The sequence below is a fragment of the Aedes albopictus genome, chromosome 2 (assembly GCF_035046485.1).
Source record: "Aedes albopictus strain Foshan chromosome 2, AalbF5, whole genome shotgun sequence".
NCBI classification, from domain to species: Eukaryota; Metazoa; Arthropoda; class Insecta; order Diptera; family Culicidae; genus Aedes; species Aedes albopictus.
This window is the reverse complement of record NC_085137.1, coordinates 443,475,591-443,547,679: the sequence shown is the minus strand read 5'-3', so window position 1 is coordinate 443,547,679 and position 72,089 is coordinate 443,475,591.

The following is a 72,089-nucleotide window of genomic DNA, read 5'->3' as shown; positions in this document are numbered from 1 at the left end:
GTTGGAAAAAAATTCTGGGGAATATATGGAGTAATATCTCGAGAAAATCCTGAAGAGATCTCTGGAGGAATTTCTTCCTGAATTACTGAAATTAAAACTGCAAGAACATTTGAAGTAATTCCTGCTGGATTTTACGGGAGAATCCTCCCTGAAAAAAACCTGGACAAACTCCTGTGGCAAGTTTAATGGAATCCCTAAAGCAACTCCAGAACGTTAAATGGAATCCCTAGAGCAAACCTCTGGTGTACTTTTTGAATAGATACCTGTACGAAATAATTAAGGAATCTTTGGAAAAGAAGACAAAGGAAAAACAAAGGAAAAATTTATGAAATAAAATTTTGTAAGAATTCCATAATTATAGAGACATTTCCGAAGAATATTCAAAATTTGTAGAGAAATCCCTGGCAGAGTTTCAGAAGTAATCCTATAGAAATCTATCTTAAAGAATACTTGGAGAAATTTCTTGGGAAATTCTTGGGAAAATAACAGAAAAAAACCCCAAGAGAAATTTCTTAAAAAATATCTGGAAGATCTATGAGATGGTAGATTATGAGAAAGAACTTATGTAGTAATTTTCGAAGAAATCCATGGAAATGTTTATAAAACACATGCAAAATAAATCTGTGAAAGATTTTCTCAAAGGAATTCCTAAAGGATTTTCTTTAGCAATCCATGGAGCAATTTCGACCGAAATGGAGGGAATGTTTTATGTAGGAGTTCTTAAATTATTTTTACAATAAGAAGTTTGCGGAAAATTCTATTCAACATCTTCCCATATATTGGTCCGGGCTCTTTTTAAGTTGATTATTGAATTTTTGAAATCAAAACGCTTGCAAGGACTTAGTGTAGTGAGGTGAGTGGAGCTGAGTGGGTCTAGGACATTGCAGATGGTAGCGACACCATCCAATATTTGTGCAAGTATTCATGCTATGCTATGTTATGTTAGGGAGCTTTGGAGAAAATACTGAAGGAAACTATACATTTTCTGAAGGAATCTTTGAAACCATTCCTGAAGGAATTCTCGAAGAATTCTCAGAAAGGATTCCTGTCAATTTTTTTTTTTAATTCCCTGGAATATTTACTGAAGGAATTTCTGAAGAAATATCGGAAGGATTTTTACAGAAATTCATGGAGGAATTCCAAAAGATATTCATAGTGGCTTTTGTAGGAAGAGTTCCTGATGAAATAAAAGAAGAAATTCTTGAAGGAAGCTTCGGAGAAGCTGTAGCAAAAATCTCGGAAGATTTCGCAGAAAAAAAATCAAAAAGACTAGTAGTATTCCCGAAAGAATTTAAACTAGAATTCTTTTGAATATTCAAGAAAAATCCGTGCCGTGAAATAAACATGGGAGAGATTTCTGAAATAATTCTGGTAGAATCCCTGAAGGAAACATTGAAGAAACCCTTGGAGAAGTTTCAAGAAAAAAATATGTAGGAATCCCGACATAATCCTCTGGATAAATACCGAAAGAAATTCCAGAAGAAATTCTGGAAGAAGCTTCTGATAAAATCCCAGGAGAAATTTCTATAGATATTTTTTGAGAAATTCATGAAAAGATGTCTGGAAGAAATAATGAAAGAATTAGGGGAGGAATCCCGAAGAGACATTAGGATAGAGTCCGAAACTGATTGATGTAGGAATTACGGAAGAAATTCCTGAAGTATTTCATAAAAGAATCCAGGAAGGATGGCAAAAGGAATCTCTTGAATAAATTTTGGGAAAAATACCTAAAAGAGTGCCAGAATAAATCCCGAGAGAAATCAATTAAAGAATCTCAGAAAGAATTCCGGAATCTCTTGAAGAATCCCTGGAAGAATCCTTGAAACAATCCCTGAAAGAATATTGGGAGAAATCTCTAGATGAGACCTTTTAAAAATTATGAGAAATATGAGAATGAGAAAAGAATAAATCCAGGAATTAATTCCTAATGAAATCTCGGGAATAATCCCTGATGAAATGTCGGTGTACACAGTTAGAAAAAATCACTGACTTCGGTAATGTTCTACCGAAATTTCAACCGTTAAATTTGTTATACAGGAAAAAATCGGTAAAGGTAGCAACTTTTAACGAAGTTAGTTAGAGTTTGACAGATAAACGATAACATTATACCGAAATTTGTTATTTTTTTACAGAATTTCGTTAAAAATCCATAACCGAACGCTCAGCGGTTGAAATTTCGGTAAAAATTACCGAACGCGAAAAGCTGTGTATATTCCTGAAGGAATCCTAAAGAATTCCCGAAAATAAACCCGGAGGAAATCTCTGGAGAAAACCATGGAAGGATCAAGAATTGAACCTAAAAAGTATCCCGTACAGAATTGCGGAATCCCGGAGAAATGCCGAATGAAATCCATAAATGAAATCGTAGAGGAAATCAAAAAAGAAATCCCTGGAGGAACCTCTAAATGCAGGGAGGAATGCCAGATGGATGTAGCGTTGGGCAATTTTGAATCGATGTTCGCATGGCCTAGAGTGCCCCTTATGGCCTAGAGTGCCCCTTTCATGGTTCTAGTCATCCTCCTCAGGAATCTAGGTCAGTCCATCTCTGGGTTCCGAACACATTTTTTTTTGAGAATCCCTCGCAGGATTGAATTTCTCTTAGTAATGTGAAGGATCTCTCTCAGGGTTCTGGGGCAATCTCTTTCAAGATTCTAATCTAATGGGATGCCTTTCAATATTGCAGGATAATTTTTCTCAGGTTTCTAGGAAAATCCCTCTCAGGATTCTGAAAGAATCCGCCAGGGAGTTTTCGGGATATTCGTCCAAGCATTCTGGGAGAATCCCGAGAAAAAACTTCTCCCAGAATTCTGAGGCAATACGTCACAGGATTCAGGGACAATCAATCTCGGGAAGCTGAGGAATTCCCTCAGGATTCTGGAAGAATTTCTATAAAATATCCCGACAGAATCCTTTTCAGAAAACTGGAGGAGACACTCACTTCGGATCCCACTCAGAATTCTGAGGAAGTCTTTCTCAGGAACTCCTCTCAGACTTCTTGGAGAATCATACTCAGCATTCTCAGAATTGTGGCAAAATTCATCTCAGAATTCTGGGGGAATGTTTCTTAGGATTCCACACTCGATTCTAGTGGTATCCTTCTCAGGATTCTGCGTTAAATAGATCCATTTAAGATTCTGGGGAGTATCACTAAGTATTCTGCGGGTACTTTCCCAAGATTCTCTGAAAATTCGTCTTTCTGGGGTAGTCCCCGTAAGGATTCTGGGGAAATTTCTCTCAAGATTCTGGGGAATTTGTCTAATGATTCTGGAAAAATCCTTAAAATTCTGGGGCTATATTTTTCAAGATTCTAGGGCACGTTTCCTTAGAATTATTAATTATTGAAGAATCTCTCACGAGATTCTGGACAGAATTCTCTAGAAAAAAATGGATTTTGGAGAATCCCTCGCATAGATTTTGTGATTCCTCTAAGGGTTCGGAAGAAATCCTTCTCAGTATTCTACGAGAATCCGAGTAGAATTTTGTTTTCTATAATCTGAAGCAGTTGTTCCCAGAAATCCTTTTCAGGATTCTGGGAGAGTCCCTCTTAGTAATCAGGGAAAATCCCTGTCAAGATTAGGGGAAGATTCTCTTGAGATTCTGGTGTAATGATTTAAAGTATTCTAGAGGAATCTGCGAAACTCTGAGAGTAGTTCTGGAACAATCCCTTTTAGGAGTTTAGGGGAGTCCTTTCAAAGATTCTAGGGGAATGTCTTTCAGGAATCTGCGGGTATTTTTCTGTTTTATGTAGGAATACCTCTCAGAATTCCAGAGAATCCTTCTTGAGATGCTGGGGAAGTCCATTTTAGATGTTATCGTAATTTCTTCCAAGAAGAATCAGATAAGATTTTCGGAAAAATGCTTCTTAGATTTCTACGTTTATTTCTCTTACGAATCTGGAAGAATCCCTCATATGATCTCTCTCAGGATTCTTGGGGAATTACTCGTAGAATTCTAGGGAATACCTTTCGATATTTTGGCAGAATTATTCTCAGCATTCTAAAGCATTCTACCCAGGATTTTAGGGAAATTCTGGGAGAATACTTAAAAGGATTCTAGAGGAATTTTTCTCAGGATTTTGGGGGAATACTATCTCCCAGAATTCTGCGATAGTAAATCTCAGGTTTGTTTGTCAATCCTACCCAGTATTTTGAGGTAATCTTTTTCAGGAATCTAGAGTAATCCTTTTTAGGGTTCTAAGCTACCCTTTCCAGGATTCTGGGTCATTTTTTTTTAAGTTTCTTGGGGAATTCATCTTAGAATTCCGAAAATCTTTTTTTTGTGAGAATCTCTCTCGGTATTCTAGATGAATTTATCTCAAGAATATTGAGGAACCGCTCTTGAAATTCCTCTCAGGATTCTGGGAGAATTCATCTTAGTATTCTGGGATAATCCTATTCAGGATTCTGGGATAATCCATCTTTGGATTCTGAAGCATATTGAATTTATTAAGACAAATAAAACATACCATGAACTTGAACTACATGCAGCAAACGAATCATTTTAAAGTTCTGTAATATACTAAAAAGCATTCGATTAAATCGGTGAATCGATTCTGCTGATCCAATTTGAATCGATTCATAAAAATCGATGTCTCAGCCAGATTTGCCCAATGCTAATGGAATCCATGAAAGAATCGATGACGAAATTTAAAATTATTTCAACTGGGTTTTAAAATAAATGAAAGTTAGGGGAATATCAATGGAGAAATTCTTAAAGGGAACGTGAAGGAAATCTCTGAAGTTATCCCTGCAGACAACCCTGGCAGAACCTTGATGGAACGCCTAATGGAATCTCGAAAATAATCCGAAAAAGAAACCAGAAAGAATCCCGGGAGAAATTCCTAAAGGGGCCACGAGAGGAATCTCCGACAGAAAAAGTTCCTGAATGAGTCATAGGACCTCTATGACTCATTCTAGAAATTGGACTAAATTTTCAAGATACATATAGGTATATGTATAACATTTTACGAAAAAGTCGAAGATATTGATTCGCGATCTTCTTTCTGCCCTCTTTCTATTTCGCCCATTTCCGTTTGCTTCGCAGACAATAATGACGACGCACTGTGACCGTACGGAGTCCGCCCCAGAGGCTGCATAACGTCTCTGTGTACCCATACAACACATTTTTTGCCGGCACAATATTTCATCCATTACCTAATCAATATCAAAAAGCCAAAACTCTCACCATATCGGTGCGCTGGCGCGGTGCGTGGTGATGGCGAGGAGAGCGTCGTTCCATGCGCTTACGCAGACTCCGGCCAGACAGAGGGAATGAATGTGGAATAACGACTTATTCAATTGCACACATCTCATGCGTAGCCGGGTGGTACTGTGGAATGTCGTTGCACGAGTGTAGGCTGTGGGATTATTGTAGTTGGTAAGTACAGTTGGAATTCCTGTGTTTTATGAAAATTGAAATGTTGCACATTTCCATTGGCTCACCTTGGACTAAAATACAGCCACTATAGTGCAACTGTTTGATAATAGCAGAGTGTGGTAAAGTTAAAGGGGTTCCTGGAGGAATCATTCGAGCAAATTTCGGAGCTTTTCTTGAGAGAAGTCCCAAAGGGACCCTTAAGCAGTTACTTGAGAAATTTGACAGAAAATCGAGAAAAAGTCCTATTCGTTTTGTACGGTAAGATTTGAAATCCAATTCTCAACTTTGGTAAAACATCCTTAATGTTAGTAGAGTGTATTTGCCCCAAGAAAATCTTCTCAAAACTTCTTTACCTTAATTCAGGACGCCAGGTTCCAGAAATGTATCTGTTCTTTAGAGTACGAATACGGGTCAAGATGATAAATTTAATACATTTTACTCAACAAACAGTAGAAATGTACTTGATATATCCCAACAAACATTTTTGCTGTATAATAGTTTAATAAATCACTCTCAAACAAAGTTTAAGTCAAGAAACTGTTATTCAGCTACCTCTGTTTCTTGGGATTTGTTTGTCTAAATCATATTGTTGTCTTCTACTCAATGCCTTCGTGTTATTTAAGCAGCTTGAATTACCTCCAACAGTTCTGTTGGACCAGTGGTTTCTCAATAGTCAATAGTGACCGAAAAATAAATTACATGATCGATTATGACTTCGCAACGATGACGTATTCGCACGTTATTTGACTTGACATCATAACCGACCCAGCCAGCAGCAGCGAAAGCACGTGTTGCACAACCCAAGCAAAACGTGCTGCTGTCTGCTGCTGCTGCTGCTTCAATGCCTACAAACTCGGACCCCATTACACATGCCCGCCATTCCGAGAAACCGAACCAACGAAGGAGTGATCTCGCGGCTACCTTCGACGCCCGTGTCCGAATTTGCCACCCGAACGTACAGATCGTGGAACGATTCCTACATGGAGAAAGTGATCCGCACGGGCAAAAATCCGCTGCTTGAAACCTGCTAAATGAGTCATGGTTTCGCGTAAAATGTGTGTTTTCATGTTATAAATATACACCACAAAAAAAGGTCATACTTTCATGACTCATGTTGCCGTAACGTCACCTTGGCGTTACGTTTTTCATATTTGTTGACAAAAATTTGTAAGTTAAGTCATGATATCATGCCCATGAATACCAGAACTATTACCTAGATTCATAAAACCAGAAGCGGTATTCATAGAACTAGTAGTTGTCATTTATGGTTCCAGTTTTATTAGCGAAATTTGGTAAGTCGGTTCATATTATCATGAAGTACGCACTCAAACTATGAACTAAATTTATGAAAGCTTGAGCATTACTCATGGTGCAAGTATTTGTCATTTATGGTACTGGATCGATTTGCGAAAAATGGTAGTACTGGGTCATGTTATCATAAAGCATGTTCTAAATTTATTACCTAATGTTATAAAAACATAAGCAGTATGCATGATTCTAGTGTTTGTAATTTATACTATCGGAATAATTGGTGCAAAGTGGCATTTAAGGTCATGTTATCGTGAAGCACGCACTCTGAAATCATGAACAAGGTTCCTGAATATTGAAGTAATTTTTATGATTCTGGTATTTGTCATTTGGCTGCACTTTTTGAGATTTCTTTTGTCTTGTTTGGCTGCAAAAAAAACAAAGTCTATTCTTCATTATACCACCAAACCTAACCTCGAAATGTTTGACATTAGCCAGGTCATTTTGACAGATCACACACATGCAAGAAAGAGACGAACAATTTTCTTGCAGTTTGCCGACCTTTTTTTGCTCGTGTGAGATCAAAATGACCTGGCTCCATACTGTCCAATTTTCATTCATAAAATGAGCGATCAGTTGTTCTGAACCGTCTCGTGAAATGGTCCATTGACATAGGGGGCGTCCATAGATTACGTCATGCATTTAGCCAAAATTTTGTGCCGGAATTGTGCGTGAGCTTGATTGTTCTGCTGCTGATGAAGCTGGCCGGAGTTTTGTGCCGGAATATGGAGTTTTTCCACTTTCAACTTCTGGAATGTAGTTCAATAATTATATAGTTTACTACTATTTAAGTAAGAACAATTCACTACACTTTTTCGAAAACCAAAAAAAAAAATCTCACCGGAAAACACTGCCGCCCACAAAAGGCGCCTTGACAGAAGTGACAAAAATGGCGTAGATGATTCTGCGCGAGGGTTTGCGTAACGCTTACAGTGCCTAAATTCGTTTGTTGTGATTCATGATTTTATGACTCTGCGTTATGTTTATACGACTCAGCGTCTGGTTCAGATGACTCAGCGTCATAGTTTTATGACTCAGAGCCATGCTACCATGACTCAGCTTTATGGTATTCAATTTATGAAAACGAGCTTACTTTTTTCATAACGCTTTTGACGGCCATGGCTTTTGTTGATGGAATCAGTTATTATTATTCATTATAATCGTTTTTAACGTCACGATATCATGACTTGTAGTTACAATATCATGAAGCGACAAGTTTTATGATTTCATAACATTTTAGTCATGGATCCGGCAACGAATTTTTTCCCGTGCGTCTGTGTGGTGGCGCGGGCGGTCGTGCAAGCAAAAGAGATTGCACTTTTTCACAGCCGAGACCTGGCTGGTCGGCTTTTGGCGTTCGCGCGGGTAGGGCACGCTCATAACCCCAATGAAACTCTTGCACTAACCGTGGTGATGGAGGTGCGCTGGTTGTGCCAAAATAAAGCGAGTAAATACAGTAACTCTGGGGTGAAACATGCTACCTGTACAGTGTGTAGTTCGATGGTCATAAATGACAAAAATCACCAAAAACTTACGTTCTATGCTCAGGAATTTCGGGATCGTTTTTTTTTAATTTGAAGCATAAATAATGAATTGAATAATTCGTTAGGTTCTGATTGACACCGTGAAAAAGGAGTGTACAGAATCAGTTGTTCCCTTTGTGATAAGGTCTATGTTTGTCAAACAAAAAGGTCTCCAGAAATTACTCCTGTGATTACCTCAAGGGCTTCTCCATGATTTTTTTCTGATTACCTCTATTGAATCCTCCAGGGATTTCTCTACGCATTCCTCCTGATATATATTCAAGAAACTTGTTCTAGGATTCCTCCAGGCATTCCTGATGGGATTCCACTAGAGATTTCTCCAGAAATACCAACTATGATGTCTCCCGAAACTCTTTTAAGGATTACTCTAGAGACTCCTACTGGGATTTTTTCAGCTGGAATTCTTGAAGAAAAGCTAAGCGAAGTTCCAGGAAGAATTTCATGAGAAATTTCTAGAGTAATCCATGGATAAAATCACTGGATGAATTCCTGGATGAGTCATTTCATGAAGTACCCAGATTGAGAGACGGAGAGCTATTCAGAACCATTATTGTACACAAGAAAGAAAAAACTGTGGCGGTAGCTTTGCAAAATGGTGGCTAGTGGACTGGGTCAGAGGGATTGAAAGGAGACTGCAGGGGCGTTTCTGGGCGTCCCAAGAGGTTCCAGGGGAGTTCCGGAGAGTGTCGTGGGCATTCAGAAGGTTTCAGGAGGTACCAGGAGATCTCAGGGACGTTTTATGGTAGCCTTGGAGGTTTAAGGGGGTACCGAGAGGTCTTGGAGGCGTTTCAGGGGGTTACAGAGGGCTTCAGGAGGTCTCAGAGTCGCTTCATTTCATTTCAGGTCTCAGGGGGTTTCATGTGGTTCCAGTGGCTCCATGGGGACTCAGGGGCACCTCAATTTACCATAGATGCGTTCCATGAATCTCAGAGTTGTTTCAGGAGAGCTCAAGCATGTGTCAGAGTGTCTCAAGAGCGTTCCAGGGGATCTTAACGGTTTTTATGGGGCTTCAGGGGCATTTCAGGGGTTTCAAATGCGTTCCAAGGGATTTCAGGAAGTACCAGAAGGTCCCAGAAGTCTCAAGAGATCTTAAAGAGGTCTTAGGATTGTTTCAGGGGGTCTCAGGGGTACCAGATCTTAGCGACGATTCAAGAGGGTCCGTGTAACTGGTGGCTTAGAATAGCACTAAGAACCTCTCGGGATAAAAGTTCACCAAACAGGGAACCTCAATCAAAGATGTCAGGCGACCCTTGATGGATAATGGTTGAGAGGGTTTAAAACACGGGTTCCCAACCGGTGGTCCGCGGCCCCCTGGGGGGCCGCAAAGCCAGTCCAGAGGGGCCGCGATGTTACAAAAAAAAATGTTTAATTTTTATACTACTTTGTGTAAATTAAAAAAATTTTCATTTTTTATACTGCTAACCCCAAAAGCCACAGTTTGAGGACCAAATTTACAGTATAAAACGTCTTCAGAAGAAAAAATTTTCGGCGGCGCCGCTATTTTTCAGTTACGACTCAAATTGAATATTGAATGAACAATAATATCATTGTTTAAGAAATGTTAGTGTCGAATAAAAAAAAACGCATCATTGATCATCGAAAATCCCTCCCACAGTAAATTTCTGGATACATCACTGTACCCAAAAAAAAAACTCAGTTTCGTTCATTTAATTCATATTTTTTTATAAAAAATTTCATTGGGCCGCAGATCTTTTGACAATTCTTAAAGGGGGTCGCCACCTCAAAAAGGTTGGGAACCCCTGGTTTAAAAGATGCTGGATCACTAACAGAGTCCCTAACTTGGATAGGATCATAACGAACAAAAAATCCAAAAATAAACAATAAACAAAATTCTCTGTGAGTATAGCACAGAGAACAGACGTATATCTTCACTTTCCGCCTTGTGTAAAACTTTGTAACGGTCATTTCAGAGTATGTGGTTATGCTCCCGTTGCGCGGCGGTAGCGTCCCATCACTAACATTGTTGTGTTGTCATATTTGTTTCCAGTGCTCTCCGTTTCTAGCATTTGAGCGCTCGTGTCGTTTTGTGGGCTAGTGCATTTTAACGATGAACACTGCCATCGTGAGGTCAAATCGACTTTATAAGTGGGGCAGTCTCCGTTGGTGGCGTTGAGGAACACTTAAATCCTTTACACACGATTTCGACGTATTTTTGTTCAAACTTAAATGTCTGTTCTCTGTGGTTATACTCCCGTTGCGTGGGGCTAGCATCCCATCACTTACACTATCGTGTTGTCATTTTTGTTTCCAGAGCTCGCCGTTTTTGGCCGTTTGGCGCTAGTGTCGCTTTGTGGGCTAGTGTATTTTAACCACAGAGAACAGACGTTTAAGCTCGAACAAAAATACGTCGAAATCGTGTGTAAAGGATTTAAGTGTACCTCAACGCCACCAACGGAGACTGCCCCACATATAAAGTCGATTTGACCCCACGATGGCAGTGTTCGTCGGTCAAATACACTAGCCCACAAAGCGACACGAGCGCCAAACGGCCAAAAACGGCGAGCACTGGAAACAAATATGACAACACAACAAAGTAAGTGATGGGACGCTAGCGCCGCGCAACGGGAGCATAACCACATACTCCGATTTGACCGTTACAAAGTTTTACACAAGGCCGAAAGCGAAGATAGACGTCTGTTCTCTGTGTTTTAACGATGAACACTGTGTTGTGAATTAGTCTTAGCTCGAAGATCGGAGCTTGAGACACTTGGCTAGCTGTCAACATATGCCCAAAATTCGCCACAAAACTCAAACCACATGATAAAAAAGGCTTTATTGATGGTGTACATTTTCACATTGGGCCTACAAGCTGGCCATTGTTCTTCCTCTTCTTTGCTTACATGCTATGGTTAGTAGGGGGTGGGGGTAAGACGGACCGGGTGGGTAAGACGGACCACTGACTGGTTCTGTCACTTAAGAGCTGAAATTTGGCTTTCTTTCTAGATTAACTTATCAGTTGATGATTATTGAACCACTCCATGAAAGAATAAATATGTCATAAGTATAAAAACTAAACAATTGTTTACCTGGATACACGCTTTTGTGATGGGATCTAACTTTGGGGCGTCAATAAATAAGCTTTTTCAGCATTAAATTGCTAAGTTTTCGCATTTTATTTTGAGTTTCCCAGTTGTTTTGAACTGTTCCGTCCTATACACAACGAAATTCAGGTAAATTTCATGGATTATGGATAACGGTGGTGGAATGAATATTTTGTGTTGTGTGGGGGTAAGACGGTCCGCGTTGAGGGTGGGTAAGACGGACAGTGTTGGGGTTACTTTGATAGTGCCATGAAAAACACATTAAAACCCAAACATTGTTCACAAATTGAAATCTATGGAGTACAAAAATGATTGTGGAAGCCGTGTAAAGCGATTCATATTGATTTTTTATTTAAAAATTCATTATAGGGTAAATGTACCAATAGTGGTGCTATTAGTAGCTTGATGAAGTAAAATAATTGAACAAAATTTATAATACCACAAAATAAAAGTCTGAAAACGTTAATCGGTAGTTTTTCACTTAAATTTGCTAGAAAAAATGTAAAAACCATTGTTTATTCCAGTGTTTGCTTATAAATCACTTGCACCAACTATAGGTACACGGTTCCTATTATGGAGGTAAAATTTATCATTGGTTCCTATAGTGGCGCATCCCATTGAATTCTTATGGGACCCACCACTATAGGAACACTACCACCACTATAGGTGCTAAGGAGCAAAAAAATTAAGGAAAATAATTGTTTAAAATAGGTTTTTCGCCAAATCTTGAACACGTAACCACAGAGAACAGACATTTAAGCTCGAACAAAAACACGTCGAAATCGTGTGTAAAGGATTTATATATACCTCAACCACAGAGAACAGACATCTATCCACAGAGAACAGACGTCTATCTTCGCTTTCTGCCTTGTGTAAAACTTTGTAACGGTCATTTCAGAGTATGTGGTTATGCTCCCGTTGCGCGGCGCTAACGTCCCATCACTTACATTGTTGTGTTGTCATATTTGTTTCCAGTGCTCACCGTTTTTGGCCGTTTGGCGCTAGTGTCACTTTGTGGGCTAGTGTAGTATAACGATGAACACTGCCATCGTGGAGTCAAATCGACTTTATATGTGAGGCAGTCTTCGTTGGTGGCGTTGAGGTACACTTAAATCCTTTACACATGATTTAGACGTATTTTTGTTCGAGCTTAAACGTCTGTTCTCTGTGATCTATCTATGGCAGTGTTCATCGTTGTAATGCACTAGCCCACAAAGCGACACGAGCGCCAAACGGTCAAAAACGATGAGCACTGGAAACTAAAATGACAACACAACAATGTAAGTGATGGGACGCTAGCGCCACACAACGGGAGCATAACCAAATACTCCAAAATGACCGTTACAAAGTTTTACACAAGGCAGAAAGCGAAGATAGACGTCTGTTCTCTGTGACGTAACTGAATTAATGATATTAATTAGTTATGATGCATCGATTAAAATGTCATTTGCAAGCTTTTCGGTCAAAAAAGTGCTAAATTGCCACTACCACCACAATTGATACTACCTCCACTAAGGGAGCTTTTACCCTATTAGAATTTTTGTTGTTAGAACATTTTGAACTTCGTAAAATTACCAGAGCATTTCATACTGTTAGGCGTTTATGGGTGTATGGTCGTTTTCAACTTACAAAATAGACTTTAGTCAACAAATACGGGGATCACTTATAAATGCGTTCCGTAAACGTCAAATAAACCTTAAATGTTCAACAGATCATATTTACTGGAAATTTTACAATAAATCCGAATATGCAAAAATATTTAAGGTTTACGGTACGCATTTATGAGTTATAGTAAAAAATCTGGCCAAAAAGTGGTCAAAACGTTGTAACACAGAGAACAGACATTTAAGCTCGAACAAAAATACTTCGAAACAGAGAGTAAAAAATTCGAAGATTGAAAGTGAAGATTGACATTCTCTTTTTTTCATTCGTGTTTGGCCATATTCATTGTCAGCTGAATGCCTTTCTTTTTTCATTCATTTCTCTGTCACGAATATTTTTTCGCACGTCGCCAAATGTCCAATTTCTGCTAACAGACGCACAATCCGACTTAATGGACAAATAGAGAACATAATTCATCTTCCAATTAACTACTATACACAAGTTTTGAGGTGATTGGAAGTATAATCGGGAGTTACGGTCCAGTTTTATTTCTCAGTGAAAATTGTCAGTGACAGAAAAATGAATGAATAGGTGAAAAAAATCACTCATTAAAATGAATTTTATTTTGATCCCTCAGTTGAGAATTTTCAAAATTCACGTTGAATTTCATTCATTGAAAATGAAAATATTAAACTCTGCTTCGAAATCGTGTGTAAAGGATTTAAGTGTTCCTCAACGCCACCAACGGAGACTGCCCCACTTATAAAGTCGATTTGACCCCACGATGGCAGTGTTCATCGTTAAAATGCACTAGCCCACAAAACGACACGAGCGCCAAACGGCCAAAAACGGAGAGCACTGGAAACAAATATGACAACACAACAATGTAAGCGGTGGGACGCTAGCGCCGCGCAACGGGAGCATAACCACATACTCTGATATGACCGTTACAAAGTTTTACACAAGGCAGAAAGTGAAGATAGACGTCTGTTCTCTGTGTTACAGGGGGCACCAGGGGATCGCACGGGCGCTTCAAGTGCGTTTCAGGGGACTCATATGCGTTCCAGCGGGTCTTAGGAGGTTCAGAGGGGACTCAGATGGTACCTGGAGGTGTAAGGGGGTTTTAGGGGTCTCTGGGTCGCTTTATACTGTTGAAACGCCACTGAAATCCCCATGCCCCTTTTGAAATATCTCTGAATGCATTAAAAATCCTGAGACCTCTTAAGAAAAACGTATAAAATGACTTGAAATGCCCTCAAAATAAATATTTCTACCTCATGCTTCCACCGGTCCAGCGATGTCTAAGACCGCCAGGTAAGAGTTGCTCCGTGGATGTTATCGACTGCTGATTCTTGGCCTGGGGGTTTCTTTCGGCCTTGCAGTCTTCGGTGTGCAATCAAAACGACATATGTTCTCTATGCCCTCTAACCCTTGAGAAAGATGGCATAGATCATCGGAACGTCGGGTATAGAGAACATATGTCGTTTTGATTGCACACCGAAGACTGCAAGGCCGAAAGATACCCCCAAGCTAAGAGTTGCGTGCTTAGCTGGACGTGCAGCCTGTGCACTGTTGTCCTTCTGACTTCAGCAAGATTGATGAGGTACGTCCCAAGCGTCTGTTCACCAAGGAGGTGTGGCTGAAACAGTGTCTGTTCTGGCATCCAGTAGCTGGAGCTGAGTATGAAATGCTCCTTCACCGGAAGCTAAGGTGGCAGCCCCACCATGGTGGTAGGGGACCTTAGGTCAACAACCTACTCTTCCCGGGACTCAAAAATCGTTACAGAAATCGAAAATGAAGGATTACGAACTGATTCAACGGCAACGACTTTTAGCGCGAAACAACTGACAAAAATTGGAATTTGGAATGTATTTACCCTAGCCCAGCAGGGTAAACTGGCATAACTAGTCAATGAGGCATACCGTATGAAGCTTGAGATCCTAGGACTGCGCGAAGTCCGTTGACCGAACTATACTTAGGCCTACGAGTTGAACACGCTCCTCGCCATCACCGTGAAGTTGGTTTCCTGCTCAGCACTCACACCCAGGATATCACAGCAGAGGCAGACCCAGAGGCTCATGGCAGCACAGCCTCAACAACGAAATCAAGCAAGTCGACAAAAATTTGACCTGGCCACAGTTCAAGGCGATGGCGGTCAATCGCCCAGGATGGAGATCTTTCAATACGGTCATCTGCACCGCCGTGGCTTCTCCAGGATTGGTAAGCCTATTTGACACATGGTCCTATATTTCTCAAAGTGTAATCATTGCATTTGCTGCTAGTTTAATGAATGATAAACAATGATAATTTCTCGATGATTATAGCAATAAAAACATTCGCGGTTTTGTCCGCAAATCCGTCACGCTAGCAGTACTGTGACGCTTACTGAAGAGAGTTGAGAGTTGAGACCCACAGTCAATCGGCAGACAGACAGACCCAGACAGCCTCGCGTAACCCTTACATAACCTAAATCTCAGAAACTTACTCCGCTCTCTCTCGTTGAGGTCTCTTGCTGCCATAAATGCGGGACAATTTGGCGTTCACACGACGACGACGGTGACGCGGCCCACAGTTAAATGTAGGTTGCGTCGTCTGCGGCCCTGTCTGGGCGTCTGCTCTAGAGCTGACTGAGATCGGTGAAGTGCAACCGGCGCGAGGCGATGGCGATGGCGTTGTTTGTTCGTCGCACAGACAATGAGCGGGGGTCTCGCGGGATTACTCAACTGGAAAAATTGGGTGCATCTCCAATTGCTGCGATGCGTAATCGTGATGATCTGGACCGGTTCAGTCGGTGACGTAATGTAACGTGTCAGAGCGACAGCAAAGATCATCGAGTTGCAATTTGCATTCTCGATTGCATTCAGCGAGTTTTTTGTGCAATGCGTCTCGATTGCTAGTTTACACAATAATAGCAAAGAGTTCCATTTTGTCGCAGTAATAACCGTTGCATAATTAATTGTTTGCTTCTTCTTGGTGTAACGACCCAACTGGGATGGATACTTGAATACTTTTAGACTTGTTCAAGTTATCGTCTGTTTTGTAAAATGATAATTCGTCATTTACATTGTCTGATATATTATAAATATGTGCTATGTGGTGAGATTTCCACCAATGTCCGCCAAGCAGTACTTTTGAGATGTACCTGTATGATATTGTGTCTTTTGCATCGCTACCGATTAAACCCTGATTTAGTATTTGATGAATGTATTTCTGGTGAAAATAACTAGAAATCAAAAAAGTTTTAGAAGGCAGACTGATTATTTATTGCGCTCATAAATAACTAGAAACGCCCCATAAAAATCAAGTAGCGCTCCATAAGGAATAAACATATGTTCCATAAAAATGGGCAATGTTATCACATAAATAATTCAAAACGATCCATACTTTATGGAAAATGTACTGGTTAAACATAAAATGTTATCATTTAAAGTGAAATTTTGCACGCATAAATAATACAGAAAAACTCCATAATAAAATACAAATGCTACATAAAAAAATAAAATTTTATTCATAGTAAATTGAATATTATTCCATAAAAAAAATCAAAATGGATCACAGAAATTAGAAAAATGTTCCATAACTATTATCAAACTACATCATATAAAATAGGAATTGCTCTAAAAAAAAAATAAAAAAAATTCTCCATAGCTTACCCAGGTAACCAATAAGCATTTGAATAAGCCGTATTTCTGTTTTACATCAGCATTTGACCTGCTTACTGCCGTATGAAAGCAGTTCAACTGCTAAACTGCCGTATATTAGTAATTGAAATGCTACTTAAAATCTGACAGCAGTTATGTAGCATTTCAGATGCACGGTATGTTTTGGTCAACAAGCAGCAAAACTGCTACATTAGTGCCATAAAACTGCTAAGTGGAATGAGTGATGCTCAACCCGCAACACATTTTCACTATTTAATTTACGTGCCCTACAGCCGATGCCATTATCATTCGCTTGTGCTGTCATTTGCAACTGAAAAACAAGCTTTGGCAAATAAATTCCATGGTTTTGGCTACTTTCCAATGTTCGATTTAGATATCAGCACATGCCGGGCACAAAGCATATCTGACGAAGCAACTGCCGGTGTAATATTCAAGCTTTAAATTATTCAAAAAACCAACGCACCATCGTCAACCCGAGGATCGAGGGATCAAATCCCAATTTCGCCGAAATTAGCCAAACAAACCAACAACAGCATTTCAAAACGTGCCCCCAAGCCTCAAAAGTTGCACAGGAGAGAGAGGATAAAAATAGAAGAAAAAGGGAAGCCGTAAAATAGACTGGGGAAATATTTTGTTTTTATTTTTGACAATCTGGGGGATAGGAAATTTAAGCATTTGATCAGCCGTATTTTGTGCCAAAACCTGCATTTAAGTAGCACTTATGGCGCATATAGTGCAAATTAGCATTTAATGACCTGCTGTAAAGGCGCATATAGAGCCGAATTAATGCCATTTTAGCTGCTTATTGGTTACCTGGGTAATTATTGCCGTCACAGCAAAAATTTCTGAAAATTACACCCGACGTAAACAAATTTGACATATAAACCTCTATTCCATTTCACTGAAATTTACATTAAACAATTTCTTGCATGGAATATTGAACGCAAGCTTCATACTGAGAGCTAGCTGTAAATTTGAAAACTCATGGAAAAATGTGTGCGATATGACGGGGTCCTTTTGTTACAGGTTAGATGATGTAACATTTTTTAACTGTGATAATTTAAATTCAGCACTGTTTTACATTTCAGGGATGCAGATGTTCAAAGTTATGGAGAATTTTCATTTTTTTATGCATCATATTTTATATGTATGGTGTATCTTGATAATACTTATGGATGCACTTTTTAATTTGTTTATGGAAATTTTATAGTTTATTATTACTCCCACCCCTACTTTCTGATTTTGTTATGGATAACGATCACTTTTTATAAGTCGTTTATATTTTAGCCTACACTATATTTAATACGACATATTAATTAATATACTAGCGTTGGGCAATTTTTAACCGATGTTCGCAACATCAATGTTTTTTTTCCGATTAATCGATTTTTTAAATCGATGTTGAAGCCCAACGAAATTGACCGAATCGATGTTTTACATTCAATTTTTTTTTATTCAAAAATATTAAATTTCTTTTTTTCTGAATACATTGAACAATTTCACCAATAAAAAAAAGTTCATAAAATCGAGGGAAAATGTTCATAAAATTGAAGTACATAAAATCGAGGGTCTATATAATTTGCGGTTAACTAAATCGAGGTATACCTGTATATATCAGGTTCCTTATGCAATCCCTCCCAGATGTCTCAGTGAATCTTTCTAAGGATTCTCCATAAATATCTGGATTCCGAACCTTTTTTTGAGAATCCCTCTCAGGATTCTAGATAAATTCCTCTTAACAATGTGGAAGATCCTCTGTTAGGATCCCTCTCAGGGTTCTGGGACAAAGTCTTTCAGGATTCTAATGGGATGTCTTTCAATACTTCAATACTGCAGAAGAATTTCTCTCAGGATTCTAGACGAACCCCTCTCTGGAATCTGGAAAAACTCCCTGGCTTCTGGCGATATCCGGCAGACCATTCTCGGAGAATCCCGAGGAAAAACCTGTCTCAGGATTCTGAGGCAATCCATGATAGGATTCAGGGAGAATTCATCTCGGAAATCTGAGCAAATCCCTCAGGATTCCGGAAGAATTCCTCTAAAGATTCTGAGAGAATCCATCTCAGAAAACTGAAGTAATCTCTCCCAGGATTCTAGGGAATGCTCTCAGGATGCTGGTGTGATAATTTTCAGCATTTTAAAGGAATCCCATAGAACTTAAGAGGTATCCACAAGATTATGGAAGAGTCCCTTTAAAAATTCTGGAGGAATTTTTCTCAGCAGTATTGAATGGGAACACCTATTAGAATTCTAGAGAATGCCTGGATTCAGAATTAATTCATTACAGGATTTTGGGGTATTCCGTACCAGAGTTCCGTACCAAGGGAGAAAACCCTTTCAGGATTCTAAGAAATTTCTGGATGATCTGGGTTGATTTCTCTAAGAATTCTGTAAGACTCTCACTTAGGATCCTAGTCAGAATTCTGAGGAAGCTTTCTCAGCATCCTCAGGAACTCCTCTCAGACTTCTTGGAGAATTATACTCAGCATTCTCAGAATTCTGAAAGAATATTTCTTAGGATTCTGGGGGAATCCCACACAGAATTCTAGTGACATCCTTCTCAGGATTCTGCGTAAGATCCTGTTAAGATTCTGGGGAAATATTACTAAGTTTTCTGTAGATATTCTTCCGCAGATTCTCTGAAAATTCGACTTTCTGGGGTATTCCGTCAGGATTCTGGGGAATTTGTCTCATGATTCTGGAGAAATACTTGGGATTCTGGGCAATATTTTGCAAGATTCAAGAGCACTTTCTTTCAGAATTATTATTTATTGAAGAATCTCTCACGAGATTCTAGGCAGAGTTCTCTAGAGAAATTTGAATTTTGGATCCCTCGCATAAATTTTGTGATTCCTTTTAGGATTCAGAAGAAATCCTTCTCAGCATTCTACGAGAGTCCCAGTAGAATTCTGTTTTCTGTATTCTGGGGCAGTTGCTCCCAGAATTACCTTTCAAGATTCTGGCAGAATCCCTCTTAGAAATCAGAGAAAATCCTAGACAAGATTATGAAAAGATTCTCTTGAGATAATAATAATGATTTGACGTATTCTAGAGGGATCACTCTCAGAGTTCTGGGACGATTGAGGAGAGTCTTTTCAAAGATTCTGAGGGAATGTCTTTCAAGAATCTGCGCTTATTTTACTGTTTTATGTGGGAATCCAGAAAATCCTTCTCAAGATGTTGGGGAAGTTCATTCTAGAAGTTTTCGTAATCCCTTCCAGGGGGAATTCTTTTCAGATTTTCGGGAAAATTCTCTCAAGAATCTGGAAGAACCCCTCTTATGATCTCTCAGGATTCTGAGGGAATCACTCGTAGAATTCTGGAGAATTCACAGGATTCTAAAGGATTCCATCCAGGATTTTAGGGAAATTCTAGGAAAATACTTAGAATGATTCTGGACAAATTCTTCTCTGGATTCTGTGAGAGTATATTTCAGGTTTCTTTTGCAAACCCACCCGGTATTTTGAGAGAATCTTTCTCAGGATTTTGGAGTAATCCTTCTTAGGGTACCAAGCTACTATTTTCTGGTTTCTGGGTAATTTCTTTTAAGTTTTTTGGGGAATTCTTCCTAGAATTCCGAAAATCTTTTTTATGAGAATCTTAATATCTAGAATATTGAGTCTAGATGAATTCATCTCAAGAATATGGAAGAACTGCTCTTGGAATTCCTCTTAGGATTCTGGAACATATTGGGAGAATCCCAAGCGAACGCTTCTCTTAGGGTTCTGAGACAATCTATCCCAGGATTCTGGGAGAATTTCTCTCGAGACTCTGAGATAGATATAGATATGGAGTAATCTCTGCCAGGATTCTAGGTAAATCCCTAATAGAATTCAGATGGAATTACTCCCAAGATACCGGAAGAGCCTTGCTTTCTATTCTAAATAATGTCGCTGAGGATTCTGGTGTAATCATTTTCAGCATTCTGAAGAAATCTCTCTCATCATTCTAGAGGTACTCCTTTCAGAATTCTAGAGGAGTCTTTTTAAAGATTCTGGAAGAATTTCTCTCAGCAGTCTGCGGGAATTTATCTCAGTACTATGTGGGAATATTTTTTATATCATATTCTGATTTATCGACCGTATTCTATTAATAACTTGACGAATTTATGACTATATCGGTCTTTTTTTACTCATAGTATAAGGGAGTAGAGATCAAAGTGGATAATGAAATGATAGATATGAAAATATTCGCTAGGTAGCGAACAAGTGTGAAAATTTTATAGAAGGTGAAATTAGGTAAGCAGGCCATGTATTGAACGAGGGTCAGAAGTCGGTTAGAGTCACGGCGGGTGTGTCACGGAGTGTTAAGACTCGAACTACCCGAGGTAGTCGAGATCGTCGGTTTCGCGGATGACGTCGCCCTTTCTATAACCGAGGAGGCCCTGGAAGAAGTAGAGATGCTGACGGCGGGAGACGATCGCGTCCCATCGAGGCGTGGATGAGTGAAGTGAAGTTGCAGTTGGCTCGACATAAGACAGAGGTGTTGTGGGTCAGCAACTGTAAAGTAGTTCAGTGGGCCGAAATTAGTGTCGGCGGATACAATATCCTGTAAAAGCGTGAGTTAAAACACCTTCGGTGATGTTGGACGACCGATTGAATTACAACTGAAAGTGATGAATGCTGTATCGAGGGTTATGCCGAACATCGGTGGACCGAGTAGTAGTAAGAGACGACTGCAGCCTCTTCGATACTGAGGTATGGCGTCCCAGCGTGGGCTGCAGCATTGAAACTGAAACGTAATCGAACGAAGCTGTTGAGCACGTTTTAGCTCATGGCCATTCGTGTGGTCAGTACTTGCAGGACGATATCGTCGGAAGCAGTCTGCATTATCGTTGGGATGATCCCCATTAACATCACCCTGGCCGAGGATGTGGAGTGCTATCAGAGAAGAGGTATTGCAAACGTTTGTAAGCCTATCAGAGCGGACTCGTTGGCTAAGTGGCAGCAAGAGTGCGGAATAATGCGGAGAAAGGGAGGTGAACCCACCGGCTCATCCCGAATGTATCTGATTGGGTGAATAGGAAACATGGAGAAGTGAACATCGGTTTGGTCACGCACCTTCGCCTCTCTGTCCAGAGTTCGGCAACGTAGAAGAGACACTGGAGAACGTCGTCTTCGATTCGAATGTCCCAAATTCGACGAAGCGCTTAGGGATATGCCTGGAATGACGGCTGACAATGCCATCCACGAAATGTGCCGCGAAGAAGACAAATGGAATGCTGTCGACCGGGCAGTAACGCGAATACTGTCCGAGATGCGTGAAGACAAGAGGGTCTCGGACCGTGACCAGAGTAGGGTTGATTCACCGTCGGGGACAACCCAGTCAACCAGTCATCGTATAAAATGGTGCATAGGATGTTAAAGTGGAGGCGATATGCGTACATTTTACATGCGCCTAAATGGAGGCATGCACGCATATGGCCTCCACTTTATCATCTTATGCAACATCTTATACGAGTACTGGTTGTCTGGGAATACTGAGTAGATCGTGACATAGTACTGGTTTGTGGTGGTCGGGTCGCCAGTAAACCGGAAGTCAATCTCCAACCGGTATTGATGGGTCAACCTCGGCACCAGACTGGTTGACGTTGAATTAACGGTTTTGGGAGAACTTCCGTCACCGGAGATCTTCTACGTCGGAGTAGGCTAGGTCCACCACCGGGGGCTAGACCAAGAATGTCGACGCCGACCCGGAGAGATCAGTTCGGAAGGGCTTCCATCGCCGGGGAAGTCTTCATCGGAGTCATGGGTCAACCGCCGGGGACTATTCGAGTAGCGAGCTCGTGGAGGACTGTTAGTTTGGGTCATAGAGGCGACAGCAAACCGATGTCATCACCGCTTCTGGACGAATGTGCGCACCGGATGACCCAAGCACAAGATATACTAACAAGAGTCGAAAGGCTCAATAAGGCGAGCGTTGGTCGCTGAATGGCGAAAATGTAAAAAAAAATAGTAAAATATTAACACGAGGGCTCTGGAAGATATAGAATAACACATTGGTGATAGAGCACAAGGCATATAACGCCTCTCCTCCGAATAAATACTGCATGGTGGTACCGGAGGGGAATTTAAGGTGGAGGTGAGCTAGGATAGGATAGTCTCTAAAAGATTTTTGGATTTCTAGAATAAAAAAACAGACACACACACACACACATATACAGACATTTGCTCAATTCAACATGCTGAGTTGATTGGTATATGGGACTCGGCCCTCTGGGCCTCGGAACGAAATCCGGTTTTTAAGCGATATTTATGGGTGTAAGAAGGGTGAAAACAGTTCCTCGCATGATGTTGTAATCCTTCGATTATAACACTCTAATCTTTAAAAATCACCCTAAGCCAATCAACAGACATAAACAGCATCTATGTAGGTATGCTCCACCTCCACCTGTCCTTATGCAATCTGTGTATCACTCGATTTCAAACCCCAATTGCAATGCATTCAGATCGTGCCCGTTGGTGTTCCCGGTTTTAAATCACCACAAGTCGTAATCGTTTGTCCCGTCGTCGTAGTTCGAGTGCAAAATCGTTCAGTCACGTAACGTGATTATTCAATGTTTTTTACTCCAGAGTGCGCGTCGTCATGTCGTTGCGTCGTCAAAGGTAACTAGGTGCAACTCTCGGCGTTCTCACTCGGCCACTCGATAATTCTCTGTTGCAGGGGCTACCCACTGCCGCCGCCCCAACCGACTATTTTGGGAACCGCAAAATGCCACATTGCATAGTGTACTGGTGGCAGCAATCAACGGCTATTCCAGCAACAGCAACGGCTAGAAGCATGATGTAGGGTAAAAGGGTATAATGCGCCCCACCGGGGCAAAACGCCCCTCTTCATTTTCTAGCGATTCAAGCGCTTTTCGCATGCGTGATCGATTAGAAATCTCAAATATTGAAGAATTATTGCCAACAAGCTGGTCCGTTAGTGGATTGGTACAGAAAAGCAATAAAAATATCAAAAAGTCTGAAATCGACGCTTTTGGCGTAATATTTTGCCTCTTGTGAGCTGACTTCATTGTAAACGAAGCTAGTTCTGTTCGCTTGCGTTACTTTGCAACTTTTATGCAGTTAAACACTGGTTGAAAGACCCTCCTAGGATAAGCATGTGGTGGAATTATCCCCTGGGACAGTTTTATCACGAGACTGGACGTTTTTCTTTTGATGGGGCGTATTGCCCCGTTTGTTTTGAAAAGGCAAATTTTGGAACGTTTTCGAAAAACGTTTCAAAGCTTCGATAGCCACCTTTCCAAAGGCAAAGTTCGCATGCAACACTTCACTAACTTTAGTAACAACGATTTGCAGTGAACAGTAGATGGAATAAGGCGCCAGTTTCAGATATATTGCCATTTCTGCTTAGGGGGGGCATATTATACCTGTTTACCCTAACGCACCCGGCTCCAGTCAACCCCCTCGTTCCGATTCCTCGTGCGCGCTGCGACGCGGTAAGAACGTGCAACAGTCAACCGCCGCGCGATCGGTCATGTAAGAGCTGATGCCTTTTTCAGATGCAACTCTCGGAGTACTCTGTGAGAACGGGACTGAAAAAGTGTGTCTCATTGCAACGACGACGGCGACGACGACGGCGTGTGGTGTTGTGTTTGGGTTTACTCGAAGCTGCTGGCTGGAGATTCGGTTACGTGGCTTGTAGCTCGTTGAATTTGAATAGAACCGTGAGCGGAGGCGTTCGACAACGTGGTGGCGATGACTGGGGCTGGGTTGCTGTTTGTGTGACTCAATTGTTTACTCGCATATATCGGGGCTTACACTTTGGTTACAACTGCTGTTAGCAAGCTTGTGTTGTTGTGGTTTTATAAAGCGCGATTACTGTCGAGAACAGGGGTTTGTTAGCACCAAATGGTTACGTTGGAAATATTCCTTGAATTTATTTGCTCTACATCGTAATTAGGATAACTCATTATCGGTTGTCGCTGTCGCACTTCATCATCGGTCAAGCTGGATGCTTGCCAAATCACGCTCCATCTGCTCCGCCCATCGCGCCCGACGCCTTCTTGTGCAAACCGGATCAATAGCAAACACTAGCTTTGCAGAATTGTGTCCCGGTATTCTTGCAATATGCCCTGCCCACCGTATCCTTCTGGCATTGGCCACCTTCTGGATGCTGGGTTCGCCGTAAAGTACAGCGAGCTTGTGGTTAATCCTTCTCCGTCACACACCATTCTCCTGCACACCGCCGAATATCGTCTTTAGTACGCGTCGCACGAAAACTTCGAGTACTTGAAGGTTGTATGTACTCGAGCATGGTCCATGTCTCATATCCGTAGAGGACCACCAGTCTTCAGCGTTTCATACAAAGTGCACTTGGTGAGGGGTGAATCTTTTTTGGCCACAGTTTTCTTGAGAGTTTCTACACTGATATTATTGTTAGCGATCTGTAAGTATCCAAGGTAGATGACTCCACTACCTTGAAGGTATCCCCTTCTATAATTATTTTATTTCCTTACTTACTTACTTACTTACTTACTTACTGACTTACTTACTTACTTACTTACTTACTTACTTACTTACTTACTTACTTACTTACTTACTTACTTACTACTTACTTACTTACTAGCTTCCTTATTTACTTACTTACTTACTCACTTACTTACTTATCAACTTACTTACTTACTTTCTTACTTACTTACTTACTTACTTACTTACCTACTTACCTACTTACTTACTTACTTACTTACTTAATTACGTACTTACTTACTTACTCACTTACTTACTTACTTACTTACTTACTCACTCACTCACTCACTTACTTACTTACTTACTTACTTACTTACTTACTCTTACTTACTTACTTTTTTACTTACTTACTTACTTACTTACTTACTTACTTACTCACTTACTTCCCAAGTAACAATTTTAATTTTATCAAAGTTTTTTAGCGATTCAAAAATCCTAAACATAAAACCATTGATGCCGACTTAAAAATGCTCTCGAGTTCTTGTATGCCTCAATAAGCCAACGTTCTGGCTAGTTGGCCCATTCTTATTAGGGTCTACAGAACTTCGTATGCAAACCGGCTAAGGATTTCGGGTTGTATCATAGTTTTATCAATCTTCTAAATAAAACCATCTTCTGACTTGTCAAATAATTGTTTTGATTATTTTTCACTCTTAATGTTCGATCGACAGAATAAGTTATGCTTGGTTGTTTATCCAGCCATCAATTGGAAAGATGCAGATATGGAATTCAGATTTGTTTTCCTATTTAATACGTGTCAGGAGACATGCCACGAAAAATTTGTGGTGAATGTGACTGTGATAATGACAAAAACTAAGTGCGCCACACAAACTATGCATAATTTGGAACTTAAATGCATTTAATTTACTCGGTGGAATTGTGTGCAAAAAAGGATTTTAAACACAGCGGAGTTTAAAAGACATTATGTAATTTTTCTGACAAAATAAAATGACGGAAACGTGTTGTATGGTTTAATTTATTCTTAAGCTGTACGTGAAATCATAAAATTGAGTAATAATTTTACTGTATTTACATGAATTATCCCGGCTAGGCGACATATTTTTCTGATAAAACTCTGTGTTCCTGATGATTCCTCCAATAGGGCTAACCCTCCTGAGGTAGTCATAACTGAGCTCATGATAGAACTAGCGGTTTTATCACAGCATTTTGTTGGTTTATGTAACGGCCACGAAATCTTTTGTTGGTTTTATTCATTGCCTCACAGTTTTGTGCATTTGTTTACAAAAAACATCTCTCCGACAACAACCGCAAATGCAAGTTTTATTGAAATGGTATATAATGAGTGATAAAACCAATTCATGTCTACTTGCAAGTCTTTAATTGAAGATGTTTATAGCAGAAGTTATATGATAGTTTTATGGAACGCCAAAGGCTCAAAGTAAAAAACTACCACATAAAACTAATTTAGAACAACTAGCTTTTTGACATGCTCGTATAAAACCAGGATAAAACATGAATAAACCTTCAAGGCATGCTGATTGTTACTTGGGTTACTTACTACTTACTTACTTACTTACTTACTTATTTACTTACTTACTTACTCACTTACTTACTTACCAACTTACTTACTTACTTACTTACTTACTTACTTACTTACTTACTTACTTACTTACTTACTTACTTACCTACTTACCTACTTACTTACTTACTTACTTACTTACTTACTTACTTACGTACTTACTTACTTACTCACTTACTTACTTACTTACATACTTACTTACTTACTTACTCACTCACTCACTTACTTACTTACTTACTTACTTACTTACTTTTTTACTTACTGACTTACTTACTTACTTACTTACTTACTTACTTACTTACTCACTTACTTACTTATTTACTTACTTACTTACTTACTTACTCACTTACTTACTTACTTACTTACTTACTTACTTACTTACTTACTTACTTTTTTACTTACTGACTGACTTACTTACTTACTTACTTACTTACTCACTTACTTATTTACTTACTTACTTACTTACTTACTTACTTACTTACTTACTTACTTACTTACTTACTTACTTACTTACTTACTTACTTACTTACTTACTTACTTACTTACTTACTTACCTACTTACCTACTTACTTACTTACTTACTTACTTACTTACTTACTTACTTACTTACTTACTTACTTACTTACTTACTTACTTACTTACTTACTTACGTACTTACTTACTTACTTACTTACTTACTTTCTTACTTACTTACTTATTTACTTACTAACTTACATACTTACTAACTTACATACTTACTAACTTACTTACTTACTTACTTATTTACTTACTTACTTACTCACTTACTTACTTACCAACTTACTAACTTACTTACTTACTTACTTACTTACTTACTTACTTACTTACTTACTAACTTACTTACTTACTTACTTACTCACTCACTTACTTACTTACTTACTTACTTACTTACTTACTTACTTACTTACTTATTTACTTACTTACTTACTTACTTACTTACTTACTTACTTACTTACTTACTTACTTACTTACTTACTTACTTACTTACTTACTTACTTACTTACCTACTTACTTACTTACCTACTTACCTACTTACTTACTTACTTACTTACTTACTTACTTACTTACTTACTTACTTACTTACGTACTTACTTACTTACTTACTTACTTACTTACTTTCTTACTTACTTACTAATTTACTTACTAACTTACTTACTTACTTACTAACTTACTTACTTACTTACTTACTTATTTACTTACTTACTTACTCACTTACTTACCTACCAACTTACCAACTTACTTACTTACTTACTTACTTACTTACTAACTTACTTACTTACTTACTTACTTACTTACTTACTTACTTACTTACTTACTTAAATTCTAGATAGACTTCTTGTAGGACTTTTAAATATTACTTCAAAATAATTTCGGAATGAAATTTTCGAGCAATTGCCGAATTAATGCTTAATGGAAGTTCTGCAGCAATCTTTATAAAATTTTCTTGAAAATTTATGGATCGATTTCACAAGAAGTCTGAATGCGTGTAGAAATTCTTGAATAGAATCTTTTAGAGGGATTCCTTGAAAAAGTTCCCGAAGAGCTACCTAAAGGAATTACTGTTGCAGTCCCTGGAGGAGTTATTAAAAGAATGTTTAAAGAAAATCATTGAGAAATATTTGGAGGAATTTCTGGAAACAACCCTAAGAAGAGCTCCAAAATAAATATTTGAAAAATTTTCCGAAGAAATCCACAAAGGAATTTCTGAGGAAAGTTTGGAAAAATCGGTAAAGAAGTTCTTGAACGAATTCCTGAAACAAGAATTTGAGAAGATTTAAATGAAATCATAGAAGTAATTTTCAAAACAATACACAAAACATTTTTTTTTTTTGAAATAATCTTCAAACGATTCACTGACGAATCTTTTAAGGTATTTGAATTTGATTTCTCTATTGGAATAAGTAAGTTAGTTAGTAACTCCTGATTTTTTTTTTCTTGTAAAGCATGTTAAAAGAATGTTGGGAGGAATTTTTGATAGAATTCTTGTTGGTCTTCCCTAAAGATTCCTTGAAAATATGCCCGGAATGAAAATTTGAAACAAGTGTTGAAGTAATACTGGAAGAAAGTTCAGCAGCAATATTTGAGGAACTTTCTGAAAATCTTATGGAGCAATTCCAGAAGAAGTCTTCGGAGTAATGCGTGGAGGAATCTTGAATAAAATAATGATGAAAACTATAGAGGGTTTGCTTGAAATATCTCTCGAAGGAATACTTGAAGGAATTACTGAAGCAGTACTTTGAGGAATTCTTAAAAGAATGTTTAGAGGAACTTAGGTGAAATTTTTGGAGCAACCCTAGGAAGTTTGTGGAACAAAATTTCGGAGTAGTTTTCGAAGAAACCCTTAAAGGAATTTCTAAAGATAGTTGATAGTTATAAAGTTCTTGAAGGAATTCCTGAAGCAGGAATTTCAGAAATTCCCAATGGAATCAATGGAGGAATTTTAAAAACAATTCCTAGAATATTTTTTTAAGGAATCGTCAAACGATTAACTGAACCATTATTTTTAGATATTCGAATTTGAAGAAATGTATAAATAAGTAAATAAGTAATGCCTAAAGTTTTTTTTGGAGAATATATTGAAGGAATCTTTGGAGGACTTCCTTTGAGATTTGTTGAAAATAACTTCGAAATAAAAATTTGGAATAACTGCTAAAGAAATTCCAAAAGTAAGTTACGCATCAATCTTTATAGAATTTTTTGAAAGATTTTTGAAGAAATTCCTAATAATGCCCTTTGGAGAAAGGAAGGAAGGAATTAGAGGGATTATAGTCCCTGAAGAAAAACTTGAAGGAATTATTGAAAGAATTCTTGAGAATATTTGGAGAAACTCCTTCAATAATATTTTAATAAATTTCTAGTTCAACCCTAGGAAGATTTCCGGAATAAATCAATGTGTCGTGGCTGAAATACATAAAAGCTATTTTGTCTTAGGAGGAGTTTTCCATGAAACCCTTGAACGAATTTCTGAGAAAAGTTTGGAAATCAATAAATAAATAAATGTAGATGTCCTTGGAAAAATTCCGAAAGCAGGAATTTGAAAAATTCTTACTGGATTCACTGGAGGAATTTTTAAAGCTATACTTTCAAGATCTTTTAAATAATATTTCAAGAAAGTCTTCCTCCAAGAACAAATTATTGAAAGTTTTTAAAAAAAAAATCTGTTAATTTGTTGAATACTTTTTTGGGGGAATTTCCGAAAGAAAGCCTAAGAAATTCCTGATTGAACCGTTTAAGAATTCCTAAAGTACTTCTTGGAGGAATACCATGAGGAATATCTGTAGAAATTTGTAAGATAACAATAAAAGGAATTCATGAATTAATCTTTGTTATAATTTTATAATTTTAAAGAAACCCTTGGAAGGAGTTCTTAAGGATTCCTTGGTGGAGTTTTCATAGAAATTCTTGATGGAGTTATTCAACGATTCTTGAGAGGAATTTCTGAAGCAATCCTTGAACGAATTTCTGAAGGAATTCATAGAGGAATTCTTGTCAGAAGCCTCGGAGGAGTTTCTGAAGTTAAACTTGAAGGAACTACGCCTACAATGCTATTGAACCATTAAAAAACTAAAAGAAATTACTAAGGAAACCTTTAATGTTTGAAAGAGAACAATTCTGGAGGAATTTCTAAAGCAATTCAAAGAAATTCCAGCATAAAGTTCCTAAAGGAATCCTTGATGACATTCATTCGTGGAGGAGTTCCTGAAGAAAATCCTTGGAGAAGTTGCCTAATCAACCACTGGAGAAATTTCTGAAGTAATCTTTAAAGAAATTAATGGAAGAATACATGAGAAAGTTTCAGAAGAAATCCTTGGAGGAATCCCTAATAAATATTTGTTTTTTTTTAGAATACCCTAAGATACTTCTAAAAAGTTCTTGGAGGGATTCTTGAGAGAATTTAAGGAATTCCCTTAAGATTGCTTAGGAATCCTGGTATTAGTTCTTGCAGGAATTAGTGTGAGAATTCTTCGAAGAATTCCAAAGTTAATCTATTGAGGAATTGCATACTTGAAAAAGTTACAGAAAGCCTTCTTGGTGAAATTTCCAATAAAATACTTGGAGAAGTTTTCAGAAAATAATTGGAGAAACTTCTAAACGAATCCTTGAAGTCAATTCTGCAGAAACTCTTTGAAAACTTCAAAAGAGGAATTTCTTGATGAATTATTGTAGCCAACTAAATATTTGGAGATATATTTTAAAAGACTCATGGAAATATGTATATTCAAAATATTCTTAGAGAGATTACAGTAGATATTCCTGAAGGAAAAGTCGCAAGTTTCCCAGTATTAATCCCTGAAGAATCCCCTATTTTAAGAATATGAAAGAATTTGTTAAGAATTCCTAGAAATAATACTTCAAGGATTCCCAGGAGGATTTTTAGAAGAATTTTTGCTTGGAAGATTTTTTGGAAAAACCATTGGAACACATCCTTAGGGGCTTACCTAAAGGAATCATTGGAGGAATTCTACGAAGAAATTCTGAAGAAATCCTTGAGAAATTTCGTGGAGGAATTTCTTAAGAAAATCTGGCAGGAGTTCATCAAGCAACCATTTAGGAAATTTCTGGAGAAATCTCCGGAAACAGTCCTGGAAAAACTCTTGAACAAATTGTTGAAGAAATCGTTGGAGCATTTTCCGTAGGAACCATTGGAGGCCTTTCTAAAGGAATTCTCAGAGAATGTCTGAAGAAATCTTTGGAGGACGTCTTGAAGGAATTCTTCTAGAAATTTCTGAAGAAATCTTTGGACAAACCGCAGAAAAAAACTCCTTGTGTAGTTCCTGGGAAATCGCGTGGGTATGTATCTATTAGTACTCTTGGAGAAATGTTTGTATGTATACCTTGAGAATCACTGATGAGAACTTAAGTAGGAATTAAAGAAAAAAATAATCTCGTAGAAATCCCTGATGGAATCTCCAGTGATATCATCAGAAGGAAAATACTTCAAGGATCATCATTGCATCTGAAAATACCCCATGACCTTACATAGAAAATGGACAGCGTTCAAACTGTGTACACTAAAACCTTTTTTATGCAGGTTATTTTCATGCACGTACCTTTTTTATGCTCTACTCTACATAAAAAGACGGGAAGATATTCAAAAACAATATTGTGGATAAAAAAATTTAAAGGCAGCCAGAAGGCGTTTCCAAGGGAAAAGCAAAAGAAGGTTTCAGGGGCATTTCAGGGGGTCCCAAGGAGTTTCAAGGGGTACCATGAGATATCGGAGGCGTTACAAGGGGGTTCCCAGGGGTTTAAAGTGGTACCAAGAAGTCTCACGGTCGCCTCTGGGGGCCACAGGGCGTTTCAGGGGGTTACAGGGGCTCTCAGCGGCGCTTCAAGGGGTTCCAGGAGAGTTTTTTTATATGTATTAACGAGATTTTTAGCCCTAGGCCTCGGGACCCACGCTTTACTTTCCTTCCTAAGGAAAAACTCACGTTTTAGCGAGTTTGTCGGGAGTGCGATTCGATTCCAGGTCTTTGGCGTGATAGTCAAGTGTTCTAACCGTCACACCTGGTCCGCTCCACACCAGAAGAGTTCCATAGGGTCTCAGAGAGGTATCAGGGAGCCTCAGAGGCGTTTCTGCGAGTTCCAGGGAATACCAGAAGACTCATTGATGTTCACTTTTCTCTATTTAGATGTGTTGAGATGTTAGCTCGGATATGGTACATTTGGGTAAGAGCCTTTTGCTATAAATAATTTATTATAATGTAATTTTGGAAAAGATTAAGAGGTTATGTGCATTTTTAAGAATGATTTCGAAAGGAAATTACTCAAATGGGTTTTTCATCTTCAAAGTTAGGCCCATTCAAATTTTTAATTAATTTTATTTCACCTAGCTGATCCCCCCCCCCCCCCCTTTAAAAATCACAAAATATTGAAGTGGCGAAAAAAACGTGGCGGTCTTTGACAGCGTTTTCAAAAAAAAAAATGTTTAAAAATATTTTTTCTATAGTTGGTAAAATTTTAAAATATTCAATAGTTTTTTTTAAGTCTCGGACATAAAAGAAAAATAATATTTGCATCGGCCTCACTACTTAAAATTAAATATATAAATGTATATTAAATAAATGCATAAGTACCAGGATATTTCAAGGGCGTTTCAATGGAGTCCCAGGTAGTTTCAGGGGTACTGGGAGGTCTGTGGGTCGCCTCAGGGAGTTTCAAGGAGTTCCAGGGAGATCCGAGTGCCTCAGGGAAGCATCAGGGGCATTTCGGAGAGTTTCAGGGGGTACCGTAAACTGGGGTGTAGTTGATCAGTGGGGTGAACCTGATCACTCAATTACCCACGGATATAGACTTCCAATGAAGTTACCATTTCATTTTAATGTTACTTCATTGGATTCCGAATGGTTAAAATATAATTGTTGCTTCCTTGAAAGTCGATATCCGCGAGTAATTGAGTGATCAGGTTCACCCCACTGATCAACTACACTCCAATTTACGGTACCAGGGGATCTCAGGGGCATTTCAATGGAGTCCCAGGATATCAGGTCGTTAGGCTGAAGTGCTTTTTTGAACTACCAGAAGATATTTTAAAGGCCTGTGACATTCCGCACATCTAGAAATATATCTTATAATATGATTTTGGTGGTCACACTACTAGCTCTCATACACGCGATTTTTCGTTCTTTTAAAAATAGGTTGTATTTTTTTTTAATACATATATGCATGCATCCTTATCAAATCTTTCAACTAGGCTGCGCTTCTTAAGCATCAATCATTCGGTCTCCTCTGGCCTAATGTACTTCGGCCTTATGTCCGAGTACCTGGAGTCCCTGGAAATTTTAAGTTGGAAATTCCTGAAAGTTCCCATGAGCGTTAAAGAATACCTCAGTGGCATCTCTGGAGGTCTCTGGTGGCTCCAGGGAGTCTCAGGAACGTTTCAGGCTCCTTAAAAATCTATTAGGGCGTCACAGAGGCGTTTCAGGGGTTCTCAGAGAGTACCAGGAGGTCATATGGGCGTCTCAAGTGGTCCCAGGGACTTTCAAGGGGTTTCTGGAGGTTTCTGGGAATTCAATGGTGTTTCAGGGGGATGGTTGGAGGTCCTAAGGGCGTTTCAGGGTATTTCAGGGAGTATCAGTGGCGCTTCCAGGGGTCTCAGGGGCTTTTCATGAGGCTTTTACGGGGGTTCCAGGGCGTTTCATGGGTTACCTGGAGGTTTACGAAGAGGAGGGCTCAGAGGAGTTTCATGGGGTCTCAGGGGTGCTTCAGGGAGCCTTAGGAGGTTTCAGGGGAGTTCCATGGGTCTTAGAGGTATTCTAGGAAATTTCAGGGGCATTTCCAGAGGTCCCAGGGGGTTTCATGGGGCAAGTTATTTAAAAACGATTTTTGTTCAATTTTTAAGTAAAGTTGTTCACTTTTACATATCATTCTCCGTAACTAATGCTCCAAGCTGTAATTTTTATTGTGACATGATAGCATCTCAAACGTATGCTTCGTAAACAAGTTTCGATTGATATAAAATACATATCCATATGACAAAGAGAGCTTTATGTTGTTCTTTTCATGAATCACTAGCCAAGAGCATTGTAATTAAAACTATTTTGAAAAAGTTAATGTACTCTTCTCACTTAGTAATAATTGAAAGAGAATGGCAGAGGCAAGAATCCCTCAATATTAGATACGTTCTTTGAAAAGTTAAGCTAGCAATGTCAATTTTAATGCAAAAAGTCATAGAGCTCCAGTTTCGCTGGGAACGTAGAGACTCAATGAAGTACTGGAATATCAAGTATTGATTCTAAGGTATATAAGTATGAATCACAGTTACGACAACAATCCGTCATAAGTATTATTCTACCCATCGGCATACCTAATATTACTTCCATCCCTGTAACATCGTTATGGCATGTCATGGCCATTACGTTTAGCTTTATGTTTACGTAAGCTAGAAATTGTCGCTGCTCATTCTAAATAGCTTCCAAAAGAAGCCTACCGTTTTATCAAATTTATAACTCAGCGATATAACAGCCAGCGTACGCAAAAAATATGCTTATCAAACAAGCTTGCGTGACGTAATGCATTTTGCCAGGTAAATATAAATATTCCCTGCTCACAAAAAGCGTGCTGCCCCAAATTTCGTTGTTTACAGATAATGAACTAGTGACTATCGCAACGCAACGCTTGCAGACTATCGCACAAACACTTCTTATCCGAAACTCAGTTCTCTTTGATTCTCGCTTCGTTCATGTGTTCATGACTCTCCGCGATACGATGATCGCGATTATTGCAAATAACATTGATTGAGCGAGAGTTCTGCTGTTCTCTTTTGCTCAAACACTCTCACACCACTCGCGAACAATGCATGCGCACTCACCGCTCGCGCTCCAACGATGAACGATGAACGATGAACGGGAGCATCTGAGTGCCACGACGAAACAACCGCGAACTCTGCAACATTCTCCCTGAGTTGCTCAACGAATGTTACACAACATTCACTCGCAGCTCTCGGAGTGCCGCTCGCGCAGCTAAACATCTCTCGTTGCTCTTTTTTGTTGTCGGCTTTTGAATAATCAAGAGACATGTAACCCCGAAGCAGAGGCCGCCGTTGTTGCACTGACTGTTTGTAATCGTTTTACAGCATCATCACCCATTTTCCGCCCATCGATGTGGGTGGTAAGGGGAGCAGTTTTTAGAGTTATGCATCTATGCCTCTCAAAGTTCCCCCGCGCATTGTACACCCACTCGACGCAGCATAGCTAGGTAGGTTTGTATAAGTAGCGTCGTCCGCGTAACTGCTAGCTCACTCACTCGATAATTAATTCGTTTGTTTTTTGAGCTTGATGCACACATTCGCTCGCCCCAAATTGAGTCTCGTACAAACTTGTACGCGGATTGAGATTTCGGGAGATACGGCGGCGATGCGATGGCAGCAGCGTGTGCCGGTCGGTTCGGTGATGGAGCGCCGCCGTTATGTAGTTATGTTTATGCTTCAAAACGGCGGCGGCGGCGACTCCGGGACTTATGTAATGCCCTTGTGCGCGGCTCCGGGCGGGGGGCTATCGTAATCGCAAAAATTACGCCCTCTCGTGAATGTGTTTTGTGTTTTCGTACATACATCTGTTTCGAGGCGTGCAGAAAACGATTATGGTGGCCTGACATTTTTAGGCGATTGAAGAAATCTAGTTTACGAAACCAGATGTTGGGAATGTTGGGTGAAAAACTTGGGTGATTTAAATGTATGTGCCATTTTAATTGCCAGATGGGATTCGAGTACAATTTCAGATTTCGTGGAAATGTTTGGTATAAAAAACTCAGGACGTACATGCACGGTTCAAGATTATTGCAACGTCTGTAAAAAAAACAACAAGTGTTGCAAAGCCGCGCAATGCTGCAGAGATTAGGTCCAGAAAGCGTAGGTACGAATCAGTACCACACTCGAACATTCTCAATGTGCAGTTTCTCCTTACTCAAGCTAGAGGGGGGCCTGGGGCCAGACTGACTGTGTAAGAATCACAGGATATTTTCCGAAAGAATCGCAGCACGACTTTATGAGGAAACTACTGTGCAGGAACTGCAGGGAGTATTCTTCAAGAAATTCATGGATGGATTCCTGAATAAATCTGTTGATGAACTCCTTAAAGATTTTTCGGAGATAAATTGAAAGAATACCTGTATGACTTCTTGGAAAATTTCCTTGCTACTGTATCCCTCTAAAATTATATTAAAGAATTCCAATACAAATCGCTGGAGCAATTCCTCTAGAAATCCTTCAAGTAATTCAAAAACACTTCAGGGAATCCTGTAAAAAAATCTTGAGTGATTCCCTGGAAAAGATGATTGACGGGTTATTGATATTTTTGAACGAACCCCTGAATAAATTTATGAAAAGATCCCGACAGGCATTTCTGAAGGAATCACTACAGGAATTCCCGGAGTAATCCCTGAAGGAATTCTTGGAAAAATGCCTAGAGGAATTCCTGTTGGTATGTCTGGAGTACATACTGTAGGAATTCCTAGAGGAATTTCTGAGAGTATGCCTCGAGGAATCTTTGGATGAATTCTTGGAAGAATCCTTATAAACCGCATCACGAATCCCTGTAAGAATGGGACACGTTCGGGCAGTGCTAGATTTGTAGTAATGAGCTGAATTTTAGTAAGGTGAGAAGGTCAATTCTCCGTTTCTGCAATGAAATGGTACAACAAGCGTGGGTATTATGATTCCTTGCCTAATTTGATGCTGTTTGAGCAAAATTTCAGATAACTATGTTGTTTATGTTGCAAGAAATGGAGAAAACAACAACACTGTTGCCCAAAGTTTTGCTCAAACAGCATCAAATTAGGCAAGGAATCATAATACCCACGCTTTTTGTACCATTTCATTGCTGAACGGATAATTGACCTTCTCACCATACTAAAATTCAGCTCATTACTACAAATCTAGTACTTCACCGATCTGTCCTATTACTAGAGAAATTTCTGGATTTCCTTTGAGGAATTTCTAGACGAATTACTGGAGGAATCCCAAGAGAATTTTTTTTAGAAATCCCTGAAGCATTTCCTAGATGAATCTCTGGGCGAAATCCTAGAGAATCATCTGGAGAAATCTCTGCTGGAAACCCTGGAGAAATTCCTGGATGAATTTCTGAAGGAATAAGTGGGGGATTTCTTGGAGGCATCCTTGGAGAAATTCCTGGACGAATGCCTTGGACAATCCCTGGATAAATTCCTAGATAAATTCCTGATGAAACCTTTAGAGCAATTCTGGGAGGGACCTCTAAAAAATTCTCGGAGCAATCCCTTGATGAATCCCTATAGCAATCCCTGGAAGAATTCCCGGATGAATTCCTATAAACATCCCTGGAAGAATTCCTGGATTAATCCGTGGAGGAATTCCCAAAGAAATTCCTGGAGCAATTTATGCAGGAATATCTGGAAGAATCCCTGGAAGAATCCCTGGAAGAATCCCTGAAAGAATTCCAGGAGAAATTTCTTTTGGACTCCCTGGAGAAATTCCTGTATGAATTGCTGGAGCAAACCCTGGAAGATATCCTGAAGTAATCCCTGGATGAATTCCTGGATGAATCCCTAGAGGAATTCTTGGAGGGCTCTCTGGAGAAATTTCAGAAGAACCCTTTTGGGAAATTCCAGAAGGAATCCTTAGATATATTTCTACAGAAATTCTTGGAAAAATCCCTTTGGGAATTCTTGGAAAAAATCCCCGAAGATTTTTTTTGGAGGAACCTCAGAAGAAATGTCTGAAGGAACTTCTGGACAAATTCCTGTCGGAAACCCAGGAAAAATTCCTGGATACATCCCTGGATCTTAAAAAAATCCCTAGAGGAATCTCTGGAGCAATTTCCAGAGAATCCTCAGGAGAAATGCCTGGAGAAACTTCTGGGAATTCCTGTCGGAAACCTAGGAAGAATTCCTGGAGAAATCCCTAGAGGAATCATTGGAGAAACATCTGTGTAATAATTTCTTTAGGAATCCCTTTGGGAGAAATTCTTGGATAAATTCCTGGTGGAATCCCTGGAAAAATTTCCGGAGGAATCCCTAGAAAAAATCGTGGAGGAATTCCTGCAGAAATTCCTCAAATAATTTCTGATGGAATCCTTGGAGGATTTCCTGCATAAATTCCTGGATGAATTGCTGTAGGAATTTCTGAAAAAAGCAGAGGAATTCCTGGACCAATTCCTGAAGAAATTCCTGGATGAATTCCTGAAGAAATACATGGGGTAATTCCTGAAGGAATTGTTGGTGGAATTTCTGGAGCCAAGGGCTGAAAGTCTCTTTAATAAAGATAAATCAATCATTCAATCAATTTCTGGAGAAGTTCCTCGAGAAATGCCTTGAAGAATATCTGAAACAATTCCAGGATAAATTCCAGGAGAAATTTATGGGGTAATTCCTGAAGGAATCCCCGGAGGATTCCTGAAGAAATCTTTGAAGGAATTCCTAGAGGAATCTCAGGAGGAGTTCATGCAGGAATCCCTGGAGGAATTCTTGAAGTAATTCCTGGAATCCGGGAGGAATTTCTGAGGGAATTTCTGAGGGAATTTCTGAGGGAATTTCTGAAAAAAATTAAATTACGATAGTAATTTCTGTAGAAATTCCAGGAGGAACTCCAGGATCAATTTCTGGAGGAATTGTTAAAGGAATTCCTGGGGTAATGCTGAAGAAACCTTTTGATGAGTTCCTGGAGGAATCTTCAGAGAAATTTCTAGAGAAATTCTTGAAAAATTCCTGTGGGAATTCTTGGAAAAATAAACCCTGGTGGAATCTCTTAAGCAATTTTTGGAGAAACCTCAGAAGGAATGCCTGGAGCAACTTCTGGACAGATTTCTGTCGGAAACCCAGGAGGAATTCCTGGAGGAACTTCTGGACAAAATCATGGCGGAATCTTAGGAGGAATTCCTGGAGAAATCCCTAGAGGAATTCTTGGAGCAATTCCGTGGAACTATCCTTGGGAGAATTCCTGGAAGAATCCTCAGAGGAATCTCTGAAGAATTCCTGGTGTATTCCTGGGGCAATTTTTTGAGGACCCATGAAAAAATTTCTGGCGGAATCTCTAGATCCCTGGAAGAGAAATTCCTGGTAAAATTTCCTTATGAATCCCTGGAAAATTTCCTGAAGAAATTTCTGAATTTACCCGAGGTGATTCCTGGAGAAATTCTTGGTGGAATTCCGGAGAAATGCTTGGATGAAATCCTAAAGGAATGCCTGGAGGAATACCTGGAATAATTCTTGAAGAAATCCCTGAAGAAATTTGTGGAGGAATTTCAGTAGGAATTTATGCAGGAATCCCTGGAGGAAATCTTACAGTAATTTCTGGACTTACTCTGTGATAAATTCCTGGAGAAGTGTCTTAAGGAATCCCTGGAGGATTTCCAGGAGAAATTCCTAGAGGAACTGCGATAATTATTTCTGAAGGAATTCCTGGGATAATTCTGTAGGAATCCCTACAGAAATCCTTGGAGGAACTTCTGGAGGAATGCCTGGAGACATGCCTGTAGGAATATCTGAAGGAATCTCTAGAGAAATTCCTTAACAAATTTTTATAGGGGTTCCTGGAGGACTCACTGCCTAAATTCCATAAGCAATACCTGGAGGAATTCCTGGAGAATTTCCTTTAAGACTCACTGGAACAATTGCAGGAGGAATCCCTGGTGGAATTCCTGGAGGAATCCCTAGAGGAATCTCTACAGGAATTCCTGGACAAATCCCTGTATAAATTTTTAGAGGAATCCATGCAGGAATTCTCAGAGGAATCCTGGAAGAATTCCTAGAGGAATATTTGGAGAAATCCCTTGAGCAGTCCCCGGAGGAGTCCCCTTGTGGAATTCCCTGAGGAATCCCAGGAAGAATTCCAGAAGAAATACAAAGTTCAATTTCTGAGGGAATTCCAGAAGGAGTTTCTGAGGAAATCTCAGTACTGAAGAAAGTACTGAAATTCCTGAGGAAATCCTGAAATCCTATGGATTAATTCCTGGAGGAGTTTCTGAAGAAATCCAAGAAAAGTTCTTGCAGGCATTTTAAAAATAATCCGGGAAGTTGTTCTTGAAAGAATTATAGAAAGAATTCGCGGGTGATTCCCTGCAGGAAATGTTGGAGAAATTTCTGAAGAAACCCCATGAGGAATTTCTTAGGGAATCTCAGGAAAGCTTTCTTAGCGATTTCCTGGAAGCATTTTTATCGGAATCCCTGAAAAAAAAATCTGAAGAAATCCGTGTCTGTAGTAATTTCTGTACGATTTATTAAAGGAATACTTGTATGGACCCCTAAAGAATTTTTTGTACAAATGTTTTCAGCAACTCCTGGATTATTTTTAAATAATCGCTAGTATAATTTTCTGAAAGAATTAAAAAAATATCCTGCAAAAATTCTTTGAATCATTGATGGATTTATTATTTGAGCAGACTCTAGCGGAATTCTGGAAGGAATACATGGACCCTGTAGATATCTCTGAAGAAACACCTTGAAGGATCCATGGAGAAATTCCTGAAGGAAACCTCAAAGAGGAGAAACCACTAAAGATATCCCAGGACAAATCCTCGAAAATATGTTTGGGTGAATTCTTGAAGGAATCTCTTGAGGAATCCATGATGGAATCGCTGCAACAAGCTATGGAAAAAAATCCTGGAGGAATTATTGATACTCATATAGTTTACGAAACTTTGAAAAAATCTAAAACAGTCATTTTGATTCCTCAGAACTGCAATGCCGATTTGCACATTCACATATCGGGCGCCCATCCCGCTTAAAAGTCATTACAAGTCAGGCCCCCCCTGGGCCACCTCCAGAAAAAAAAATCCTTGCTACGCCAATCAGAATGGTGAGAGCTATTACCTAGAACCGCAGGCGCAGTGGTCCTGCTCAACCATGAACTCTTCCAGCAGAGCACACAACCAATGCACCTTCGATTATCGATTGAAAAGTGGAAGAAAGAGTATAAGAATTATCCATACCTTATTTATGAACATTCTGAACGTGTTTGTGGAATCAGTACCACACTGAAGATTATCAACTGTTAAAGTTCGTGACGATATTCAGCAACAGCATCCGGACGGAGTTCAACCAAATCGACCACGTTCTAATCGACGGTAAATTCTTCTCGGATATAACCAACGTCCGCACATACCGCAGTGCGAATATAGATTCGGATCACTACTTAGTCGCTGTATGCATGCGCTCAAAACTTTCGACAGTTATCACCACGCGTCGAAGTCGAACGCCGCGGCTCAACATCGAGCAACTTCGTAACGTAGAAGTGGCTCAAGACTACGCGCAGCAGTTAGCAGTGGCCCTACCAACGGAAGAGCAGCTTGGCGCAGCTACACTTGAAGATGGCTGGAGGGACATCCGATCCGCCATAGGTAGAACCTCGGCTACAGCCAAGGCCGGATTTAAGGGGGGGCCAGGGGGGCCATGGCCCCGGGCCCCCACATTTCAGGGGCCCCCACAAAATGTTACTTCAAATGGGAACCGAAAAAAGTAGTGCTAGAAACATCTTGATTCAATTTTTATCACAAGTACTTCTACTCTCAAGATGTGTATGAAATATTGTGCATCAAATTAGAAAGAAGCAGATATCAGCCTTTTAATAAAATATCAAATTTTTCCAGAAAGTTGCTAAGATATTTAAGGTCAATTGATCACTCTTGTGAATTGCCCAAGTTATTTTAACGGAAATACATGAGAAAATCTTCACCCGAATTCTAGATGAAATCTTTAACGCTATGGAATAGAGAGTCGAAAAGTTTCTGTTGAAAATTCGTGTTTATTTCTGTCGAAAATTGTTGAAGTTATTTTTAAAAATTTCCTGCATAGCTCTTTGAAGATTTGCAAGATTGTAGAGTTTGATTTCGCTTACCAAACTTATAAATTATTAAAATGGAACCCCAGAATTGTTGAAATATTTCTTCCCAAGCAACACACATGTTATAATAAAGTTACGACAGCGCAAGTTTTGGTTGTATAGAAGTTTATTTTACGTAATTCTAACATTGTGTTGAAATAACGTAAATTAAACTTCTATACAACCAAAACTTGCGCTGTCGTAGCTTTTATATAACATGTGTGTTACTTGGGTTTGAAGGAACAAGTAAGACTTTTAGGTTGGATTTAGACGTTATTTACTTGATAAAATTTCTTTCACAATCGTCTTTAGACTAGATTTTCATATCTGGATCTCTGTTATGCTTAGTTCATAGTGGATGCCTTTTTTCTAGTTACACTTATTAAGCTAGATTAAGACAGATACAAATTTGATTTTGACTTTTTGCAACCCCCCCCCCTCCCCCCCTTTGAAAATTGTATTTTGAGGGGGCAGTTAGAAAAATATTTATCAAAATAACGGGTCCTGCCAAAAACGAGGCCAAAAATTCTTTGGACTTCCGTAACTCGCGCGGTTGACTACCTGCGTCAGCACCACGCTAATGCTGAGTACAAAAAGCGAGATTTTTTCAACGTGTTGTACAAAATACAACAGCGCGATCGTTCGAGAACCCTAAGAACCCTAATTTTTGGAAGAATTTTCCATATTTTCTACAATAAAAATAAAATATCCTCTAAAAAGAGGGCCCCCACAACACTGTGGCCCCGGGCCACCACATTTGTAAATCCGGCCCTGGCTACAGCACTAGGCTTCGCGACTCCGAATCACAGAAACGACTGGTACGACGGCGAATGTGAACAGTTGAAAAACGAGAAGAATGCAGCATGGGCGAGAATGCTGCAACACCGTACGAGAGCGAATGAGGCACGTTACAAACAGGCGCGGAACAGGCAGAACTCAGTCTTCCGGATGAAGAAGCGCCAGCAGGAAGAACGAGATCGCGAAGCGATGGAAGAGCTGTACCGCGCTAAGGACACACGAAAGTTCTACGAGAAGCTGAACCGCTCGCGCAGAGGCTTTGTGCCACAAGCCGACATGTGCCGAGATAATCACGGGAATATTCTCACGAGCGAGCGTGAGGTGGTCGAGAGGTGGCGGCAGCATTACGATGAGCACCTCAATGGCGACGATGCAAGTACCGAAGGTGGTGTGGTAACAGATCTAGGAGTATGTGCGCAGGACGAAAGACTTCCGGCCCCTGACCTTCAAGAGATTGAGGAGGAGGTTGGCCGGTTGAAAAACAACAAAGCCGCTGGGGCAGATCAACTACCAAGCGAGCTTCTAAAATACGGTGGAGAAGCACTGGTGAGAGCACTACACTGGGTCATTACCAAGATTTGGGAGGAGGAAGTATTACCGGAGGAATGGATGGAAGGTATCGTGTGTCCCATCTACAAAAAGGGCGACAAGTTGGATTGCGGGAACTACCGCGCGATCACACTACTGAGCGCTGCCTACAAGATACTCTCTCAAATTTTATGCCGCCGTCTATCACCGATTGCAAGAGAGTTCGTGGGGCAATATCAGGCTGGATTTATGGGTGAACGCGCTACAACGGACCAGATGTTCGCCATCCGCCAGGTGTTGCAGAAATGCCGCGAATACAACGTGCCCACACATCACTTGTTCATCGATTTCAAATCGGCGTATGATACAATCGATCGAGAACAGCTATGGCAGATTATGCACGAATACGGATTCCCGGATAAACTGATACGGTTGATCAAGGCGACGATGGATCGAGTGATGTGCGTAGTTCGAGTATCAGGGACACTCTCGAGTCCCTTCGAATCTCGCAGAGGGTTACGGCAAGGTGATGGTCTTTCGTGCTTGCTGTTCAACATTGCTTTGGAGGGTGTAATAAGAAGAGCGGGGATAAACACGAGTGGGACGATTTTCACGAAGTCCGTTCAGCTGCTTGGTTTCGCTGATGATATTGATATTATTGCTCGTAAATTTGAGACGATGGCGGAAACGTACATCCGACTAAAGAGTGAAGCCAGGCGAATCGGATTAGTCATTAATGTGTCGAAAACAAAGTACATGATGGCAAAGGGCTCCAGGGAGGAATCACCGCGCCCGCCACCCCGAATTCATATCGACGGTGATGAAATCGAGGCGGTTGAAGAATTCGTGTACTTGGGCTCACTGGTGACCGACGACAACGACACCAGCAGAGAAATTCAGAGGCGCATTGTGGCAGGAAATCGTGCCTACTTTGGACTCCGCAGAACTCTACGATCGAATAAGGTTCGCCGTAACACGAAGTTATCCATCTACAAAACGTTGATTAGACCGGTCGTCCTCTATGGGCACGAAACATGGACCCTACGTGCAGAGGACCAACGCGCCCTTGGAGTTTTCGAACGGAAGGTGTTGCGTACCATCTACGGCGGAGTGCAGATGGAAGACGGGACTTGGAGAAGGCGAATGAACCACGAGCTGCATCAGCTGCTGAGAGAACCAACCATCGTCCATACCGCGAAAATCGGGAGGCTACGGTGGGCGGGTCACGTCATCAGGATGTCGGATAGCAACCCGACTAAAATGGTTCTCGAGAGTCATCCGACCGGTACAAGAAGACGTGGAGCGCAGCGAGCTAGGTGGGTCGACCAAGTGGAGGACGATCTGCGGACCCTACGCAGAGTGCGGAACTGGAGACAAACAGCCATGGACCGAGTGGAATGGAGGCGGCTACTATGTACAGCAGAGGCCACCCCGGCCTTAGCCTGACCGGTAAGGTAAGTATCCGGACGGAGTTCAGAACAGAGATGGAAACACTCTCATCGTGAATCAACTTGCGAGTGTAAAACCAACAAACGGTTTACTCACGGTGCCGAGGGTAAGCCGTGTGTGAGTTTATTCGCACCCGCTTGCTTCACGAGTATGAAGTAAAACAAAAACAAAAACACTCATGAGTTTTTATTCGCGAAGAACACGTGGAGATGCGGGAATTGCATTTTAGTGCAATTTTAAGAGCAAAACAAGTAATTATCCATCAGATAGTAGTGTTTTGTGCTTTATTGTTCCTGAAAAGTAAATCAGTCGGCCGTGTAAATTCGTTTTTTCACTAAATTGAAAAATGTTCAGAGCTGCTTCGCGAATCAATCACGAGTGCGACCAGCTTCGTTAGCTCGCGAGTGAAGGAAGTTCGAATATATTCTGGCTTCTGTTGTTCACGAGTAGGATAGCTTTGCGTTTGTGTCTGCTCAGCTGCATTCCTCACTGTTTTCCATCACTGGTTCAGAATGAGACAATCTGAAGTTTATCACCCTTCTCTCTAAACTTCTGAAGTAGCAGCAGGGAAGAGCATTTTATGTTATTTGTTGTTTTCATAGAGGAGCATTTCCTTATGTAAACAAATATATCTTCTCCAGGGGCCAAGAATGTTAACTGTATCCGCTTTATTGGACCGAAAAGAGATTTGGAATTTGATAAAAAGTGTTGCGTAGAATTACTACGAATTCATGCAAATTGGAGGCATTTGCCATACAATGATCAAAACGGCCATCAACACGTCTGCAATATCACTGTTGACCTACACTACGGGATGGTTAAGTAGATAGCCGGCAGAATGAACAATACCTACGAGTGATGTTGTTACAAAAATAAAAGAAAATTTATTTATTTCACTGTATCCTCATATCACAACATGTAGAACCTTACAAATATTTTATTTTATTTTTGATTCGGCCTCACGTTGGCGCCACGTAACAAAAAAAAAATACAACATGGAACCCTACAAATGTTTGAGCCTCACGTTGAGCGCCTTGTTACAAAAAAAGAAAACTAATTAATTGAAAAGAACAACACTACAAATGTACAAGGAAAGAGCACATCACAAATAACAACATACAACAGTAGCACAAAACATAAAGTTTGCTTGTTTTCCAGATGGATAACATCTTTTATCCCAGGATGACGAGGTTTCATTTATTGGCTTGGGTACTTCAGTTAATCCTGGAATAATGTTTTTTTAGCTTATTAGTTTACAGTCTTTGTTTCTGTGTTCATAACTTGTTTCGTCAAGGAATACTAATCCTAATTGGGTTATGCTGATTCGGGTTTTTTTTTATTCTTCAACCACTTAACCTAATTTACAGCTCTTTTGTCCACTTGGGCACTGCGTGAGCGATTCCAATTGGCGGCTGCATTTACGCTTTGTACAGCGCCTAAATGTATTCTATTCTTATTCCACTAATTCGAACTGGTAGCCTTTGCGCTGCTGTCTTTTCTACCCTGTCCGTGGTAGAATGATGAGCACGATGCTGCTGGTGTGGTTTATGTTCAATTTCCAGTCCGATTGGGGGTCCATTATGAGCTGCCGTTAGCCGATATCCAAGTTTTCCGGGTTAGTTAGAGCATATGCTCAGAATGCTCTCAGATATGCTCTCGGGGGGAAGAGCAGCTGACGAAAAATTGCAAGTGCCGGGGCTGGGATCGATCCCATGACCATCCACGTATGAAGTGAACGTGTAGCCACTACGCTACGGGCCCCGGCATGCTGATTCGGGTTATATTACTAGATATCCAAAATTCAAAGTCCGTGTCAGGGAAGGGTTTATAACTCTAGTACTTAACCGCAAGGAATTCTTCCTAAAGCACTCCAGGGATTCCTCAGTAAAATGCTTCTGAATTTATTAACGTGCTGTGATTCCTACAGGAGTTCCTGGATTCATTTAGAAATGCATTCCGAAGTTCCGTGGTTTCTCCAGAAATAATTCCAAGTTTCTTCCAGAGGTTCCTTCTGAGATTCCTCAAGGAGCTCCATCTGAGATTCTTTTTGAGGTTCCTTCAACAGTTTCCTAAACTCCTTTAGAAACTCCTTCCATACATAACTCCCTCTGAGGTTCTCACTGGGACTTCAAGGGATTGCTTCTGGTATTTCTCCAGGTGTTCCGGGAATTTCTCAGGAATTCTTCCGTGATTTTCCTAAAAGTTCCTAATAGTTGTCCCCAGAAGGTTTTTCTTGGATTTCCAGAAGAAATTTCTTGAAAAATGATATCCCGGAAGGAAATATAGAAAGAACACCAGAAGAAGCTTCGGAGGAAATACCGTGTAAGATTTCTGGAGCAGATCCTTTAGAAATTGATGGAGGAACTCCTGTAGGAACTTCATGTGAACTCCCAGAGCAATTTCATAAAATTTTCTATGTGAAAACTCCACTAGGAGTTCTAGTTTAGTCTAGGCCAAACATACACATCCGCTGAGCACGCAAAACAGGTAAACAGGCAGTGTAGCCTTCGAATATAGCTGATATCACAAAAATACATCCGAATTCATCAATGTCCGGATGACGTAGCAAAGTTTTACAATTCCTGGAGGAATTCCCTTGGGAACATCTGGAAAAATTCGGTAAGGAATTTCTGGCGGAATTCCCAAAGGATCTACAGGAATTACAGAAGGGATTCTGGAGGAATCCAAAAACGAACTCCCAGAGAAAGGAGTCCTTAAGAAATCACAGAAGCAGTTTCTGAAGAATTCCTGAAGCAATACTGAAAAGAACTTTTGAACGAATCCCGGAAGAAGTTGTTGGATTAATCTCGGAAGGGGTATCCGGAGGAATTACGGAAGGAGCTCCCAATGCAATGCCGAAATAAATTCCTAGAGGAATCAAGAAAGGAGTTGCTAAAGAAATCCTGAAAGCAGTTCCGGAAAAAAAAAATCACGAAGAAGTTCCTGGAGGAATTCCGGAAGCAGGTTGACGGAGAAATACCGAAATGAGTACCCAAAGGAATTGAAGAAGTAGCTCATGGGTGAATTCCGGAAGAATTACTTAGATGAATACCAGAAGAAGTACGTGGAAAATTCCTGGAAAGATTCCTTAGATGTGAATCAAGATGTGAATATCAGTAAACATTCAAAAACAAATCCCAGAAGAATCTCCAAAAGAAACCTCGCATGGGATTTCTGGAGGAGTGCTGGCAAAACACACCAAATCGACCAAGTTCTAATCGACGTTAAATTCTACTCGGATATAATCAATGTTCGCATGTACCGCAGTGCGAATATAGATTCAGATCACTACTCAGTCGCTTTATACATGCGCTCAAAACTTTTGACAGTTATTACCACGCGTCGAAGTCGAACGCCGCGGATCAACATCGAGCAGCTGCGTAACGTAGAAATGGCTCAGGATTACGCTCAGCAGCTAGCAGTGGCCCTACAAACGGAAGAGCAGCTTGGCACTTGAAGATGGTTGGAGGGATATCCAATGCGCCATAGGTAGTACCTCGGCAACACCACTAGGCTTCACGACTCCGAATCACAGAAACGACTGGTACGACGGCGAATGTGAACAGTTGAAAAACGAGAAGAATGCAGCATGGGCGAAGATGCTGCAACACCGTACGAGAGCGAATGAGGCACGTTACAAACAGGCGCGGAACAGGCAGAACTCAGTCTTCTGGATGAAGAAGCGCCACCAGGAAGAACGAGATCGCGAAGCGATGGAAGAGCTGTACCGCGCTAAGGACACACGGAAGTTCTACAAGAAGCTGAACCGCTCGCACAGAGGCTTTGTGCCACAAGCCAACATGTGCCGAGACAATCACGAATATTCCCGCGAGCGAGTGTGAAGTGGTCGAGAAGTGGCGGTAGCATTACGATGAGCACCAAAATGACGACGTTGCAAGTTGCATGCACCGAGGGTGGCGTGGTAACAGATCGAGGAGTACGTGCGCAGGACGAAAGATTTTCCAGCCCCTAACCTTCAAGAGATTGAGGAGGAGGTTGGCCGGTTAAAAAACAACAAAGCCCCTGGAGCAGATCAACTACCAAGCGAGCTTCTAAAATACGGTGGAGAAGCACTGGTGAGAGCACTACACTGGGTCATTACCAAAATTTGGGAGGAGGAAGTATTACCGGAGGAATGGATGGAAGGTATCGTGTGTCCCATCTACAAATAGGGCGACAAGTTGGATTGCGGGAACTACCGCGCGATCACACTACTGAGCGCTGCCTACAAGATACTCTCTCAAATTTTATGCCGCCGTCTATCACCGATTGCAAGAGAGTTCGTGGGGCAATATCAGGCTGGATTTATGGGTGAACGCGCTACAACGGACCAGATGTTCGCCATCCGCCAGGTGTTGCAGAAATGCCGCGAATACAACGTGCCCACACATCACTTGTTCATCGATTTCAAATCGGCGTATGATACAATCGATCGAGAACAGCTTTGGCAGATTATGCACGAATACGGATTCTTGGATAAACTGATACGGTTGATCAAGGCAATGATGGATCGAGTGATGTGCGTGGTTCGAGTATCAGGGACACTCTCGAGTCTCTTCGAATCTCGCAGAGGGTTACGGCAAGGTGATGGTCTTTCGTGCTTGCTGTTCAACATTGCTTTAGAGGGTGTAATAAGAAGAGCGAGGATAAACACGAGTGAGACGATTTTCACGAAGTCCGTTCAGCTGCTTGGTTTCGCCGATGATATTGATATTACCTACCTTGATACCTTGTTGGCTACAAAGTAACTTTACTCCAATGCCGAGCGTATAGTAGAGCACCATCTTCGTCGGTTTTGGGCGATGTTCCTCCAGTTTCCCCGAACGTGTAGGGATCGTAGATCTTCTTCAACCGCGTGCAGCCAGCGAGTTCGCGGCCGCCCACGAAGTCGCCTACCTCTACCGGGTTCTCTGCTGAATATTGTTTTCGCTATTCTTTCTTCCGACATTCGCACTACGTGTCCAGCCCACTGAAGTCTGGCGTATTTTATACGTTTCACAATATTCGCATCTTCGTACACTTGGTACAACTCGTGATTCATGCGTCTGCGCCACACTCCATTTTCTTGTTTCCCACCGAGAATTGTCCGCAGCACTTTGCGCTCAAAAACTCCAAAAGCTTTTCGGTCTACCTCCTTTAACGTCCACGCTTCGTGACCGTAGAGGGCAACCGGAAGAATCAGCGTCTTATACAGAGCGAATTTTGTTTGCGTTAGCTACGGGACCTAAGCTGGCTACGCAATCCGTAAAAGGCCCTATTCGCAGCTGCAATACGCCTTTTCACTTCACGGGAAACGTCATTGTCACATGTCACAAGTGTTCCAAGATAAACAAATTCTTCAACAACTTCAAACACTTCCCCATCAATCACTACCTCAGCACTAATACCAATAGGCCTGCTTCTGTCTCTACCCGCTATCATGTACTTCGTCTTGGTAGAGTTAATCGTCAAGCCTATCCTCGCTGTCTCTCTCTTCAGAGGAGCATAAGCTTCCTCCACTGCCCTACGATCGATGCCGATGAGATCAATATCGTCCGCAAAACCGAGGAGCATGTGCGACCGTGAATTGATATTATTGCTCGTGAATTCGAGACAATGGCGGAAACGTACATCCGACTAAAGAGTGAAGCCAGGCGAATCGGATTAGTCATCAATGTGTCGAAGACAAAGTACTTGATGGCAAAGGGCTCCAGGGAGGAATCACCGCGCCCGCCACCCCGAATTCATATCGACGGTGATGAAATCGAGGCGGTTGAAGAATTCGTGTACTTGGGCTCACTGGTGATCGCCGACAACGACACCAGCAGAGAAATTCAGAGGCGCATTGTGGCAGGAAGTCGTGCCTACTTTGGACTCCGCAGAACTCTACGATCGAATATAGTTCGCCGTAACACGAAGTTAATCATCTACAAAACGCTGGTTAGACCGGTCGTCCTCTATGGGCACGAAACATGGACCCTACGTGCAGAGGACCAACGCGCCCTTGGAGTTTTCGAACGGAAGGTGTTGCGTACCATCTACGGCGGAGTGCAGATGGAAGACGGGACTTGGAGAAGGCGAATGAACCACGAGCTGCATCAGCTGCTGAGAGAACCAACCATCGTCCATACCGCGAAAATCGGGAGGCTACGGTGGGCAGGTCACGTCATCAGGATGTCGGATAGCAACCCGACTAAAATGGTTCTCGAGAGTCATCCGACCGGTACAAGAAGACGTGGAGCGCAGCGAGCTAGGTGGGTCGACCAAGTGGAGGACGATCTGCGGACCCTACGCAGAGTGCGGAACTGGAGACAAACAGCCATGGACCGAGTGGAATGGAGGCGGCTACTATGTACAGCAGAGGCCACCCCGGCCTTAGCCTGATCAGTATACTTACTTAGTTTTTTTTTAATTATATATTTTTTCTCATAAATAAAGTTACTGTAACACCTGTGCAGTTGTAAAAGTTGTGACTTTCTATTAATTCATAGCGCAAGCAAAGCAATCCCTCTCTTACATGTGTACTCACTTATGCATGAAAGCTTAAACTGCAGCGTGAGATTTACCTGATGTTGTCTTCGTTCCCAATGCAGAACCATTTTTCGTAACATTCATGTTATAACTGAGCTCTGTATGTCTCCTCATTGCGCAGTAGTGCACTGGGGCTGGCTGTGGGCTTTTCCCTCGTCAATTCACATCATTATACATATTGTTTCGCGCCCAGGGTTTTGGATGCCCTTTCGAGAGGCGAACTGGGCCTTGGAGTTGATTGAGTAAGTCTGGTCTGGCTGACTGGCTGGCTGGGGCAGCGTTGTGTTATACATATTTTCGTCTTCCAGGTTGGTTGTCGTAATGGATTGGGTTGTTGTGCGATGGTTATGCGGATGGATTTAGAGAGGATCGTGCATAATCGCCATGCAATTGGAGATTGATGTTGCGAGATCGAGGCGTAAGAAGGAGGTTTTGCCAATCTGAATCGGGGGCGAGAACTAGTTCACGTTAAAAAACGAGTTCATTTGAATCAGTATTCTAGCAACATGAAACTGTTCAGTATTCCCCAAACATCCTTTCATAATCCTGATTAAAGATAATCGCATCACAACAAAAGAGCTTACTCATTTAATCCTTCTGCAGAAAATCCTCGCAACAGCAAACGATGGCATTCGGAAAAGAAGCATCCGTACCCAACAGTATAGTGCACGCGCGGTACGTGGCAACAATCACAATCGTACTTGTTCATGTGTCCCAAAAGATGACATCGCAAAATTAAAAACTTGAACGGAGCTCATAAATTTTCGAATTAGCATATCAGCATATCCACTCCGATGAAATGTGTCATGTTCCACACGGGTGAGCGAGCTTGCTGCCGGTTGGTTGGTCGACGCTACCGTCTTCTCTTCCTCTGGCCGGCAGAGTGTCTCATTCTGTATCTCGCCGGCAAACGTGACCTCATTCACTGAGGACCGAGCGCCATCATCATCGTCATCGTCGTATGATGCCACCGTCGCGTCGCCGTCATTCCCGCTGCTCCAGTTCCGTACGTGTGTGTGACTCACGCCTTTTGCTGGAAAACTCATTTCCACCAAGGTACGTACCTACTGTAGATCTAAATCGAATTTGCACACGTGTGCAGGTTACCGGTAGGGGGATTAGAGGTTTCGTTGGACGCGTTTCTGAAGAGGAAATTACTAATTATAACAATAATTTTCTGACTTAAGGGCAAAGTCTTCGGTATACCAATTGTATCAGTCCGTAGAACAACGAAAAACTTTATTTTGAAATATACGATTTACATATCACTATAACTATCTATCATCCATTATCAGTATCGTTTTGCACTGATTGTTCATAATGCCCATCTCGATCGTCTAGTTCGTTATCGGCCACCGTCGGTCTTATCTGATCGTTAAAGAGAGTAAATGCCTTTCTCGGTACAAGCAGTACATCAGGGTTGAAACTTGAAGCTGCGGTTACACAATTCGTTTGATCAATTAATTATTTTTCAATCAACTCAACACACACTTTAAAATATGGATAAATTATTAGTGAAATTCAAGAATATCCACAGCTCAGGTGAGATTTGAACTCACTACGCTTATTCGCTAGGTAAGCGCTTTTCCAATTAAGCTATCGAACTAATTGACGACAGTGACAAATTATTTTAGTTGTCATAAGGTAGGTAATTCAAATCTCATCTACTTGCTCGTCGACCATGCTTCATAATTGCTTTAACTTAATATAAACATTTTCTGCTATCTTCAGTTATCAATAGTTACAACTGTAAGCGCACTGTTCATACATATACATACATAGGAAAAAAAATAACTTAGGTTCCTATTGTTGAGCATCTCATTGAATTTATAAGACTCTAGTTGGCCCCGGAACCGCTCGGTCCTTGAGGAGGACCGGCTTGAACCCCTGACCGCTGGTCTAAGCCACGGCAGTCTGGTAGGGTAGACTTACAATGCCTCTTTTGGTTCCGGGTCTCAGGGCGTCTGGCGCGGGGAAGCTTTCGGGCGGGAGGAACCTGAACTAACAACTTTAATGTGGGTACAAAATTTATTATGTAAACAACTTACGTAAAGGCCGAAAGGATTGTTCTGTGGATTTGATGGTGGCGCTGGGTTCAGTTGGCGGTAGCAGTGTGGCGACGGAAGGGTTCGGTCGCAAGGGATCCGGGCTTCGGTGTCCCGAAATCGGCCCCAAGTCCGGCCGGGGTGCCGGTAACTCCGACAGGAATGGTAGAAAACCACTTCTTCGGCCGCTGAGGGTGAGCGATGCGGTTACTGGAGATACTTGCGGTGATCGGGAGCGTTTGCTGTAGAACTCGGTGACACGTGGTACGAGTGACGGACGTAAATGGCAGCGGCAGTGATGGCCCGCTCATAAAACGACCCAGGGAGCTTGAGATCGACCACAATACCGGCCGGGATGGCGGAAAATCTGTTTGGGATCGCCAGACGTCCCGCCGATGGTCGCGGGATACTGGCTGAGGCTGTCACGGAAAATGCCAACGTTCGAAAGGCTTCGTGAGCAAGCGCGCCGTAGGCGCTCGACGGGATGGTTCCGTAGGCCGGGAGTGCGGCCCACTCGATGGCAGTCTGGGCCTGGATTACCGTCTTCGCGACAACAGACGGGTTACCGTCTGTTGATGAAGTGGCCGCGCACTTTGTAACAGCGGAATGGCCGGTACAACTTCTGTGAGAGCTTGGCCGCCTACGGTTTCTCCGAAGTCCAGGAAAAGCGAGAGTACGAACTCCGAGGCGACTTTCTGATCGTCGGTGTCACGATGGAAAAAACTTTGAATGGCAAACGAGCCACTAATTGGTTGATCGCAAAACGTGTCTTTCGTTCAACTGCCTCACACTAACTGCCTTCTCTCGCTCGGTGTCCGTATCTTCCCCGTCTTCATGCGGCCTCCCACTCACTCACCCACTCATGGTCACCACGCGTTTACCTGTTTCCGCCCACGCGCGGTACTCATATTAGCAATCGCTGTCATCATAGTCGCTCATCCACCTGTTACATTACATACATTTATTTGTTCAACATCATTAAGACAAAACACAATCAACAATAGTACGCCACAATACTCGGTTTGTGGCTGCCGTTCTCCATCCTCGGTCGCGCCCAATGCTCGCCAGGTCACGTTCCACCTGGTCCGCCCATCGTGCTCTCTGCGCTCCACGTCTTCTTGTGCCAACCGGATCAGTTGCAAACACCAGCTTCGTTGTTGTCCGGTATTCTTGCAACATGCCCTGCCCACCGTGTCCTTCCGGCTTTGGCCACCTTCTGGATGCTGGGTTCGCCGTAAAGTGCAGCGAGCTCGTGGTTCTTCCTTCTCCGCCACACACCGTTCTCCTGCACACAGCCGACGATCATCCTTAGCACGCGTTGCTCGAAAACTCCGATTGCTTGCATGGTCCATGTCTCGTGCCCGTAGAGGAGCACCGGTCTTATTAGCGTTTTGTACATGGTGCATTTGGTGCGTGGGTGAATCTTTTTCGACCGCAATTTCTTCTGGAGCCCGTAGTAGGCCCGACTTCTGCTGATGATGCGCCTCCGAATTTCACGGCTCACGTTGTTGTCAGCCGTCAGTAAGGATCCGATGTAGACGAATTCCTCCACCACCTCGAAAGTATCCCCGTCTATCGTAACACTACTATCCAGACGGATCCGGCCGTTTTCGGTTCCGCCTACCAGCATGTACTTTGTTTTTGAGGCATTCACCACCAGTCCGACCTTTGCTGCTTCACGTTTCAGGCGGGTGTACAGCTCTGCCACCGTTCCAAATGTTCTTGCAATAATGTCCATGTCGTCCGCAAAGCACACAAATTGAATGGATTTTGTGAAAATCGTTCCCCGGCTGTTGGGCCCTGCTCGTCGCATCACACCTTCCAGAGCGATGTTGAAGAGTAGACATCAGAGTCCATCACCTTGTCGCAGTCCCCGGCGAGATACGAATGAACTGGATAGTTCACCGGAAACCCTTACGCAGTTTTGCACACCGTCCATCGTTGCTTTAATCAGTCCAGACAGCTTCCCAGGAAAGCCGTTCTCGTCCATGATTCTCCATAGCTCTGCGCTGTCGATACTGTCGTATGCCGCTTTGAAGTCGATGAACAGGTGATGCGTTGGGACCTGGTATTCACGGCATTTCTGGAGGATTTGCCGTACGGTAAAGATCTGTTCCATTGTCGACCGGCCGTCGATGAAGCCGGCTTGATAACTTCCCACGAACTCATTTGTTTTAGGTGACAGACGACGGAAGATGATCTGGGATAGCACTTTGTAGGCATCATTCAAAATAGTGATCGCCCTGAAGTTCTCACATTCCAAATGGTCGCCTTTCTTGTGAAAGGGGCAGATTACCCCTTCCTTCCACTCCTCCGGTAGCTGTTCGGTTTCCCAGATCCTGACTATCAGCCGATGCAGACAGGTGGCCAACTTTTCTGGGCCTATCTTGATGAGTTCAGCTACGATACCATCCTTACCAACTGCTTTGTTCATTTTGAGCTGGTCAGTTGGCTGGAGTTGGTTCATTTCCGTCCTCCGCTGCACTGGCGTCGTCGTTTCCTCCGTTGCCGTGGGCTCCCGTGCCTATGTTCTCCACGCCGTTCAGGTGCTGATCGAAGTGCTGTTTCCATCTTTCGATCACCTTACGTCCGTCCGTCAAGAGGCCCCCGTTTTTATCCCTGCATATTTCGGCTCGCGTTTCTTTAGAACGGTAGAGCAGTTCCATTTCTTCACACTCCGCTTCTTCCATGCGACGCTTTTTCTCCTGAAAGAGGCGGGTCTGCTGTTTCCGCTTTTGTTTGTAGCTAGTAATCCTACATTATAGAAATATGCGGAAGCGGTCATTGTGAACCAATCGTGCAGAGAGAACTGTCAAAATTGCAGGCCAAATGAACATGTTTATCGTTTGTTTAAATGCGTCGTTTGAACGGTATTGAATTCAGAACTAAATAAATTATAATTATTCTATTATCACATTTTTAATATCGAACAGCTGATGGCATATGTGCATTCAGTAAAAAAGATAATATTTAATTGATTCTGATTTCAAAACCTCTTGCTCATGAAGAAACTTTGCAACTGCCTTTCTCGAAAAAACTTCCATTGCTGCTGCTTGATTCATTTCATACAAGCGAACGTAAACAAAACAGCTTGCACAACAACAAGTCACGCACAAAGTTTGAACATCTAGCTTTGTGGCAAGTGTTGGAAGCTGTTGTAAACAAAACAAACAGCGTTGCTGAATCGACATATGTAACTTCCGCTCATCTCTGTGTAGAGGATTTTCTATTTGTAACGTTCAACGTTCTGTCGGGTCCCATGCTGCAGTATTACCGCCCACGCTGCGTTCTTCTCTTCCAAAACCGCTATGCACTCTTCGTCGAACCATTCGTTCCTTCGATTCCGTTCCACGTACCTGATGGTGCTCTCGGCTGCGTGGTTGATGGCTGCTTTCAATGTACTCTAGCAGTCCTCTAGAGGGGCCTCTTCGAGCTCGCCCTCGTCTGGCAACGCGGCCTCGAGATTCTGCGCGTATGCTGAGGCGACATCCGGCTCTTTCAGTCGCTCTAGGTTGTATCGTGGCGGTCGCCGGTACCGTACATTGTTGATGACGGAGAGTTTTGGGCGCAGTTTGTCCATCACCAGATAGTGGTCGGAGTCGATGTTGGCGCCACAATATTGGGTCGTACACAAATTACGTTACGCTCCTAGGGGGGAGGGGGGGTTTTGCAGAACGTGACAACTCATACAAAAAAATATGAGGTCCCATAAAAAAGTGAGACATAGGGGGGAGGGGAGGTTGAAAAAGGTCGATTTTTGCGTGACATAATTTGTGTATCACCCCTAGATCATGTCGGAGAAGTGCCATCCGTCAATCAGAACGTGGTCGATTTGAGATTCCATCTGCTGTGGTGATCTCCAAGTGTAACGATAAGAGAGGCTGAGTTGGAAAAAGGTGCTACGTATGGCCATATTTTTGGAGGCGGCGAAATCAATGAGTCCTAGGCCGTTTTCGTTTATCTGCTGGAGGGCGCTGAACTTACCAATCATCGGTCTGAATTCCTCCTCCTGGCCAAGATGAGCTCAGTACCAGGAAATCTCAGAGGTTATTCAAGGAAGTCCCATGGGGTTTCAGAGATGTTTAAGGGGGTCTCACGTTTGGCTCTGGGGATTTCAAGGGTCACAGGGTCGTTTCAGGGGGTTCCAAGGGATTGGCTAGATGAGAATCAGGAGCCTTTTTAAGTCGTTTCAGGGGGCTTTTAAAGGTATTTCAGAGGGCTTTAGGGGGTCTCAGGAGCCTTTACGGGCGTTCAGGTGTATTTCAAAGATTTAAGCGAATTTCAGTAGAGTTTCAATAGTATGAAGCGCTTCAGCGACGCCCACTACCTTAAACACCTAAGGCATCCTGAGAAGGCTGTTTCTCGTCCGTTACCCTCTGGCACTCCTCGTCGAACCAGTTCGGCCTGGGTCCTAGGTCGCCTTTGAGCAGCACTTATCACCTCCCGTGCTGCAGTACTCATCGCTCCGTGGATAAACTCCCACAGAGTGTTGTGATTATCGCTCTTGTTGCTTATCCACTCGTCCAGCATCCGGTGATAGTCAGCTACCGTACCGTGTGCTGCATAACGCTCAATGTTGAAACGCATCGATCGCCGGTTTCTAAAGAAAGACAAGGTGGTTATCCAATCTCGAATCTTACTAACTGCATGATCGTTATCTGAGTCGATTTTGGAACCCCTGGAAGTTCGATCATCAAAGATGTCCGAGGAGAAAGTAAAAGGAGTTTCAAAAATGAATTAAAGAGGGATTGCAGAGTTCAGGGAAGGCATTTTACGAGAGTTTCTGGTAAACTTAAGAAGGGTAGGTGACATGAAAATATTAAGAGTAGCCATGCAGGAGCTAGAGAAATTCCACGAAGTACAGAACTGGTTAAAAGCTGTGGGATTCCACAAGGATTTCAAGGGTTTGTTTGCAGAGTTTGAAGGGTAGCAAGGAGTGATTTAAAAAGGATTCGGGGAGGTTTAAGTAGTGCAAAGTGAGAGGGGCAGCTGGAATGTAAGGGTTCTTACGGTAAATGAAAAAGAAGTTTCAGTGACAGGTGCAGAAGGAGTTTCATGGATGATTAAAAAAAGAACAGTGGAGCGAGAATAAGGATTTCAAAGTCCTCCCTCTTTGAAATCCTTCTCGCTTCCCTTTCTTCCTTTCAATCATCCATGAAACTCCCTTTGCTCATGTCATTGAAACTTTCAGGTTAAGGGACTTCAGGTGATTTTGAGTTAGGACACAAAAAGCATTGAATGGTAGGCCAGGGAGGCCAATTACCACACATGCCACAGAAGAGCTACGACAGCGCAATGTTTTTTTTTTTTTTTGTTGGCACTGGAGTCATTGTCATTGTGCCATTTCAGGATTTTGTTTGGCCGGTATTTTGGGCACTCTTCGATATAACTCAGTCAATTCCAAACCAATTGACTTGAAATTTTGTACACGGCTAGTAGTATCTATTATACGTATCAGATCGCGTTCCAAAAATTGTGTCAATTGGTTCAGGATTGGCTGAGTTATAGCAGAAAAGTGCCCAAAATAGGATCCCTGCCGAGATGGTTCCACTTCCCTTATAAGAGTGAATGTGAAAGTTTTCGCAGAGGATTTGAGGGTGATGAGCAGAGGAAATGCTCAAGACTTGAAATAAAGTGAGTATTATTATCAATGTGATGATAAAAATAAACGTAACGTTCAATTTATTATCTAACTCTGAACTATACGATTAACAATCTGTTATATATTGTGAAAATTCGCAACCATTCAGCAAAAGTAAACAAACATCATTGCGAATAACAACCATTTGTTTGTTCTAGCCTCTACTAAATCAGTTACATAACGCAGCACAAACAATCTAGAACTACGCGCACGTGTACATTCTGGAGCGCTAACACGTGAAACGGATTGTCGTTTACGTCGTCGCTCACGCTGCTGTCATCGGTCATCCATCGATCAAACGCGTGCTTCACGGTGATGATGAGCTGCACTCAGTCAGGAGATATCTTCTTCAAAGAAAAGCCTATATAGAATTATAGAGAGTTGGGGAGGTGTATCTTCTGGATAATTGCAGTACTTTGCGAGCCTATTGTAAACCGATTGAGTGAGATCGGCGGCGGCGGTGGCGACGGCGTTGGCCGGAATCCGTGAGTAGTGTAAATAGTGACGTCTCTGGTCGTTATTGTCGTTGACGATGCTCTTGCATAAACAGTTAATTGAGTAATCTGGAATCGGTTTACTGCAACGGCGATGGCTGGGGCTTATTTCGATTTGCAAATATTTACCTACTAACGACGATCGTGTGACGACGGTTGGCGGATGCTTACATAATACAGGGGGCACGTGTTAATGGAGACGCGTGGTTGTTCTTTTAGTATATCCAGAAGTTCATCAAGCGTGATAGAGAATCAAAAGCTTTTCGAAGCGCCATTGTCTTTTTACTCAAAATCTTTTTAATATCGAACTTTACATTCTAACTTCATCTTATTTTCTGCTTTTCATTTATTTTTGTCTCTTTTTGTCTTCATAATCGCATAACTGTCCCATATGAACCTCAAACCAAAAGGAACAAGAGTTGCTGTATTCCTTCCCTCTACAACCGTTATGCACATGATATCTATCAAAATTTCAAGGTGGAACCGGACACCCCCAGCATTCCTTCTAGCTAAACGGATTTAAACTGCTCAGTGCTCTGACGGAAACAGTTGCGACCGCTATCTCATCTGCACACCCAATCATTTGCTTGTACTTGACTTCTGTGCTGTCCCCGGAGCTAAGAAATCCAATTCCAGATGAAAAAAGAGTCAATTTTGCATACAAATGAAATCATCCGAGCACTTAGTTTGCTTTCATTTCCACTTAGTCCAAATTGGCTACCGCCACCCGCGCTACAACGAGCGGGCAACAACACATGGAAGCCACACCGGCGACGACCGACACAACGTACGACTTGCAGTAGTGCTTCCTTTGCGATGGCAATTTAATTTAGTGATCAAAATTCATAGTGTACGAGGACGACGACGACGACGGCGGCGGTGGCATTCGTTAGGTATGCAAGACTTACTGAGGATTATGATAACACGTCACCCAGCTAGTCAGCCGGTTGACTAGCTGCCTGACTGACTGACTGCATGGCGCCAAATGATGCGATAGAGACAATGAAAAGGACTTCACACATCTACGACTTGAGGGGGTGGGGGGGGGGGGGGGTGGTATCACAATCTTGTCCCTGCTGTTGTTGACGTACCAACCAACATGCTGTGCTACACCATAAGGATTCGCATTTGGTTCACTCATGATGAGTGGGGGGTGTTATGGGCACTTTTGGTGAGAAAAAGGCTCCTAGCTGTTCCAAATAATTATTTTTCCTGTCATTAGCGTTGCTTTTCCGATCAGCATCACATAACAAAGTTATAGCAGCTACAGTCAATAGCAGAAGTTGATGATTTTGTTCTAAAGTTTCGTCTTGGAAATATTTGTTTCAAAATATATTCTAAAATTTGTTGTAATACCAATGACAAGATCATTGTACTGGGTCATTGTGATCATTTTCTCAAAACTTTTATGGTTCCCTTTCGGCTCCTTGATGTACCAATGAATTGACCATGTAAACAATTTGACAAAATGCGATAATATCGATTGAACCCCTGAAGACGTCCAAAAAGTGGTCGAAACGTTGGACATAATCAAATGACATAATTTGATTTCCTCGAGTCTGCTAAGCCGATTTCGTAGCATAATTATCCCACTAAGAGCCTGAGCTGAGCTTGAGCTTGAGCGCCAGACCAGCTTCACTCACACAAGGAACCAATGAGATATCTGCCGGGGACTAGCAGTGTGGGACTTCAGTGTGTGAGCGTTGATGATCTTCTATTTTAGGCGACAATGGCGTCTGCCACGTCAGAATGCAGGTCAATGCGGGAAAGGGGAAGGAAGTGATGATTGCAATCATTAGACCGAATATACCTCTGCATTTGCACGAATTCATTCAGATGTCGGAGTGTTGGTAGGATATGGTTGGCAGCGGGCTCACACATTGGTGCGCGGATGCCAGGCATAAGGTGATATAATTGAGTGTTTTATTATTGCGGCACAGTTCGCATGATTGCATAACTCGTAGGCGTTATCTGATAGATACTGTGCAGTAAAAATTGGATGGAAGGGAAACGGATTTTTTTTAACCCGTTTCTGGTTCTAGCGATGGCTATGAACGAACATATGAATGTACATGAGTTGAATATGTAGAGAGGAGCGAGAAAGTACGTAGAAAGATACAAAATAAGAGTAAAGGGACGGGCGATGGAATGAACCCAGGACTTTCTGCATACGAATCAGAAGCGGTAGCCACTAGACCACCAAGCCTGTAGCATAATTATCTCATTCATAGTTTGTACACAAACTACGTAGACTGCTGGAAACTGAAGGCGGGGAGAGGGGTGGTTCTGCCCAAACTCTACGGTTCATTCACATTTCGAAACTTTTGTATGGAAGAAAGCCTGCAAAGGGGGTTGAGGGGTATCAGAATGCCGAAATTGAGTCTATGTAGTTTATGGACAGCGCCTCAGTCGAACTCAACCAATCCATTGTTAGTTTTGATTGTAAAAAACCTCGCGTTTTAAGGTTTACCTTTTAAAACGAAAAACGTGTGCTAACTTGCACGTTTTCCTCGGCCACTTACAGCTAGAAGAAACAAACCTATATTCAGCACGGATTCGCAAACAAGAAGAGGAAAATAAGCGAACCCGACACGTTGCGTTGTTGCGTAGCGTTACTAACGTCCTTCGGTGCGTGTATTGTTTCAATATTACCCGCCGGGCGGTCGTAATGTGGCGTAAATTACGACGCGGAAGAATTATGGGTGACGGTTTTAATGGTTCACGCAACAGTAAAGTAGAAATTGCTGCCAAATGGCACGAAATACGTGAGATTGGCACTCCGCACCGCACCGCCCCAGCAGAGTAAAGTAGCTCGACTCGGGTTGAATCGACAAAGGATTTTCAACATAAAGTATAAACGCGAATTCCTGTTCTGAGAATTTTTGGGCTGTTGGTAGTCAGATTAGCACTCGGAGAGTGAAAACCCTCCGTTTCGAATAGCTGTCTGGTTGGTGGATTTTCCGAACGTTGTATTCTTCTATCGCATTGTTTACATAACAGAGCACCAATTGTGCTAGTCGCGACCCGTCCATACATGTAACGCGACCCCATATCAATTGGAGCAGTAAAGCAAAAGCTAAACAGGCGACGACGCAACAGCCAGTAGTGAGTGAAGCGAATGCACTATGGCAAATAAGGTGGACAAAAATCGGAAACTGACGGTTTTATTTGGAACTTCTGTTCGGCATTTGAAACTAAAAAAACTTAGAAATATCAGTTAGTAGCAGGGCTGTTATGGTAAAATCAAAGGTGGTTACTCAAGGTTTCCAAATTTCAGCGGCCCCTATAGTGGTATGTATGCCGTCGTGAAAATGACTTCAATATTGCACGATATGCAGATTATTTGGAAGATTTTACACAATCTGACCGATAGTTGTTTAGTAAAGCCTAGTGCTCAGCTGGTATGAAAAGCACTCAAGAAAAAATCCCTGTAATTCTTTGACAACTGAATAATATGAGGAAGTCATTTTTCCTTCGGGAATTATCGAACGGAACGTTTTTCCGCAAGTAAAAGTGACAGCTCCATTGAATTTCTCGGCAGGCGTTACGAACGCTACGATTTTTTTTCGTTTCCATCTACCTGTGTTGTTAAGGATTTCTTCCTAGATTATTTATTTTCAGAATTTCCATCACACATTACTTCAGAAATTTCTGAAGGATTTCTTTCAAGGATTCTTTATAAAAAATCATCCAGTTTTTTTTTATTTAGGATTGCATCTAGCAATGGTGGGCTTAGTGGTCTAGTGGCTACCGCTTCTGGTTCATATGCCGAAGGTTCTGGGTTCAATCCCTAGCCTGTCCCTTTCCTTCTACTTTGTATCTTTCTATCCACTTTCTCTATACTCTCCTCACTATATATACAACTCATGTATAATTCATAATGTTCATAGCCATCGCTAGAACCAAAAACGGTTAAAAACCCGTTTCCCTTGCTTCCATTTTTCACATTTCCTGTGTCAATCTGTCAGATAACGCCTAAAAGTTATGCAAACTGTGCAGCTTTAGCTTCATAGTAATAATCGCACTAATCTATCACCTTACGCCTGGCATCTACGCACCAATGTGTGAACCCTCTGCCAACCACATTTCACCAATACTTCGACATCCGCATGAGTTTGTGCAGACACAGCGGTATATTCAGTCTGATGTGGATACAAACGATTGCAATCATCACTTCCTTCCTGTTCCCCACATTGGGCTGCAACCTGACGTGGCAGGCGCCATTGTCGCCTAAAAAAAGGATATCTCATTGGTTCCTTGTGTGAATGTAGCTGATCTGGCGATACTGGAGTAGCATCTACGGGCCGTCAATGAAGCTCAAGCTCAAGTTTATTTAGGATTACATATAGAAAACCCAGAACGAACTCCAGAAACTTCTGCAGGAGTTACTTAGCTGACTGGAATAATTCCTCTATGTTTGCTTTCCGATTATTATTTTTTTTCAATAATGTTTTCAGATTTTTTTCACATATTCTCCTGGACCATCAAGGGTTACTCCAAACATTTCCCCAGGCACTTCTTAAATTTCTCCCCGAATTATTTCTCGGCACGTCTGCAAAAATTCCTCAAGAAAATTCTCAAGAGATTTTTCCAAACGTTCCTCTAAGAATTTCTCTACAAGTTTATCCAGGTATATTCCCACAAGGACTGCTTCATAGATTCATTCTAGAATTTATTAATATTTATTTTTAAGGAATTATTTTAGACATTTTACCGGTGATGCTTCAGGAGCTTTATTCCTTGGCATTTATCAAGGATGTTTTCATGAAACAAATAAAGAAGTATTTTGTGAGTGTTTTTGGTTCGTCCAAGTATTCCCTTAAAGATTTCTTTCCCTACAGAAATTTCCTCAGTGTTCCATTGAAGACTTTATCCAGGAATTAAATATTCAAAAAAAAAAATAAGCAGGATTTCCTCTATTGAGAAAGTGTACAAAACAATCTTTGAAGCATTTCTACCTTCAGGAAGTTCCTCGGAAACTACTTCAGAAATTTATTGAGAAATTTCTCCAGATTTTTTATTCAGAAATTCCTTTTGGAGTTTTTTCTTTGGTATTATTGTCACATTTCCTTCCAGAAGAAAATCATGAAATTCTTTTAGGAATGTCTTTAGAGATATCTCAGGGAATTCTTTCAGGATTATTCCAATACTACCTCGAGAGATCAAAAGATTTCAGGGATTCCTTTAGAAATTGTTTAAGGGATTCCCTTATAAATAACTTCCTCCAGTAGTTTTTAAGCATTTAATGGAAGAAGGACTGAAAAAAACGCTGAAGGGATCTTTCTGGTGAAATCACAGGAGCAATTTCAAAAATAACCTTCATATGAGTTTGGCAAGAATTCTATTGACGAATTACTCCTGAAATTTTCCTATAAACTCTGCAATATTTCCAGGAATTCAATCAAGGGCTTCCGTAATGTTTCTCTCGATATTTCTCACGAAGTACCTAAGAAAGTCCTCCTGGGATTCCTTCAAAAATTTCCTTGATGTTTCTTCGGATATTCCACCAGGGATTTATTCAAAAGTACTTTCTCAGATTTCTACATGGAGTTCACTGAAGATCGCTTCAGCACCTCTTTCGGGGATTCTATCTGAAATTCCTTTCGGGAGATATTTTTTTTATCACCAGAGACTTCCCCAGAATTTCGGGGATTGCTTTAGGAATTTTAGCAAGGGATTTCTATAGTTTTTCAGAAATTCATTGATTCGGAATTTCCTCCCTAGGTTTCTCCAAGAACTATTTGAGAAGTTCCTTCAGTGATTTCCGCAAAAATTCTTACAAAGATTTTTATTTTTTAAGAAATTGCTCTTGGGTACCATCCAATCTCCTGTGATGTCTTTTGATATGGCTACAGAATTTGTTGAGATATTCCTTCAGGGGTTTTTCTACGAGAAAATCACTGGTTACACCATTGGAAACTCGAAGTACAAATTCTTGTGCAATTTTCGAAGCATTCCTGAAAATAAAAACCCTGCCGCCAGTTCTAAAATTATCTCTTTAACTATTCCGGGATGAATGCCCAGGACAATCCCTAGGATAACACCTGAAGAAACACCTTAACGAAGAACTCTGCAAATAATTCCAAAAAATGCCTATGAAAAATCCCGTGTAGGAATTTCTGAAGGAATCTCTTGAAAAAGTTTTGCAGCAATTGCAGACAAACATACTAAAAGTCTTAAATAAATTCCTCAATAAATTTCTGAGATATCTCTAGAAGATTTTTTTTTAAGGAATCCCCGAGATACCCCCAAAAAAATCCCGAAAAAAATATCTTAAACAATTTCTGAAGGAATTTTCACACTACTACCTGGAAGAACTCCTGAAGGAAATCCTGCAAACATAAAAGAAATCCGAGATGAATTCTTCAGACAACCACTGGAGAAATATGAAAAAAAAAGTTGAGAAATCTTTGAAATAATACTTAGAAGAACTGAAGCACCTTTTTTAACCCACTATGTTAATTCTTCACAGGCTGGAAAACTTTCTGCAAGCATTCATAAACACATTTCTTGAAAACATCCTTGAAAAATGCTAAGGAATAGATTCTGGAATTATTTCTGCAAGAGTTGTTGAGAGATACTTATTTTCCCATCCCTGAATAAATGAAGTAATACCTGAAGAATCCTCTGGAGAACAATGGCTTCTGAAAAAAAACTGTAAGCAAAATCTTATGGATATTGCTGAAAGCATTTTTCTAGAATTTGACGTTTGGTTGAATGCCTGGAGAAATTTCAAGAAGAATTCCTTGAAAAATGATAAAAAAAAAATCCTGGAAAATATTCTGAAAACATTTCTGAAGAAATGTTCTCTTAAATGTTTGGAGAAATATATGGAGGAATACAAGAATGATCTTATGTAGCAGTCCTTGAAGGAATTTCTTATAGAAACCCTGAAGAATTCTTAGAACGATTTCTGGAAGATATTTCTGAAACCCGTGGACCAGTTTTAAGATAAATCTTTCCAGACATTTATTGAAAAATTCCTGATGAAGTGCCATGGAAAATTCCTACGGGAATTCCTGAAAGGATTTCGACAGCAATTCCAAGGAAAATTTTCAAAGAATTCCAGGTCAGGAAATGTATGAAATTACTAAGGCAGCATCCATTTATTACGTAACGCTAAAATCGACATTTTTCGACCCCCCCTCCCCCCTCCGTAACGCTTTTTTGTATGAAAATCCTAAAATTTTTGTATGGGCCGTAACGCACAGCTGTACTCCCCCCCTCCCCCTAGAGTGTTACGTAATTTGTGGACGGTGCCTAAGAAGAAACTCTAGAGGAATTCTTTTAACCTCCACACACCCGACCTCCAACAACTCATTTACAAAATGCTGGCATTTCGTCAATTTCAATCCTATTTTTTTGAAGTCGCTCTCAATCGATCATAAATTGGTGCAAGTTTATTACACTCAAATGACCATGTAATATCCGGAACCATTCCAGAGATATTCCGGATTGTACTGGGGTCAGGGGATGGGGAAGCGTTTCTGTTTTGCCAAATGGCTAAAAGTGATTATTTCGTGTGTTATTGTGTTGGAGAGGCCCCCGCGGAAGCTGTTCCAGGTGTTCCGGAGTGGCCATATCAGTTGATACATACTTCAGTCGATTTTTTCTGCCCCATTCTCTCAAAATCAATAAGTTTGATACATCGCACGGCATATTTTGATTACAAACCAGAAATGTTCCCGATGTCACCCCCGTGGAACCTATGCTAGATATTCCGGGGTAACCATATTATTTGATACTGACTTCAGGGTATCGTTTCTGATTCAGTCATTCGAAATCATGAAGTTTGATATGCCACACGACATGTTTTGGATGCAAACCAGAAGTGTCCCAAATAAGGCCCCCGCGGAACCTCTCACGGTTATCCGGATAGCTCAACTTATGCAAATCTGATTATCGTAGTTGTGTTTCATTGTTCGCAATGAAAATTCCGCTGAAAATCGATGGTTCAAACACAATAACAAACGAAATAATCATTTTTAGTCATTTCGGCACCCTCCCTAACCCCAGTACAATCTGGAATATCTCCGGAATGTTTCCGGATATTGCATGGCCACTTCGTTGTAATAAACTTGCACTAATTTATGATCGATAGCGAGCGACTTCAAAACAAAAATGGATGAAAATTGACGAAATGTCAGCATTTTGAAAATGAGATGTTGGGAGTCGGGTACGTGAAGGTTAAAAATCATTCTGAAAAGTCCTTCGACAATCTTCTTCCTGTAAAAAAAATCCAAAATATATTTGATAGTTCCTCAAAGAATTATTAAAGGATTTTTTTAAAGAATTCCTGCAAAACTCGTTTAAGGTATTCCTGATAAAAATCGGTCAATATTAGTGTATAAAGGGATATTCCCGTAAAAATATCCTCTAGAAAGAATCCTGGAGAAATTATAGAAAAAAAGCTGAAAATATTTCTCTAGGAATTCCCTGTAGAACTCGTTAAGGAATCCCAGGAGGAATTTCGGAAGAAGTTTGTAAGGAAATCCGTGAACCAGTTTCATGATGATTTTTTTTTCAGAAATGCCATGAAAACTACTGGGGGAATTCCTGAAATAAACTCTGGAGGAACCCTGAAGAAATTAAAAAACAAACTATGAAAAGGAATGCAGTAACTCTTTAAACTAAGAGGAATCAAAGCGTAGAATTAGCATTTAAGTTAAAATACACGTTAATATAAACAAAAAAAAAACTAAGAGGAATCTCTAGAAGGAGTCTTGCTAAAAATTTTAAAGGAATCCTGCGAGAAACTTCTTTTTGTAAATATTTCAGAAAATGTTTAATTTCAGACCTTTTTAGACATTCACGACCCTTCTCAAGCATCTACGCGATTCTTGGCGAAACCTTTGAAGGCCCATTTCGTCCATTTGAACGATATTGACCCATAGTCCAAATGGCTACAATGTCTTTGGTCGTCGGCACACGAAAGCAAACCCCCGACACACAACAAAAGCATAAATTATGGAAAATAAAGCCACTTCTAATTACCTTCCCGGGCACCCCCATTTGGCCCAACCCCCTCCCATCGGATGAATGCCGTCGCGTTGTTGATGCTGATAAGCGACCCCGCGGCGCGCAGTGTTTACGATTTTTTGCTTTCCTTTTGCCTAGAATGTGTCATGTCTACAAATAGCAGCAGAACACGAACAGAGAGAGCCGAAACCGATCCGGCCATGGCACGACGGCGGCTTTGAGCGTTGAGTTCAACAGTTTGTTGACTGCGCGGGCCTTATCGCGGCGACAGTACCTACAGCCAATAATGGGGGGAACGACGTTATGCAACGCTCTTCTCTTTCTGGAATGGGGCCGTTCGTCGTTTAGGTAGGTATGTTTAGACGGAGCAGACCACAACGTGGCGAATGTCGGTTTGCGGAAGCTGATAAGCCCAAATTGATTCCGAGACTGGACTGGGGCTTTTGTTGGTTGGTGGGAACGGCGAGAAGCACGTGCGAAACTGCGAACGCCATTCGGCGAGGTCAAGCTACATCACAGTATCAACGGAAACGCAATGGGGTGTCATTAGATTGCGGGAGCAATATTTTTCTGAGTACTCCGTCGTTAATTAGGAACATATTGACCAAGGGGTGGACGGCTTTTTCGGATTTCTGTACGAAGTTCTAAAAAATCCTTCAGTGATAACATTAGAAATTCCTTATTAGGATTGGCAGGAAAGCGTTCAAAAATTCCTAAAAAAATATCTCTTGGGATTCTTTCGGAAATTTCTCCAAAAAATCTACTTCACGGATTATTTAAAAAAATATTTTAAGAATGCATTCAAAAGTTTTTATAGAAAATACTTCAGAGATTGCTTCAGAAATTCCACTAGAGATTCGTACAAAATTTCATAAAGAATCCTACAGAAATATATTTAATCTCCAGGAATTCCTCCAGGGGTTTCTTCAGAAAATTCTCACATGACTTTTTTTTATTCTTAATCTCCCATGACTCCTTCAATTCAAATCCTTCGGAAATTCCTTCAACAATCTTTCTTGAATTCTTAAGAAGATCTTTCAAAAAATCGATCAGAAAGAAAACCTTCCAGAGTTTTTTCAAAAAATCTCACAGGATTTTCTTCCGGATAATTAAAAAAAAAATCAAAAAATAATTCAATTTTTTCCAGGATTTTCTAATAAATTTAACTAGGATTTTTTTTTTTTTTTTGTAGATTCGTTATTCAAACTCTCAAAGGATCGTTCAAAAAGTTTCAGCTGAGATTGTTATATAAATTCCACCAGATTATTCAAGAAATTTATTTGATAAACTTGCAGGGAACCAGATCCCTGATCAGATCAGATATTCCGCCATAGATTCTGTCCGAAAATTTTGTCGAACAATGCCTTCAGAGTTTCTTTTGTGGAATCTTCCAGAAAATCTTCCAAGAATACATACGGATATTTTATAAAGAGTTTGCAATAAAACTCCTCCAAGGACCCCTGAGGAATGGCGTCAATTTTTTTTATGGTATCATGCTGAAATTTCTTCATCGGTTTATCAAAGATTCTTCCTGGGATTATCTAAGGAATTCCCCCAAGAATAAATGTATCTTCATGGATTTTGAGAAAAGCTTCCACAAATTCCTAAAGAAACACCCTCAAGGATTAATTCGAAAATTTCACCAGCGATTCCTCTAGAAATTTTTCTTCACGAATTCCTTAAAAACTTTTTCAAGCATTCGAACTTTTTTTAATTACTTTAGAAATAACTCTAGAGATTCCTTCAAAAAAATCCACTAAGGATTTGAATGAAATTTCACGAGGAAATTTCTGAAAAATCTTGAACCTCCTGCAGGAATTTGTTCAGGACTTCGTTCGAGGATTCTTTCTCAGATTTTTTCTGGGGTTTCTCAGATAAAAAGCTCCTCTTCTTATTTTCAAAAATTCCCACAAGAGCTTTTCCGGATTTTTTTTAAAGTCATCTAATTATTTGTTCAAAAGCTTTCCCAGTGATTGCTTTAAAATTCCTCCAGACACCCGTTTTTTTACTAAGGTTTCCATAAAATCTTCCAGACTTCCCCGAAAAATTCCGTCACAGTTTGTTCGAAAATTTGTTTGAAAGGTTTATTTAGAAACTTGTTCCGGGTTTCTTTAAGAAAATGTTTCAGAGATTCCTTCAGAAGTTGTTTAGGGACATGGTATAGTTGACATGGACGATGCTCGAGGAGGACCTGCAAGCACTCGGAGTTTTCGAGCGACGGGTGCTAAGGACGATCTTCGGCGGCGTGCAGGAGAACGGTGTGTGGCGGAGAAGGATGAACCACGAGCTCGCTGCACTTTACGGCGAAACCAGCATCCAGAAAGTGGCCAAAGGCGGAAGGATACGATGGGCAGGGCATGCTGCAAGAATGCCGGACAACAACCCTGCAAAGTTGGTGTTTGCTAACCATCCGGTTGGTACAAGAAGGCGTAGAGCGCAGAGAGCACGATGGGCGGACCAGGTGGAGCGTGATCTGGCGAGTGTTGGGCGTGACCGAGGTTGGAGAGCCACAGCTGCAAATCGAGTATTATGGCGGCAAATTGTTGATTCAGTATTATCATGAATTTGATGTTAACTAAATAAATGAAATAAATGAATGAGCAGTTCCCAGAAAGTTTCAAAGGGATTCCTTCAGAAATGAATGTATAGATTCTTTTTTTGAAAAATAGAAAGTTTGCTCTAGAAATTCCTTCAGAAAAACTTCTGCGGGATTTTTTTAAATATTTGTCAACTGGTTCTCTTATAACATTTACTTCAGGTTGCTTCAGAAATGAACCCTTTTTAACAATGCTTAAAGAATTATTTTTGAAATACCCTTAGAAATCTTCCAAGAATTCCTTCATCTACGAAAATTCTTTCACAAAATCTTCCCAGAACTCGTTCGGAAATTTCTCCAGCGATTTATTCAATAATTCCTCCAGGGAATCTGAGAAATTCTTCCAGATAATCGTTATTAACGGATGTTTAACGCATTTATTTAAAAACTTTTCCAGAGTTTCCTTTAGAAAATCCTCAGAGATTCTTCCAGAAATTCTTTAAAAAATATTTTCGAAACGTTTCCTAACATTCGTTAAGTAATTTTTCGGGATTTTCTCATAAGTTCCTCCAGAAATTTTCATACAGACACATTCTTTTTACAAATCTTCAAAGTATTCGTTCAAAAACTGTCTGTATGAATTGCTTTAGCAGAGATTCCGTCTGAAAATTTTCTTCAAGAATTCCTTCAGAATTTCTTTTGTGAAATCTTCCAAAAAATCTTTATAGGAATAACTTGGAAATTCAATTCAGGGTTTGCATTTAAAATTCTGCCAGGAACGCTTTCAGAAATTCTACTGTTTTAAGAATCTTGCCCCAACAATTCCTTCCAAACTTTCGTCAGAGTATCACCCAGGAATTGCTTATGGATTCTTTTTTAAATCTTTCAAGGGATTATTTCTTTCCCAAGAATTCCTGTAGAAAAAAAATCAGAGATTCCTGCAGATTTTTTTGAGTTTTTTATCGAAAAACAAACGAACTTATTTTTCAGGATTTTCCCATAAATTTCTCTAGGAATTTCTTCACATAGAGTAATGCGGGGCAAAAGTTCGCACGGGGCAAAAGTACGCAGTGGGTCTTTTTCTGCGCACGAGTAAAGAACCCAAGCAAACATGTGTGGGTTCGACACATAATCAGGACAGTTACGCATCTATAAAAATTGGAACGATTTCGTCATGCAGTAGCAGAGTTACGCCAAAAAATGTGTTTTTAGCTATTTTGATGTAATTTTTGAA